Source organism: Lampetra fluviatilis, chromosome 62 (assembly GCF_964198595.1).
Source record: "Lampetra fluviatilis chromosome 62, kcLamFluv1.1, whole genome shotgun sequence".
Taxonomy (NCBI): Eukaryota; Metazoa; Chordata; class Hyperoartia; order Petromyzontiformes; family Petromyzontidae; genus Lampetra; species Lampetra fluviatilis.
Window position 1 is genome coordinate 4,642,433 of NC_136336.1, and position 72,089 is coordinate 4,714,521.

The following is a 72,089-nucleotide window of genomic DNA, read 5'->3' on the forward strand; positions in this document are numbered from 1 at the left end:
TATGTTTTATTTTATTATTTTATTATTTCCATTCTACGTGACTTTACTGAAAGAACCAAGAAGACGAATGTTCATTCTTAAATGTGGAGCAGAGGTCGCAAACGGGTTTTGATTCTTTACCCGTACCCGGCCGCACCAGGGTCGCAAACAGGTACCCGTACCCTACCCGATACCCGGCTACCCGTACCCGGCCGGGTATTGGGTAGGGTACGGGTACCCGATTGCGACCTCTGGGATGAAGCCATGTTGCAGGCGCGGGTGGGTTGATTCTAGGAACTTGAATTGTGAGAAGAGACAAGACGTTGGGAAATGAGTGACAAACGGTGACTCACCAGTGACTCACGGTCTACCCGTACCCGGCCACACCAGGGTCGCAAACGGGTACCCGTACCCGGCCGGGTAGCCGGGTATCGGGTAGGGTACGGGTATCGGGTACCCGGTTGCGACCTCTGATGTGGAGGGGAAGGGCCCGGAGGAGCCCCCAGAGGAAAATCCACGCGACCACGGGGCGAGAGGCAGAGACGCAAACTCCAAACACGCCGGCAGGGGGCAGTCACACAGCGCGCCTTTATTTAGTATTTTTAACAGCCGCTGGAATGTACTTCCAAACACTCCCAACAAGTTAACAACAAGCAAAAGAAAAACACGACAGGGTGGTGGTGGTCGGGGAAGGTTGCCTCCACTCCCACCCCGTTTGCCTGACAGAATACAGAACGGGGAGTGGGGTGGGTGGGGTGGAGTGTGGCTTGTGACATTAAACGAGAGCTGGCGCGTGAACAGAAGTCAAACAAACTCCCGAACAACAAACCTAGGCAAAAAATAAAATTAACCCGTAAAAACAAAGTTTTTCACTATAAATCCTTTATATGCGTGGCGGCTAGAGTTCTCTCGTCCTCTGGCTTGAGATGGCTGCCACCTATGGGTCAGATGATTGTCTGCCAGCATTAAGCAATTGGTAATTAAATATTTAAAACATTTTCCCTAAACAGTGTAAAATTTTGGAATTTTTTTTTTCACGAAAATTAATTGTCACGCACAACGAGTCTGTGTGCAAAATGTCAGCTCGATTGGATCACGGGAAGTGGGTTAAAAAACGACGGAAAGATTTGCACGGTCCTAAGCAAGCAAGCGAACTTAATATAAAGGATTTAAAAACCACACGCGAGTGAATTCCCTATAAAGAAGCAATACTTAAATTGGCCGTGCGATGTTAAAATTAAACCCTTATCCCGCCCCGGTCACGAAACGCCACCAGTGCCGGTACAAGATTAACAGGACCCTGCGGGGTGGGCTGGTAGGAATAATACTAATACCGGTACAGGGATATCGACCGGGTATAGAGGAGTTAAAAAGAAAATGATTTGTGCATGGGGGGTGAGCGATGACGTCCACACCCCCCTCCCCACTGACCCGCGCGCCCACAGAGCAAGGATTGCAACAGGCGATGTCATTGGCTGCGCCGGATGCGACGGCCATCTTGTTTAGTTCATTTAGTTCACGGAACGCAGGGGGAGCGGGCGGCCATCTTGTCGGACAGACGGACAGTCGGACGGACGGACGGACACATTAATCTATTGGTGGTCTGGTCCACTTCGTTCCTACCAGTATAATCGGAATCTTTGTTAATACTGGAGGCGATCCAGTACGAAGCAGACATCACAGCGATACACCTTCACTTGCTCCTGAAACCCGTTGTCTGGCTCTTGACAAACCTCAATGTGACATCGTAAGACGTCGCTCTGCGTCCACGTCAGCCGTGCGAGATAAGAAGAAGTAGTAGATCTCAACCAGTGGGACTTATCTTCTTGGTTCTTTCGGTAAAGTCACGTAGAATGGAAATAATAAAATAATAAAAATAAACATAACAAAGTTTTATTTTTATATAAAAAATACTATATTATGTTTTATTTTTATAAAATATAATGAAGTAATAAAAATAAAACATAATAAAGTTTTATTTTTATATAAAAATACTTTAGTATGTTTTATTTTTATAATTTTATTATTTCCATTCTAAGTGACTTTACCGAAAGAACCAAGAAGATGAATCCCTGCAGTCACGAAAGCTTTAAATCGAGACAGTTGGACTTATTTTAGGCACAACTTGGGCTAAGGGGTCATTTGCAGCACCCTGTATAACCCCCCCCACCCCCCAGTGTCATTATACTCATCAGTAGTAGAAGCCGCAGCAACAGAAGCATTACCATCCACCACCACCACCATCATCATCATCACACCCACCATCATTGCCACTTACATCATTACCACCACCACCATCATCATCATCACACCCACCATCATTGCCACTTACATCATTACCACCACCACCATCATCATCATCACACCCACCATCATTGCCACTTACATCATTACCACCACCACCATCATCATCATCACACCCACCATCATTGCCACTTACATCATTACCACCACCACCACCACGATCGTCAACACCACCATCAGCAGCAGCAACAGAGGCAACAACAGCCTCATCATCACCAGCGCCATCATTACTAGCACCACCAGGGTAACTGACACCACCACCACCAGCAGTCGCAGCAGCAACAATGACAGCAGTTGTCACCATCACCACCGCTAGCAGCAGCAATAGCAGCTGCGTTACCACCGCCATCGTCACCAGCCCGATCATTAAGACAACCATCACCACCACCACACAATATTGCCCGATCCATCATCGTCATCATCATCGCTGCATCGTCACGCGAATGTACAACTCCTGGCGAGACTGCTCCGCTGGACAGGAGATCATCATTTCGCACTTGTGCTGCTGCTGCTGCTGCTGTTGCTCTCCGGTGCGTTTTGGGGTTCGACGTTTCGCCCCACGTCACCGGCAGTTCTCCCCCCAGAAGCCCCTCTGAAGTGGACTCTCCTCCGGCACGTGCAGCGAAGTTGCCGCGACGTCGTGGGCACGCGGTGGGCACAACTCCCAAATGAGAGCACACACAGCTGACAGCGGACAGCAAGCGTCGTGTTTTTATTATTTATTTGGGAAGGACTGGTGCACCGTCTTGGCTAATGTGGAATTGAACGCCGCCGGTTCAGGGACCAATCGCGCCACCGCGACACGGGGGCATTTCTTCGACGGACAAGGTGACCCTCACCGCATTCACGATCAGGTGTGTGAACGCGATGTATTGATTTTGTTTGTATTCTTTGGTCCTTTCGGTAAAGTCTCGTAGATATAAAATAAGAATAAAAATTAAAAGAAATTTAAAATTAAATTAAAAATATTTTTAATTGTATCTATCGACTTGACTTTACCGAAAGAACCAAAGAATACAAAGAAAATCAATAAAATTTAAAATATTTTAAAATATTAAATTAAAAATATTTTTCAATATAAAATAAAAAATATTTTTCAATATTTTTTATTTTAATAAAAAAACATTTTTCAATATTTTATTTTCTGTCTACGTGACTTTACCGAAAGAACCAACGAATATAAAATTCCTACAGTCACGAAAGTTTTAAGTCAAAATATATTGATCATTACGTGCACGACCCAAAGCTCTAATTGTTATTTGCAACGAATTATCTCTTGAGGGAGGAGGAGTGGGAAGGGGGGGGGGCGATTGTGCCCCCCCACCCCACCTCCCACTCCACCGAACCGCCCCCCTAGAGAAGCAGCGGGTTCCGAGGGGCCGGTATCTCCGCTTGAATTCAATTTTCCGAGATGTTATGGAAAGGTCACGGGAACTCACAAAAGAGAAAATTCCACCGCCTCCCCCCGCCCCATCACCCCCCACCACCACCACCCACCTCACTGCCTCCGCCGTGAAAGCCACTTGGGAGTAATGAGGACATTTAAAAAAAAACCTCCGTTAACAATTAAAGAGTTCATCTTCTTGGTTCTTTCGGTAAAGTCACGTAGAAGGGAAATGATAAAAGAATAAAAATAAAACATAATAAAATAATAAAATAATATTATATAATAAAATAATTTTAAATCGAAAATTAAAGAGTTCATCTTCTTGGTTCTTTCGGTAAAGTCACGTAGAAGGGAAGTAATACAATAATAAAAATAAAACATTTTATTACGTTTTCTTTTTATTATAAATAAAACATTTTATTATGTTTTATTTTTATTATTTTATTACTTCCCTTCTACGTGACTTTACCGAAAGAACCAAGAAGAAGAATCCCTGCAGTCACGAAAGCTTTAAATCGAAATTTAATTAAAGAGTTGTTTTGAAAAGCGCTCTTAAAAGCGGCGGTTAGTTACGACGAATGGGCCGCAAACATCGAGGAAGGCAGAACGCGAAGGAGGTTTAATACGGCGCCAACGTTGGCTCAACGTTGGGTCAACGTTGGCTCAACGTTGGGTCAACGTTGGGCCATGTTTAGTGGGTAAGGCCTACGCCCTTGTCTGCTAGATCGTGCGTGTCCTCTCTTGACACGTGTGTGTCGCAGTCACGATGACAAGGGTGGGTTTATTTATATATTTTCTTTCACATTAACTTGCACAGTTTAATTTGTATGCTTCGGCCACCAAAGTGGCTGAATTTGCCAAACATTGTGGTCCAATTTAACTAAGTTAAGTAGATAGAAAAATAAAAAAAAGTGAAAATTTTTTTAAAACATTTTTATAATATAAAAATGTAATTTGTATTTTATTGTGTTATTTATTTTCTATTCACTTTATTTTTATTTTCTATCTACGTGACTTTACCGAAAGAACCAAGCATATGAATTCCTGCAGTCACGAAAGTTTAAAGTCAAAATTGCACTCTTTTATATTTGACCAGGTAAGGCTCACTAAATTTATCAGCACCCTTCCTGAATAACGACGATTCTTGAGACCCATGATTTCTTGGGTAAATAAAGAGCATTCTGGTGATGATCATTGTTGTTGTTACTACTCCTCTAGTTACCGTGACACGAGAGATGGTTTGTGAAAGCTACGGTGATGGTTACAATGATGGCGATGTTGGTGGTGAAGGTAGTGACGGTGGTGGTAGTGATTATTATGATGAGGATGATGATGGTTGTGCTGAAGGCAGTGATGGTGGTAATGGAAGAAGTGGTGGTGGTTAGTAGCAGACAGCCCTGGGTCTGCTTTGCGTTCCTTGTGTCACGTGGCTATGGCAACAGAGATTAAATATGCGGAGACATTCGGCGGGAGACTGTCGCTCTGTCGTGTCCGATTAGAATACAACGAGTCTCGCCCGAGCCCGAACGAGTCTACCCCGAACACTGCCCCAAAAGAGTCGACCCTTAATGAGACTACCCTCTAACCCTGCCCCGAACGAGTCTAGCCCTAGCCCTGCCCCTAAAGAGTCTACCCCTAACCCTGCCCCTAAAGAGTCTACCCCTAACCCTGCCCCTAACGAGTCTATCCCTAATGAGTCTACCCTCTAACCCTGCCCATAAAGAGTCTACCCCTAACCCTGCCCCTAACGAGTCTATCCCTAATGAGTCTACCCTCTAACCCTGCCCCTAACGAGTCTACCCCAAACCCTGCCCCTAAAGAGTCTATCCCTTAATGAGTCTACCCCTAACCCTGCCCCTAACGAGTCTACCCCTATACCTGCCCTTAACGAGTCTACCCCTAATCCTGCCCTTAACGAGTCTACCCCTAATGAGTATACCCCCTAAGCCTGCCCTTAACGAGTCTAGCCCTGCCCCGAACGAGTCTAACCTTAATGAGACTACCCCCTAGCCCTGCCCCTAACGAGATTACCCCAAACCCTGCCCTTAACGAGTCTACCCCTAACCCTGCCCCTAACGAGTCTACCCCAAACCCTGCCCCTAAGAGTCTACCCCTAACCCTGCCCCTAAGAGTCTACCCCTAACCCTGCCCCTAACGAGTCTACCCCTAACCCTGCCCCTAACGAGTCTACCCCTAACCCTGCCCCTAAGAGTCTACCCCTAACGCTGGCCCTAAGAGTCTACCCCTAACCCTGCCCCTAAGAGTCTACCCCTAACCCTGCCCCTAAGAGTCTACCCCTAACCCTGCCCCTAAGAGTCTACCCCTAACCCTGCCCCTAAGAGTCTACCCCTAACCCTGCCCCTAACGAGTCTACCCCTAACCCTGCCCTTAACGAGTCTACCCCTAACCCTGCCCCTAACGAGTCTACCCCTAACCCTGCCCCTAACGAGTCTACCCCTAACCCTGCCCCTAACGAGTCTACCCCTAACACTGCCCCTAGTGAGTCTACCCCTAACCCTGCCCCTAACGAGTCTAACCCTAACCCTGCCCCTAACGAGTCTACCCCTAACCCTGCCCCTAACGAGTCTACCCCTAACCCTGCCCCTAACGAGTCTACCCCTAACCCTGCCCCTAACGAGTCTAATCCTAACCCTGCCCCTAACGAGTCTACCCCTAACCCTGCCCCTAACGAGTCTACCCCTAACCCTGCCCCTAACGAGTCTACCCCTAACACTGCCCCTAACGAGTCTACCCCTAACCCTGCCCCTAGTGAGTCTACCCCTAACCCTGCCCCTTACGAGTCTACCCCTAACCCTGCCCTTAACAAGTCTACCCCTAACCCTGCCCTTAACGAGTCTACCCCTAACCCTGCCCCTAACGAGTCTACCGCTAACCCTGCCCCTAACAAGTCTACCCCAAACCCTGCCCCTAAGAGTCTACCCCTAACCCTGCCCTTAACGAGTCTACCCCTAACCCTGCCCTTAACGAGTCTACCCCTAACACTGCCCCTAACGAGTCTAACCCTAGCCCTGCCCCTAACTAGTCTACCCCTAGCCCTGCCCTTAACGAGTCTAACCCTAAACCCTGCCCCTAACGAGTCTAGCCCTAGCCCTGCCCCTAATGAGTCTAGCCCTAACCCTGCCCTTAACGAGTCTACCCCTAGCCCTGCCCTTAACGAGTCTAAACCTAACCCTGCCCCTAACGAGTCTACCCCTAACCCTGCCCTTAACGAGTCTACCCCTAACCCTGCCCTTAACGGGTCTACCCCAAACCCTGCCCCTAACGAGTCTACCCCTAACCCTGCCCCTAACGAGTCTAACCCTAACCCTGCCCCTAACGAGTCTACCCCTAACCCTGCCCTTAACGAGTCTACCCTTAGTCCTGCCCATAACGAGTCTAACCCTAACCCTGCCCCTAAGAGTCTACCCCTAACCCTGCCCTTAACGAGTCTAGCCCTAACCCTGCCCCTAACGAGTCTACCCTTAATGAGACTACTCTCTAACCCTGCCCCAAACGAGTCTACCCCTAACTCTGTCCCTAACGAGTCTACCCCTAACCCTGCCCCTAACGAGTCTAGCCCTAGCCCTGCCCCTAACGAGTCTATCCCTAACGAGTCTAACCCTGCCCTTAACGAGTCTACCCCTAACCCTGCCCTTAACGAGTCTACCCCTAACCCTGCCCCTAGTGAGTCTAACCTAACCCTGCCCCTATCCGCAGCGATCCGTCCTCGCGCTTCTTGCGTCCGATCCGACCGAAACCCAAACCCAACGTCGGGGTGATGGACGGGACCGCATTGCCCGGCGGTGCGCAAAGAAAGGGCGGGGGGGGGGGGGGGCGACGGGAGGGGGGGGGGGCGCGCAAATCACAAGCGTCTCCTGCGAAGCATAAAAACCATAAACTAAAAAATTTGTCGTTCGCGCTGTCTCCTTGTTCGGCCCAGAACGGACCCGACGTTCGCAGTTCGAATCCCGGCGGCCGCCCCGGTTAATTCCGTGGCGAGGCGTAGGGGTGGGTGTAATTGAGCGCGCAAACTCGCGCCTGTCTGCCTCGCGGGTCGTGAATGCCGAAAGAGCCGTCATGCCGATGTCAGCGCGCCACGGGAACCAGGGGTAGGCCATTGTGTGCCGGCGTCACGGCCTACAGCAAGAAAAAAAAATCGCCAAATGCGAGAACGCGTCGAGGGCAAATGGATCGGTGGGGTAAAAGCCGCTCAGCGACATCGCCCATTCTTACTGGGCAGACTAATACCAAACGTACCGGACCATGGTGATTATTAATTCTCTTTGTGTCATGGAGATCACGAGACACCTGCGGAAGCAAAGGGGCCGCTGAAATTACCACCGAATGCTTACAGAGGAGAGAGAGAGATGAAAATTTCAATAAAAACCAAGCCACGATTTCTTTTAAAATGGAGACATTTTCATCGCAAACGCGCGACGCTGGGAACGGGAAAACGGTGGGGGGGGGGAGGTCATGAGCGGGGAGCTAAAATGTTCCACCTCAAGCGGAATCGTTCCATCTCCCGCAACGCATCACGGGTACCTGTAACACCCTCCCCCCACGCCGCCGCCTCCTACCCCGTGGGGTCTTCACCCTCCCGTCACACCCAACAGAGGTCAAACTCATCCCCACGATCGAGAAATCGGATTCCCAAGACGACGGCAGCTAAACCATTGCCCCTCTGGCAGCACCACGGCGCTGTACCAGCTTAACAGATCCGTTTCACCCCAACCCAGAACCACCCCCCCCCCCGAGCATTCAGTTCACAGTCGGCCCAGTGCCAACCTCCGTGACCACGTGGGCATCTACGTGAGCGCCCGACTGTGCGCCCGGCTCAGTCGCCGACTCTGCGTCTGGCTTAGCGGCTGACCGGACATCGAATTGGATGCCTGCCTCGGCAGCCGACCCGACGTCCGGCTGCCGAGCCTCGAACCGGACGTGCGCCTTGACGCGCGGCTGGCCGTCGGGCCCGCCGGCTGACCGCTCGTCTGCATCGGTGCCCGCCAGCGCCCCGGTCTCTCCGTCTTGACCTGCGCCGGGCTCGGAGTCCGAGCGCGAGCAGCCCTCCACTGCCCGCTGAGCGTCGGCGTGGGTCACGTGGGTCACGTCGCTCTCGTGGGTCACGGGGGTCACTTCTTGCCGGAGACCCGGAGCGCCGCTCGGGGGGTTGGCTCCAGCGTCCGGCTCCGTCGTCGTCGCCGTCTCCGCCTCCGGCACGACGATCTTGTCGCCTACAGGAGCCAGCGGCAGACAGGGGAAACACAGGCACCCTAGGGCAGCTTGAGCACCTGCAAGGCTGCGGTTGTTTTTGTTGTTGTTGTTGTTGTTAAACATACAAAAATATGTTTTTTAATTTTACTCGCTCGTACAAATCGGTGATTGCTTCTATCGGCAAATTTTTGTGCGCGGCTTGGGGGGGTGGGGGGGGGGCTCTGGGCATGGAACTCGTACGCACGGTCTCATTCGCAAAAGAGTGACCCCGGGCTCGCCAAAATAACAAAAGGGAGAATGTAAACGAAACTAAAACAATGCCGCGAATAGAGATCAGAGAGAGAGAGAAAACAACCAAATATATGTAATGAGAGCCTATGTCCGGCTCACGTGGTGATCGGCTCTGCCGGTCCTGCTCTACAGCCAATGGGGGGAGAGCCTGGGAGCATGGCCCTGGCGTGATCGAGGGATGTCAGCTAGGGTGATTGGTTCTGCTGGTCTTGGCCTCAGCCAATGGGAAGACAAGTCAGGGGCGTGGTCCCGGGAGTTGATGGAGGAATCTGGAACATTCAGCGCAGGCTATTAAGGATTGGCTGGAGCGTACCACGTGACCCAGGCATTAAATAAGGGAAGAGCTGAGGGACACGTGGTCAGACGAGGAACGAAGAGAGAGAGGGGCCACGAGGGAGCGGGGCTCCGAGTGCGACGTGGCAGTGCGTCTCTTGCGATCTGTCTGCCCACTTCCCGTTGCCTGCCAGCAACGGGGAGTGATTGTGAACTAAAATAAGTAAATAAAAGGACCGATTCCACAAGCCGTCTCCAAGAGTATTATTACATATAGATGAGACGACCAAGTATGTAAGTGTGCATGTCGAACTTCTTTGGCACCGTACGTTCGCCAACCGTGCTAATCAGAGGTACGGGGAGAGGGTGGCAATGACATCAACACTCAACGCACAAAAAAGCGTGTGGGTGTGTGCGTGTGTGTGTGCGTGCGTGTGCGTGCGTGTGTGGGTGTGTGTGTGTGTGGGGGTGTGTGTGGGGGTGTGCGTGCGTGCGTGTGTGTGCGTGTGGGTGTGTGTGTGGGTGTGTGCGTGCGTGTGTGTGTGTGGGTGCGTGTGTGTGTGTGGGGGTGTGTGTGTGGGGGTGTATGGGTGTGTGTATGTGTGCGTGGGTGTGTGTGTGTGCGTGTGGGTGTGTGTGTGCGTGTGTGTGTAGGTGTGTGCGTGTGGGTGTGTGTGTGCATGTGTGCGTGTGTGTGTGGGTGTTTGCGTGTGTGAGTGTGTGCGTGTGTGTGGGTGTGTGCGTGTTAGCACAGAAGAGGGCACAGGTGGTGCATCGGCCAGTCATCTCAGTCAGTCGACCCATAGCACCTGGGTCTGCCCCGTGACCTCCTGCCAGCGGGCGTTCGACACTTCACGTGGCCTCAAGGTGCACATGGCCTGGCACAAGCGTCGTGTTGACGTCACCGCCACTCAGTGGCGAATGGCTGTTGTTGTTGTTGTGCGCGTCTATGGGGAGCGGTGGTGTAGCGGTTAGCGCGTTGCGCTACGAACCCGGCCACCCGAGTTCGATTCCCGCTGACGATAATCTAAACCGGTCCTGGGCCTCCCCTAGGTCAACTCAGCCTCAAGTGAGTACCTGGTGCAATGTCAAAAAACATTGCCACGAGCGAGACAAAGGCGGCCGGGCCGGCCTTCGTAGGTGCACACTCGCTAACGGCACTTGCCCCAACAGTCTGTTACAGGCTACAAGGGGGACCTTTGTCTTTGCGCGTGCGTTGTTGCGTTTGTTTATCGTGAAGCGCCAAGGTTATGGAAATACAGCGTCGCATTACTCGGGCAATGACGTCATTGACATGACTCCGCCCCCCCCCTCCCCTCCTCCCCCCAGCCCCACCCGCTCCCTCCTCTCGTTACCCAATCAGACAGCACGGGGGGAGGGGGGGGCCCGTTGTGACGATTATATAAATAAAAAACCCACAGCACGTGCCGGCCGTCGTCGTCCGGATGCCTACCTTGGGAGAAAAAAAATAGTTAACGGAGTTAAAAAGTATTTTTTTAGTTTTTGTAAACATACAGGGTGCTTGATTTTAAGCTTTCGTGACTGCAGGGATTCAGACTCTTTGGTTCTTTCGGTGAAGTCACGTGAGTTCACCGAAAGAACCAAGGAGTTTCCAGGGTGCTTACATTTTTTTTTTAAACACTCATATGGGACTGTCGTTGTTAATGGAAAAATAAACGGATGATTAATTACACTGGTCAACAAAAAAAAAATTTCTGGCCTGGACTTTTGCAGCTGTTTTAGATTAATTTCAGGGCGCTGATTCCAAATCTGGTCTCAGATTTGCTCTATCACATCTCATTTTTATGATATTGGCATACCCCATTTTCATTGATTTTACCCGAAATTAACTCTGTCACTTATGATTGCAAGTTGTTGCGAGTCAGTGACTGCTTTAGTGTTAAAATATTGTGCTGTATTTTTAGGATAGTGTGTTTATAATATCATTTGATGTAGGTATCCACATTTATTTAATATTTTTCTTCTGCAGTTTTTATTGAAAATGCAATATTTGATATCTCAAAAACCTGATGTGATAGACAAAACTGATGCCAGATTTGGAATCGGCACCCCAAAATTACCTTAGGGCCGTTGGAATACCTTATGCCAGAAAAAGTGTGTTGACCAGTGTTATAATATACTGTGACGTGATAACGAATGTAATCTTAATAGCTTCAAAAAGTCAAAGAGTCTCCCACTTGTTCGCCAGCGTTGTCAACGCGTGGCCTGGAATCTTCTCCAGGCAGTTTCCAAAGCCTGGAGGTGCATTTCTTGTGGCGTCGTTGCAAATTCTCAGAAGTGTTGACATTTTAGTTTGAAGCGCCCTGTATGTGTGTATGTATGTATGTAGTGCCATTCAGGCGAGGCCGTGCAGAGCTTTTACGACAGATTCCCAGTTTAAAGAAAGCAACAAAAACAACAACAAACCTCTTATTCTTAGGTTTTTTCGGTAAAGTCACGTAGGTAAAAAATGTTAATTAATAAAAGTAAAATAAAAATAAAAATCACGACGTTTCGGAGGCAACACAAGCTTCCGTTTTCAGGTGGAACCGTCACAGCACGACTGCTGTATCAAGTGAGAGAAATTCCAAGAAACAGTCCTCGTATATATACTGGTTGAGGGTGGGAGGAGCCAAGGTAGGCCCTGAATATTATTTTTGTGAGGTTCGGTGCGGCTGAAGCACGCTGTTAGCATTCAAACTAAAAGGCAAACGACCCTGACACGGACGGATACGCAAGAGAAGGTCAATGTGGTTTTCAGACGAGCGCGAGATATAAAAAAATCCTCGACTGACGGAGCGTGTCTCGCGGTCTGGGACAAGGCACCGCACCTCCGATTAGCGCGGTTGGCTACGTACGGCGCGAAAGAAGTTCGACACACGTGCATACATACAAGGCGTTCCACAACCTGGGGCGAGGTAGTTAACATCTCCTAGCCACCGTGATGATAATGATGAGAGAGAGACACGTAAACTCCAAATATATAGCAGCAGGCGTCGTCAGGGTCGGGATCGAACCCACGAACCTCCTGTAGACCAGGCGAGGTAGTTAACATCTCCTAGCCACAGTGACGATGATGAAGATGAGAGACACGCAAACTCCAAACATACAGCAGCAGGCGTCGTCAGGGTCGGGGTCGAACCCACGACCTCCTGTAGACCAGGCGAGGTAGTCAACATCTCCTAGCCACAGTGACGATGATGAAGATGAGAGACACGCAAACTCCAAACATACAGCAGCAGGCGTCGTCAGGGTCGGGGTCGAACCCACGACCTCCTGTAGACCAGGCGAGGTAGTCAACATCTCCTAGCCACCGTGATGATGATGAAGATGAGAGACACGCAAACTCCAAACATGCAGCAGCAGGCGTCAGGGTCGGGATCGAACCCACGACCTCCTGTTGACCAGGCGAGGTAGTCAACATCTCCTAGCCACCGTGATGATGATGAAGATGAGAGACACGCAAACTCCAAACATGCAGCAGCAGGCGTCGTCAGGGTCGGGATCGAACCCACGACCTCCTGTTGACCAGGCGAGGTAGTCAACATCTCCTAGCGCACTCCACCACGGTGTTAAACAGCGCAATCTCCAGCCCGTATCGTCCACTCTCTCTGCTGGCCTCTCTCCGTGCTGTGAATAAGGGTCATTGCCCTGAAACGTCGCCCATTACACACAGCATTTGACTAGCTCTACGCGTGTTTGGTTTGAGCGTATCCGCGCTGTGTACGTGGCCAGCGTATTTGCATCCGAAATTCGCTCCGCGATGCGGTTTGGATTCATTCTCCATGCGGCTATGCTGTCGAACGTGGGGCAACGTTGTGTGGACGTCGTGTGGACGTCGTGTTCTCTACGGGAGTCAGCTGTCTCACACACAGACACGCACACAGATACAGAGATACACACACATACATACAGTGATACATACAGATACATAGATACACACACAGATACATAGATACACACACATACATACAGAGATATACACACAGATACATACAGAGATACATACAGATACATACAGATACATACAGTGATACATACAGATAGATACAGATACATACAGATACATACAGTGATACATACAGATACATACAGATACATACAGAGATACATACAGATACATACAGTGATACATACAGATACATACAGAGATACATACAGATACATACAGAGATACATACAGATACATACAGAGATACATACAGATACATACAGAGATACATACAGATACATAGATACACACACATACATACAGAGATACATACAGATACATACAGATACATACAGAGATACATACAGATACATACAGAGATACATACAGATACATACAGAGATACATACAGATACATACAGAGATACATACAGATACATACAGAGATACATACAGATACATAGATACACACACATACATACAGAGATACATACAGATACATACAGTGATACATACAGATAGATACAGATACATACAGTGATACATACAGATACATACAGTGATACATACAGATACATAGATACACACACATACATACAGAGATACATACAGATACATAGATACACACATACATACAGAGATACATACAGATACATACAGAGATACATACAGATACATAGATACACACACATACATACAGAGATACATACAGATACATAGATACACACACATACATACATAGATACATACAGATACATACAGAGATACACACACAGATACATACAGAGATACACACACAGATACAGAGATACACACACATACAGAGATACATACAGAGATACATACAGATACATACAGAGATATACACACAGATACAGAGATACACACACACACACATACAGAGATACATACAGATACATACAGAGATATACACACAGATACAGAGATACACACACACATACAGAGATACATACAGAAACATACCGAGATATACACACAGATACAGAGATACATACAGATACATAGATACACACAGATACATAGAGAGATACACATACACATATACATAGAGAGAGATACACAGATACATAGATACACATACAGATACATAGAGAGATACACACACACATATACATAGAGAGAGATACACAGATACATAGATACACACAGATACATACAGAGATAGACACACAGATACATAGAGAGAGACACACACATACAGAGACACACACAGATACATAGATACACACACATACATACAGAGATATACACACAGATACATAGAGAGAGACACACACATACAGAGACACACACAGATACATAGATACACACAGATACATACAGAGATAGACACACAGATATACATAGAGAGAGACACACACATAGATACATACAGAGATACATACACAGAAATACACAGATATATATACACACACAGATACATAGATACACACAGATACATACAGAGATACACACACAGATACATACAGAGATAGACACGCACACAGATACATAGATACACATACATACAGAGACACACATAGATACATACAGATATATAGATACACACAGATACATAGATACACACACATAGAGAGACACAGATACATAAATAGACACACAGATACATACAGAGATACACACACAGATACATAGAGAGACACAGATACATAAATAGACACACAGATACATACAGAGAAACACGCACACAGCTACATACAGATACACACGCACATATGCATACAAAGACACAACATTGCGTGTGTACACGCTACTCGACAAGCAGCTGTCACACACACACACAGAGAGCTATGTTAATGCTTTAGCGCTTTGCATTGCCCTTGTGCTGCCTGCCTTTCGTCATTCTTAGCTCTCGAGCACCGGATGAGACAAAGCCACGCAAGAGGCTGTGACTGATGTAGCCCCAATCGGTTTCGAGGACAGCATCGAAGCACATTTGTCTGACACGCCTTACCACGAAGTACGGGCAGTTCACGTGTACCCGGTGCCTTCTAATCGGTGTCGATTTGGCCTTTGAACACCGTCACGCCTCCTGCGTTATTGCTAGAAAAGTTAAAGCCATTAATACCCCTCCCCCCTGCCCCCCTTCGCACGTGAAGGGCTCACAAGTGACGTCATCACACTGATCCCTCCACAAATCTGGTTGCCGTCCGCCTGAGGATGCCGGTTGTAATTGGTGGCGAAACGTTCGTACTCGGATTGTGAAATGTCGTGGCTTTGCTCTCCAACACACAACCCGGTGGTGCTGAACTAGTTTACTACACTACTATACACTATACTATACACTACACTATACACTAAACTATACAATACACTATACACTACTATACACTACACTATAAACTGCACTACTATACACTACACTATACACTACACTATACACTACACTATACATTACACTACTATACACTACACTATACACTACACTATACTACTATACACTACTATACACTACACTACTATACACTACACTAGACACTACTATACATTACTATACACTACACTATACACCACACTACTATACACTACACTATACACTACACTATACAATACACTATACACTACTATACACTACACTATACGCTACTATACACTACACTATACACTACTATACACTACACTATACACTACACTATACACTACACTCTATACTACACTATACACTACACTATACACTACTATACACTACACTCTACACTACACTATACACGACACTATACACTCCTATACACTACACTCTACACTACACTATACACTACACTATACACTACTATACACTACACTATACACTACTATACACTACACTACTATACACTACACTATACACTACACTACTATACACTACACTATACACTACACTATACACTACACTATACACTACTATACACTACACACTACACTACACACTAGTGATGAACTAGTAACGAATTGGCCACGTTCTGTTCACGTGACAACCCCTTACTAATTGGCTGTCTCGGGTGGTGGCCGGTTTAACGACACATTTACATTTACGTGATATAACCCAACAAAAAAACCCTCTTATGGATATTGGCTGTGAAAGCTTAATCCTACGTGTTAAACAGATTGTAAATGTTGTGGATTTGCTCTCCGACACACCGTTTAGTGCTGAACTAGTAACCAATTTCCAAGTTTTATTTACTGATCGGTGGCGGCTTTAACGACACATTTATATATTTACGCGGTCCATCGCCCCAGAAAAAAAAACTCTTTTATGGATAATATTGTTCGCGAAAGCTCGCTGCTACTATTACTACAACTATGCGTCAAACCGAAGGATAAAGGTCGGTCCTCTGCTCGTCAATGCGCTCGCGACCCCCCCCTGAACTCCACCCCCCCCCCCGGTCAAACTCCACGTGCACTCAGACAAAGATGCCCCGCATAGCCTGCAAGGGGCTGTTGGGGCAAGTGCTGTTAGCGAGCAGCGACCGTGCGTCACTGGTGTTACCCATCAGCCGGAATTGAACTCCCGCTCACGGCCACCAACACTTATCCGAACCGGCCACGGGCCACCCCTAGGTCGACTCGGCCTCAAATGAGTACATGGTACGGTGTAAACATCGCTGGTCACCCCCCCCCCTACCCACTGGCCTTGTGAGCCACAGTGCCAGTCGCCTTCACAAGCGCTCGCTGATGCATCATCCCTCCATCGGCCTCCCGGCAGAAGTCTCGCTCAAGGCTACACGTGGCGGCGATCTTTGTCTGCGCGTGGAAGTGTTGGCCCTGCGAGCAAGCGGCAGGGGCTGTGAAGGTCGCGGTTGTACGTGGGGGGTGGGGGGGGGTAGCATCAAACGACCGACCGGCCGACAGCGTGGCAGCAGTAGCAGAGATTGACAGACATATACATAGAGACAGACCCATGCAGAGATACACAGATACATACAGAGATACACACACACATGCAGAGACACACACAGATACATAGATACACACAGATACATGCAGAGATACACACACAGAGATGCATACAGAGATACATACACGCCGATACATAGATACACACAGATACATACAGAGATAGACACACAGATACATAGAGAGACACACACACACAGATACATACAGAAATACACACACACAGATAATACAGAGATACATACACACAGACACATACAGAGATACACACACAGATACATAGATACACACAGATACATACAGAGTAACACACGCACACAGATACATAGATACACACACATACATACAGAGACAGATACATAGAGAGAGACACACACACACAGATACATATATACACACAGATACATGCAGAGATACACACACACACATACAGAGACACAGATACACACGCACACAGATGCCTAGATACACACACATACATACACATACATACATACAGATATAGACACACAGATACATAGAGATAGACACACACACAGATACATACAGAGATAGACACACACACACATATATCCCCCCTCCCCCCTCGTGCTTCTCCGGTGTCCTCCCAGTGGCTGGGCGCACAACACGAGCCCACGTGGCAGATGTAACCCGGCGTCAGACGAAATGATCCCAAACATTGCGACCGACGCGGACAAAGATTCGTCCCACCGCTGTTAGCGAGCAGCGGCTTACCCACGAAAGGTGGCCAGCACCACGCCCGACCGCCTTTGTCTCCCCCCCCGCCCCCCAAAAAAAAAATTTGGCGATGTTTTACGCAGCCACGCTAACGCACTCGTTTGAGGCTGAGTCGACCTAGGGGACCGGCCCAGGAAAATCGTCCGTGAGCGAGAATCGGGAATCGAACTCGTAGACGCAGGGCGCTCACCACTACACTACAGCTCCCCCCCCACAATCCACATTGCAATGAACACCACCACCACCACCTAGATTTGAAGCTTTCGTGACTTCAAAGATTCATATTCTTGGGTTTTTTCGGTAAAGTCACGTAGGTAAAAAAAATAAATTAATAAAAGTAAAATAAAAGTGAAATAAAAATCACGACGTTTCGGAGGCAACACAAGCTTCCGTCTTCAGGTGGAACCGTCACAGCACGATAGCTGTATCAAGTGAGAGAAATTCCAAGAAAACAGTCCTTGTATATTCTTGGAATTTCTCTCACTTGATACAGCAGTCGTGCTGTGACGGTTCCACCTGAAGACGGAAGCTTGCGTTGCCTCCGAAACGTCGTGATTTTTATTTTACTTTTATAAATTTAATTTTTTTTACCTACGTGACTTTACCGAAAAAACCTAAGCATATAACCACCACCACCACCACCATCTCCTGAACCCGTATCGAACTCGCGTTTACTGGCGGTGAGAGATTAACTTCACTGATAATCTCGACTCCTCCTCACTCCCTTATCAACCACGCGCGCGTACACAAGGCAAAGATCCCCCGTGTAGCCTGTAACAGACTGTAGGGGCAAGTGCTTGTAAGGCCGGCACGGCACACGAGGGGGTGGGTGGTCAGAACCACGCCCGACCGCCTTTGTCTCCCCAGTGACGATGTTTACACACCGCACCAGGTGCTCACTTGAGGCTAAGTCGACCTAGGGGAGGCCCAGAACCGGATCGGATAATCTTCTTAGATGTTTGTGGCCGTGAGCGGGAATCGAACTCGGGTGGCTCTGGGTTCTTAGCGCAGCGCGCTACCTACTGCACTACCGCTCCCCACACTCTCACGTACAAAGACAAAGATCCCCCGTGTAGCCTGTAACAGACTGTTGGGGCAAGTGCCATTAGCGAGTGGCAGCACCAATGAAGGCCGGCACGGGTAACACGAGGTTGGGGTGGGTGCCCAGCACCACGCCCGGCCGCCTTTCTCTCCCCACCGCAGCAGCTATACTCATTTGAGGCCGAGTCGACCTAGGGGGAGGCCCAGTTGCGGATCAGATATAATCGTCTGCGGTGTCGGCGGCCGTGAGCGGGGTTCGTAGGCTCCACCCCTACCGCTAACAGCAGCAGCAGCGGCAGCCTGCGCCGGTTTAATCCGACGCAGTGACACTGGCGTGATTGAGTCTGGGCCGATGATGATGATGATGGTGGTGGTGTTGTTGTTGATGGTGTCGATGGTGAATGATGCAGACGGGTGTGGGTTGGTTGATGGTGGTGGTGGTGGTGGAGCTTTCCGCACTCCCTCCCTCTCCCGCCCGCACCACTCACACACTGCGCGATTCATCCGTTTTCCTGCAATATTCCGTTACACGCGACCCACGGCCAAATTAAAATCAATTAGCGACGGAGTGACCTCCTCCCTCCTCCCTCCCTCACCCACCCCGAGCATTCCCCTGAATTAACGAACACCCCCAGCACTGAGTGGGGGGCAGGGGGGGGGCAGGGAGGGAGGGACCGCAATGAATGGGTCGCTCTCACAAACCCCGAGTCGCTACCCCAGTCGGGATTGCAGCAGAACGAACACGTTGCACAAACCCTGACACTCGACACGGCTACGCGATTTTGATGTTGTTTGTTGTTGACGCCGCCGCTGCCGCTGCTGCTGCGTCTAGCTTTTTTTTTTAAAGCGAGCAAGTTACAGCCGCGCAAACGCGCCGACTATTTAAACTAAAAAAAGTAATATTCAAAATATTCTTAGGTTTTTTCGGTAAAGTCACGTAGATAAAACATTAAAATTAATAAAAGTTAAATAAAATAAAAATCACGACGTTTCGGAGGCAACACAAGCTTCCGTGTTGCCTCCGAAACGTCGTGATTTTTATTTTATTTTACTTTTATTAATTTTAATTTTTTACCTACGTGACTTTACCGAAAAAACCTAAGAATATGAATCCTTGCAGTCACGAAAGCTTCAAATCTAGAATTAATATTAAAAAATATTGTAAAAAAAAAACACGCTTTAATGAAATGTACCGTACGAGTAATGGCAGAACTCCACGACTCCAGGAAGTGGCCCCGAAGCTTGCCATAACGTAAGGGGGCCGTGGCCAATTACAGGCAACGTCAGTTGAGCGTGGACAATTACATAACATATAAAAAAGATTGTTTTAAAATAGATATATATATTTTTTATGATAGAATATAGTCTTGTCATCACTATGACACACGTATACCAAGTTTGCAGTCGATACCACATTGTGAAGTTGGTTAAAATTGAGTTACAAGATTTGAGGATACGACAACAGACGGAGTGAATTTATTAAAAGCGTGTAAAAGAATGTTTAAAAATGTTTATCAAACCCACGACCTCCTGTATACCAGGCGAGGTAGTTACCATCTCACCACTGAGAGACAGACACGCAAACTACAAACATACAGCAGGCATCAGGGTCGTTATCAAACCCACGACTTCCTGTATACCAGGCGAGGTAGTTCACATCTAGCCAGCGTGCACTTGTGTACCACTGCCTACGCAGAATCAGAATCTGTATTTGCCGTGGAGGAATCCGATGAGCTGTGAAGCTCTTTTTCACAGATGTCAAGTTGGGGACGGTCTCAGCAAGTGCCACCAACAAACAACGTCATCTCCATATATATAAAAGGCAAAGTTGTGATTATGTGTGTCTGTTCAAAATGTTTAGCGTACTTCCCGACATGCAACAAACTGGAAATTTGCCATGTGGGTACTTTCCAGACTGTACACCATGCAACAATTATAAAAAAACACTTTATTTTTTTTTGGGGTGGGGAGCTCAATAATGCATTTATTTTTTGCACGGCAAGTGAGCTGTGACGTCACATCTGTCACGTGACCCGCGCATGTGGAAGCGTAACGCGTTGTAGTGCAGCGGGTAGCGCGCCGCGCTATGAATCCGGCGACCCGAGTTCGATTCCCGCTCACGGCCACCACTGCAGATGATTATTTGAACCGGTCCTGGGCCTCCCCTAGGTCCGCTCAGCCTCAAACAATTAACTGGTGTGGTGTGTGAACATCGCCACTGGGGAGACAAAGGCGTGGTGAATTAAGTCCCGGGCAAAGCCGGGGTAGTAAAGCTAGTCTCTAATAAAGGTGTTTTAAAATCCTTTATATTAAGTTCGCTTGCTTGCTTAGGACCGTGCAAATCTTTCGGTCGTTTTTTAACCCACTTCCCGTGATCCAATCGAGCTGACATTTTGCACACAGACTCGTTGTGGGTGACAATGCATTTTCGTGAAAAAAAAATTCCAAAATTTTACACTGTTTAGGGAAAAAAAATAATTTAATTTCCAATTGTTTAATGCTGCCAGACAATCATCTGACCCATAGGTGGCAGCCATCTCAAGCCAGAGGACGAGAGGACTCTAGCCGCCACGCATATAAAGGATTTATAGTGAAAAACTTTGTTTTTACGGGTTAATTTTTTTAGGTTTGTTTTTGGGGTTCGGGGTGGTGGTGGGCGAATGACACGTTCATATTCACGCGATATAACCCAAAAAAAAAAACCCCTTTAATTTTGGATAATGTTGTTCGCGTAAGCCTCCTACGTGCTAAACCCAATGGTGTAATACGGCAAGGGGAAAATCAACAACAACAGTAGCAGTGCAAAATCGGTAAAAGGTAAAGCAAAGTCAGGAGAAAGAGAAAAGTGCATGAAGTACATGAGCACACGTGGAGTCCATCGCAGCAGCAGCAGCAACATCATCCATTGAGGAGGGGAGTTGATGTCACTATTGCTTGATGCAGCGAGCGCAGTGGTAATAAGTCAACCGTAGTGCTCGTGTTGTAGTAGTAGGAGGAGGTGGTGCTGGTGGTGGTGATGGTGGTGCTGATGGTGCTGATGGTGGTGGTGCTGGTGGTGGTGGTGATAGTGCGGGTGCTGGTGGTGCTGATGGTGGTGGTGGTGATGGTGGTGGTGGTGATAGTGGTGGTGATGGTGGTGGTGCTGGTGGTGGTGGTGATGGTGGTGGTGATGGTGCTGGTGGTGGTGGTGGTGATGCTGGTGGTGATAGTGGTGGTGGTGATAGTGCTGGTGGTGGTGCTGGTGGTGGTGATGGTGGCGGTGGTGCTGCTGGTGGTGGTGGTGATGGTGCTGGTGGTGGTGATGGTGGTGGTGATGGTGGTGCTGCTGGTGGTGGTGGTGATGGTGGTGGTGGTGATGGTGGTGGTGATGGTGGCGGTGGTGATGGTGGCGGTGGTGATGGTGCTGGTGGTGGTGATGGTGGTGGTGATGGTGATGGTGGCGGTGGTGATGGTGGCGGTGGTGATGGTGCTGGTGGTGGTGGTGGTGATGGTGATGGTGGTGGTGATGGTGGCGGTGGTGATGGTGGCGGTGGTGATGGTGCTGGTGGTGGTGATGGTGGTGGTGATGGTGGCGGTGGTGGTGGTGATGGTGGTGCTGGTGCTGGTGGTGGTGACGGTGGTGGTGCTGGTGGTGGTGCTGGTGGTGGTGCTGGTGGTGGTGGTGCTGGTGGTGGTGGTGGTGCTGGTGGTGGTGGTGGCGGTGGTGGTGCTGGTGGTGGTGATGGTGGTGGTGACGGTGGTGGTGCTGGTGGTGGTGGTGATGGTGGTGGTGGTGGTGCTGGTGGTGGTGATGGTGGTGGTGACGGTGGTGGTGCTGGTGGTGGTGGTGCTGGTGGTGGTGGTGGTGCTGGTGGTGGTGCTGGTGGTGGTGGTGGTGCTGGTGGTGGTGATGGTGGCGGTGGTGATGGTGGTGGTGCTGGTGGTGGTGCTGGTGGTGGTGCTGGTGGTGGTGGTGCTGGTGGTGGTGGTGCTGGTGGTGGTGGTGGTGCTGGTGGTGGTGATGGTGGCGGTGGTGATGGTGGTGGTGGTGGTGCTGGTGGTGGTGCTGGTGGTGGTGCTGGTGGTGGTGGTGCTGGTGGTGGTGGTGGTGCTGGTGGTGGTGATGGTGGCGGTGGTGATGGTGGCGGTGGTGGTGGTGATGGTGGTGGTGGTGCTGGTGGTGGTGATGGTGGCGGTGGTGGTGGTGATGGTGGTGGTGGTGCTGGTGGTGGTGCTGGTGGTGGTGCTGGTGGTGGTGATGGTGGCGGTGGTGGTGGTGATGGTGGTGGCGGTGGTGGTGGTGATGGTGGTGGTGATGGTGGTGGTGATGCTGGTGGTCATGTTACTGGTGGTGGTGGTGATGCTGGTGGTCATGTTACTGGTGGTGGTGGTGCTGGTGGTGGTGGTGATGGTGGTGGTGCTGGTGGTGGTAGTGGTGGTGCTGGTGGTGGTGCTGATGGTGGTGGTGATGGTGGTGCTGGTGGTGCTGGTGGTGCTGGTGGTGGTGGTGGTGCTGTTGGTGGTGGTGGTGCTGGTGGTGCTGGTGGTGCTGGTGCTGGTGGTGGTGCTGATGGTGGTGGTGATGGTGGTGCTGTTGGTGGTGGTGGTGCTGGTGGTGCTGGTGGTGCTGGTGCTGGTGGTGCTGGTGGTGGTGGTGATGATGATGGTGTTGATGGTGTTGATGGTGCTGGTGGTGGTGGTGCTGATGGTGGTGGTGGTGCTGGTGGTGGTGCTGGTAGTGGTGGTGGTGCTAGTGGTGCTGGTGGTGCTGGTGGTGGTGGTGCTGGTGGCCGTGCAGGTGTTTACCTGTGGGGATCGGGGGGGAGGCCAGGTGAGGGGGGCCCCCAGCGGCCTCGCCCGGCCCGTGGGCCCACGTGACCCTTCTCCTGGGTTCAAAGGTCACGTTCGCGACCTCCTCCGCATTCCCCGGCTCCTTCCCTTCCCCGTAGCCTCCCCCGCTGGCGGCTACGAAATCTTTACACGAGGGGGTGGGGAGGGCGGGGGGGGGGGTGGGGAGGGGGGCGGGGGGGAGGGGGGGCGGGGGGGGGCAGAGGAACAGATCGAATGAAATCAATGATATCGTAACGACACCTTAGTGATAATTGGTTTTTTACCCTTCTATCTGGCAACAAAACTGACACCTTTTTTTTACAAGGAGTCATGTTTGCATTGACCACAATACCTGCAGTCATAATGCAAACAAAAAACATAACCCTGATAATGTATGCACTGTCCTTGAAGTTGATTGGTCCACACCCGAGACAGCTTTCCTTAGAGCCTAGTCTCACATGGTGTTGGACCAGATGACGCCAAAAGGCGCACAACTCAAAGACAATGCACCATCAGAGTGTGAGAGCTTGGGGTTAAGCATTTACACCATTGGAACCTCCTTTGTCAGTTGCAAAATATGATAATTGGTTTTTTTACCCTTCTATCTGGCAACAAAACTGACACCTTTTTTACAAGGAGTAATGTTTGCATAGACCACAATACCTGCAGTCGGAATCCAAACAAAAACCACAACTCTGATAATGTATGCACTGTCCTTGATATTGATTGTGCACTTATCAGAGTTATGTTTTTTGTTTGCATTATGACTGCGGGTATTGTGGTCTATGCAAACATGACTCCTTGTAAAAAAAAAGGTGTCAGTTTTGTTGCCAGATAGAAGGGTAAAAAACCAATTATCATATTTTTACTGGCAAATGAGGTTCCAATGGTGACACCTTAGTGCTTGACGTTTCAAACAACTCGTGTAAGCGTCGACAGGTGTGGGGAGCACCCGTAAGGCGAAGCCCACCTTGTTTATTTTTAAATCCTTTATATTAAGTTCACTTGCTTGCTTGCTTGCGCGCTTACGACCGTGCAAATCTTTCGGTCGTTTTTTAACCCACTTCCCGTGATCCAATCGAGCTGACATTTTGCACACAGGCTCGTTGTGCGTGACAATTTATTTTGTGAAAATTTTTTTTCCAAAATGTTCCACTTTTTAGGAAAAAATGTTTTTCATATTTAATTTAAAATACCAATGTGATAAAAATGAAACTCTTACTCAAGAAAAACAGAAATGAATAATAAAATAAAACCGATGCCACGCATATAAAGGATATATAGTGAAAAACTTTGTTTTTACGGGTTAATTTTTAAATCCTTTATATTAAGTTCACTTGCTTGCTTGCTTGCGCGCTTACGACCGTGCAAATCTTTCGGTCGTTTTTTAACCCACTTCCCGTGATCCAATCGAGCTGACATTTTGCACACAGACTCGTTGTGCGTGACAATTTATTTTCGTGAAAATTTTTTTCCAAAATTTTCCACTTTTTAGGAAAAATTTTTTTTCATATTTAATTTAAAATACCAATGTGATCAAAATGAAACTCTTACTCAAGAAAAACAGAAATGAATAATAAAATAAAACCGATGCCACGCATATAAAGGATTTATAGTGAAAAACTTTGTTTTTACGGGTTAATCTTTTTCTACTTAGGCGGTTACCGTCCGCGACGGACAGACGGTGAAATAAAATGACGCGGAAAGAGTTGCAAATGTCGAAAACGTGGAGGAGCGCGATAAAAACTCGCGTCCGTTACCTCCCTGGGCCCCGCCGCTTGGGGGGCTCCCGGCCTCCGGCTCGGCTGTCGTCCCGGGCATGGGCTCCCCTGCGTCGCCGTGGAGTCCCCCCCGGGCACCCCCCTTTTCTCCGTGGGGGGCGACCGCACCTGGGGGCACGTGGAGAATGAGGCTGGCGTGATGGCCATCGCCGCCGCTGGCGCCGTTGTCGTCTTCGCCGCCGGCGCTCCGGTCGTCTTCGTCGTCATCGAGGTCCTCCTCGTCCTCCTCCTCCGTGGCGTGGAGGTGGAGCTCCACCAGGGTCTGCATCTCTGGGACGGGGAGAGAGGTGGGGGGACAATGTGAGACAGGAGATGAGATGGCGTGGATGGGATGAGATGGATGACATGAGATGAGATGCTGTGGATGGGATGAGATGAATGGGATGAGATGGATGGGTAGAGATGGATGAGATGAGATGAATGGGATGAGATGGATGGCAGGAGATGAGATGCTGTGGATGGGATGACATGGATGGGATGAGATGAGATGGATGGGATGAGATGGATGAGATGAGATGGATGGGATGAGATCGATGGCAGGAGATGAGATGCTGTCGATGGGATGAGATGAATGGCATGAGATGAGATGGATGGGATGAGATGGATGGGATGAGAAGGATGAGATGAGATGGATGGCAGGAGATGGATGAGATGAGATTGATGACATGAGATGAAATGCTGTCGATGGGATGAGATGAATGATTTGAGATGGTATGAGTAGGATGACATTGATGAGATGGTGTCCACGGGAAGGGATGACAGGAGATGAGATGGCGGGGATGGGTTTGAGATGGATGGGATAAGATGAGATGGATAGCAGGAGATGGATGGGATGAGATGGATGGCAGGAGATGAAATGCTGTCGATGGGATGAGATGAATGATATGAGATGGTATGAGTAGGATGACATTGATGAGATGGTGTCCACGGGAAGGGATGACAGGAGATGAGATGGCGTGGATTGGTTTGAGATGGATGGGATAAGATGATGTGGGAGGGATGGGATTGGATGAGAAATGATGGGATAGAGTGTTTGGTGGTCGTGGCAAGCGACTTGCGCTCCGAAACCAGTCACCCAAGTTGGATTCCCGCTCATGATCAACATCTGCGACGATTACCTGAGCTCGCCCGGGGCATTCCCAACATCGACTCCACTGGTGGCGGTGCTTAAACATCAGCATTGGGGAGACAAAGACTGCCGGGGCGGGGATTCGGCCACACCACCCGTTCGTGTGCTGAGCTGGCCTTAATAGGTGCTCGCAAGCAGCCCCTAACACATGGGGGGTCGTTGTTTTCGTGCGTGTGATTTGTGCGGAGCGGTGGGTGTAGCGGTTAGCGCTGCGCTGCGCTACGAACCCGGCGACCCGAGTTCAATTCCCGCTCACGGCACAACACCGGAGACGATTATCTGAACCGGGCCTGGGCATCCCCTAGGTCTACTCAGCCTCAAATGAGTACCCGGTGCGGTGTGTAAACATCGCCACTAGGGAGACAAAGGCGGCCGGGCGTTGTGTTGGCCACCCACCCCCTCTTGTGCCGTGCCGGCCTTCATGAACAGCACTTGCCTCCAACAGGCTATACGGGGGATCTTTGCCTTTGTTTCGTGATTGGACGGGGGGGGGGGGGGTCTCACGGCTCATGGTGGGGGGCGTGTAGGAGCTGTGGTGCCCCCCCTTTCGGGGGGAATGTCCAAGTCGGCCCTCGGCTCCCTGAAACATCAACAACGTTGAACACACGCTGGGTCAACAACAACAACAACAACCACGACAACAGCAAACAAAAACGTTGTGACTATCCAAACCCGACAACTACATTTTCCCGCACCTCCGATTTGCACGGCTGGCTAGGCACGGTGCAAAAAGAAGTTCAGCAGACATGTATACATAGCTCACACTCGTTTTCTTTTTTTCCACTGGCACATGCGAGCCGTGCCAGGTGTATGTGGGGGCCGTCCCGAACACACCTGGCACGGCTATTTTCCATTACGGGCCGAAACTAAACCGTGATACGCGTGGCTGACCCATGCCGTGCCGGCCTTCAAGGAGCAGTGGGCGATGGAGGAGGCCGTGTGCTCGGTGGCAGATGACGGGGAGCTCTGCGTGCTGATATGAGCTACCCGTCGGAGGCCGTTGGACTGCGAGAAGGGCGGCGTGCAGAACGAGAGAGAGTGAGCGAGAGAGTGACCGAGAGAGTGAGGGAGAGAGCGAGAGAGTGAGTGAGAGAGTGAGCGAGAGAGTGAGTGAGAGAGTGAGCGAGAGAGTGAGTGAGAGAGTGAGCGAGAGAGCGAGAGAGAGAGTGAGCGAGAGAGTGAGCGAGAGAGTGAGCGAGAGAGTGAGCGAGAGGTGGGGGTTTACATAAAGCAAAGTTTAAATTAAAAAAAACCGTGATACGCGGTCATTGCGCGAAACGTCGGAATCTGGTTCGGGGGGAGGGCCAAGCAGGGCCTAGGGGTGGGGCCAAATGACGCGGCCACGGCGTGTGACGTCGGTAGGCGATGTCGGTGGCACGGCACGGCACGGTTTTTCAGCACTGTGGAAAAGAAACGAACTGCAGCCGCGCCCGGCTGGCTCGGTTGTGCCAGCGGGAGAAAGAGGCGAGTGAGGCCTGGGTAGGGGGGGGGGTGTGGTTGGGGGGAGGAGGGGGGGGGTGGTTGGTGGGTGGGGGGGAGTGAGGGGTGGGTGTGGTGGTGAGTCGTGGTTGGTGGGTGGGTGGGGGTGGGGGTTGGTGGTGGTGGGTGGGTGGGTGTGGTGGTGGTGGTGGTTGGTGGGTGGGGGGGAGTGGGAGGTGGGTTGGGTGGTGAGTCGTGGTTGGTGGGTGGAGGTGGTTGGTGGTGGTTGGTGGGTGAGGGGGAGTGGTGGGGGGGAGTGGTGGGTGGGTGGGGTGGTGAGTCGTGGTTGGTGGGTGGGGGGGAGTGGTGGGTGGGGGGGAGTGGTGAGTCATGGTTGGTGGGTGGGTGGGGGGGGGTTGGTGGGTGGGTGGGGGGGAGTGAGGGGGTGGGTGTGGTGGTGAGTCGTGGTTGGTGGGTTGGTGGTGGTGGGTGGGTGGGTGTGGTGGTGGTTGGTGGGTGGGGGGGGTTGATGAGTCGTGATTAGTGGGTGGGGGTGGGGGTTGGTGGTGGTGGTGGTTGGTGGGTGGGGGGGAGTGGGGGGTGGGTGTGGTGGTGAGTCGTGGTTGGTGAGTGGGTGGGGGGTGGGGGCGGTGGTTGGTGGGTTGGTGGTGGTGGGTGGGGTGGTGAGTCGTGGTTGGTTAGTGGGGGTAGTGGGGGGTGGGTGGTGTGATGAGTCGTGGTTGGTGGGTTGGTGATGGTGGGGGGTGGGTGTGGTGGTGAGTCGTGGTTGGTGGGTGGGTGGGGGGTAGTGGAGGGGGGGGGGGTCTCACCTCTCCGTGCTCCCCATCTCTGTCATCATCTGTGGGGGAGAGTGGCACCAGGAGGACACCCGCTGTGAGTTTGACACGGAACCATTTCCCCCACCCCTCACCCCCCACCCCTCACCCCTCACCCCTCACCCCCCCACCCCTCACCCCCCACCCCTCACCCCCCCACCCCTCACCCCCCCACCCCTCACCCCCCCACCAATCCCCACAGGTAAACACCTGCACCTCCACGGCCACCAAAACAAAGACAAAGATCCCCCGGGTAGCCTCAACATGCCGTCGGGGCAAGTGCAGTTAGCGAGTAGCAGCACCTGTGAGGGTGCGGGTGGCCGGCACTACGCCCGACCGCCTTTGTCTCCCCAGTGGCGATGTTTACACACCGCATCAGGTACTCATTTGAGGCTGAGTCGACTTAGGGGAGGACCCAGGACCGGTTCGGTGTTGGTGGACGGGTGGGTTGACTCTCCAACACACCGGCTAGCGCTGTGCGAGTGACTATTTGGCGTGTCTTGTTGTTTACGCGACAAACCGTGACCAGTGCCGGATGAAGCGAAGTGCGTGGCCTGTATAGCAAATGATGTTATAAAGAGACCCTAATTATAAAAAAATACATAAATATTAAAACACTAATTTCTCTACTCGCACAGTAAAGTAATTGCATTTTTTCATTTGCTATACGGCCAGATAATAATGACAAATCGCTAACCTTAAACACCCGGTCGTCCATAAAAGTCGAAGGCGGTATAGTACTATAGTAGTAGAGCAAGTGCAGAATCACTGAACCGGAATTTTATAGCTTGAAAGCGTTTAGCGCGGGGCCCTTGAAAGTGCGGGGCCCGAAGCTACTACTACTACATATGTAGTAGCTACTACACGTGTAGTAGCTACTACACGTGTATGCTACAGGAGCTGTAGTAGCTACTACATATGATTTTGCTCCTACGATCATCCGGCACCGAAGCTTACTGAGATCGCATGGTTCCTGCGTTGGCTGTCAGGTTCAACGGCGCATTTATATTGACGCGATCGTACCCCACAACCCTCGCCCTCTATTATGGATAAGCTGGGTCGCGAAAGCCTCCACCACCACCACCACCTCCCACCACCACCACCACCTCCCACCACCACCACCACGACTAAGTGTTCAACCGAATTATCATAATTGCGCTCTTTTCGCCGCCTGCTTCACAGAGGACGTTTAAACATCGTCTGACGTCAATCGGCAAACAGTGGGGCCGTTGTGTGTGGCAGCAGCGTGCGTCGACAATTCCACATGTGCCAAACGCGTAAATTGCGGTCGCAAGTTTTACTCTAATGAGGGTGGTGGTGGTGGTGGTGGGGGTGGTGGTGGTGGTGGTGGTGGGGGTGGTGGTGGTGGTAGTGGTGGTGGTGGTGGTAGTGGTGGTGGTAGTGGTGGTAGTGGTGGGGGTGGTAGTGGTGGGGGTGGTGGTGGTGGTGGGGGTGGTGGTGGTGGTAGTGGTGGTGGTAGTGGTGGTGGTAGTGGTGGTAGTGGTGGGGGTGGTAGTGGTGGTGGTGGTGGTAGTGGTGGGGGTGTTGGGGGTGGTGGTGGTGGGGGTGGTGGTGGTGGTAGTGGTGGGGGTGTTGGGGGTGGTGGTGGTGGGGGTGGTGGGGGTGGTGGTGGTGGTAGTGGTGGTAGTGGTGGGGGTGGTGGTGGTGGTGGTAGTGGTGGGGGTGGTGGTGGTGCTAGTGGTGGGGGTGGTGGTGGTGGTAGTGGTGGTGGTGGGGGTGATGGTGGTGGGGGTGGTGGTGGTAGTGGTGGTGGTGGTTGTGGTTGAGCGATACAGACGAAGCAATCATCGTCTCCCACCGGCTGACGTGGCGGGGTGGAGGTCGTCGTTACAAAACGAGACCCCTCCTCGTCGCTTTTGAGTTCCCAATGCACCCTGGCTCGGGCTGAAATCGACGTGAAACTCGTCAGCCATACAGTGGTTTGTCTTAACCAGGGTGGCACGCACACCACATCCACCACCCCCCCCCCCCCTATTCTGCAGTGCCGGATTAGTGCGGGGCCTGTAGAATGTGATGTTATAAAGGGGCCCTAAATAAATAAAAAACGTGAATATTAAAAAAAACTTTTTTTTACTTGCATAGTAAAGTAATTGTATGTTTTCATTTGCTATACAGCCAGACGATACGGCAAATCGCTGACCGTAAACACCCAGTCGTTCATGAACGTCGAAGGCAGTATAGTACTATAGTAATAGAGCGAGTGCAGAATCACTGAACCGGAATTGATAGCTTGAAAGCGTTTAGCGCGGGGCCCTTGAGAGTGCGGGGCCCGTAATATATGTAGCTGCTTTTGCTACTAGGATAATCCGGCACTGGAAGGCGGTATAGTACTATAGTAATAGAGCAAGTGCAGAATCACTTAACCGAAATTGATAGCTTGAAAGCATTTAGCGCGGGGCCCTTGAAAGTGCAGGACCTATAAAATATGTAGCTGCTGTTGCTACTAGGATAATCCGGCACTGGAAGGCAGTATAGTACTATAGTAATAGAGCAAGTGCAGAATCACTGAACCGAAATTGATAGCTTGAAAGCATTTAGCGCGGGGCTCTTGAAAGTGCAGGACCTATAACATATGTAGCTGCTGTTGCTACTAGGATAATCCGGCACTGGAAGGCGGTATAGTACTATAGTAATAGAGCAAGTGCAGAATCACTTAACCGAAATTGATAGCTTGAAAGCATTTAGCGCGGGGCCCTTGAAAGTGCAGGACCTATAAAATATGTAGCTGCTGATGCTACTAGGATAATCCGGCACTGGAAGGCAGTATAGTACTATAGTAATAGAGCAAGTGCAGAATCACTGAACCGAAATTGATAGCTTGAAAGCATTTAGCGCGGGGCTCTTGAAAGTGCAGGACCTATAACATATGTAGCTGCTGTTGCTACTAAGATAATCCGGCACTGGAAGGCAGTATAGTACTATAGTAATAGAGCAAGTGCAGAATCACTGAACTGGAATTGATTGCTTGAAAGCGTTTAGCGCGGGGCCCTTGAAAGTGCGGGGCCAGTAGCATCTGTAGCTACTTGTGCTACTCGAATCATTATAATCCTGCACGACCCCTCTCTCTGTCTCTCTGGGGGTGCGAGATGCCGTTTCTGGGGTGTGTGAGACATGGGCAGAATTCATATTTTTTGGTAAAGTCACGCAGATAGAACATTAAAATAATTTCACTTTATTCTGATGATTTTATTATTTTATCTTCGTGACTTTACCGAAAGACCAAAGAATATGAATTCCTGCAGCCACGAAAGCTTTAAGTCGAGATTTATGGTCGGAACTTTATTTTTTTTTAGAAGGTAAATAATCGAAAACACAAATTAAACACGGGGCACCTTTGAGAGTACAACTTTGTTTCATCAAACCTTTTTGCTGTTGATGTTAACATGATAAAAAAACAAATATTTCGATTGAGACCCAGATGAGGGTGCAAGGCTGCTCTGAAGCTATCCCTCCGTGCCATCTTGTGAACAATAAACTTTCTAAAAATGTATTTTTTCAGATTTAGTGCGAGTTCTTCTCTCACATTCTTGGCCACCCTTTCATTTGGTGGTGGTGGTGGGTGGGTGGCTGGGTCGGTTGGGGGCGTGGGGGGGGTGTCTTTTATTTTCTTTACGGCGGTTTTATGACGGCAGCGTGGAAGAACGAGAGCCGGTCCAGTGCCCGTGCAGCTGCCAATGATTCATTTATACGGAGCGCGCCCCCCCCTCGCCCCCCCACCCCGCCACTCAGCTGTGACGCACATCGTCGTCAGCATTGTCGTCATCGTCAGCATCGTCATCGTCGTCATCATCGTCGTCGTCGTCATCATCGTCGTCATCGTCGTCGTCATCGTCGTCATCATGGTCGTCATCATCGTCGTCGTCATCGTCATCGTCATCATCATCGTCGTCATCATCGTCATCATCGTCGTCATCATCGTCGTCATTGTCGTCATCGTCGTCGTCATCGTCGTCATCATCGTCGTCGTCATCGTCGTCATCATCGTCGTCGTCGTCGTCATCGTCGTCATCGTCGTCATCATCGTCGTCATCGTCGTCGTCATCATCGTCGTCATCATCGTCGTCATCATCGTCGTCATTGTTGTTATCATCGTCGTCATCGTCGTTGTCATCGTCATTGTTTTCATCATCGTCGTCATCATCGTCATCATCGTCATCATCATCGTCATCATCATCCTCGTCATCGTCATCATCATCGTCGTCATCGTCGTCATCATCGTCGTCATCATCGTCGTCATCGTCATCATCATCGTCATCATTGTCATCATCGTCATCATCATCGTCGTCGTCATCGTCGTCATCGTCATCATCATCGTCGTCATCGTCGTCATCATCGTCGTCATCATCGTCGTCATCGTCATCATCATCGTCGTCATCGTTGTCATCATCGTCGTCATCATCGTCGTCATCATCGTCGTCATCGTCGTCATCATCATCGTCGTCATCATCGTCGTCATCATCATCGTCATCATCGTCGTCATCATCGTCGTCATCGTCGTCATCGTCGTCATCACACGACCATGGGTGGAGATAATAGAGTGTTTTCAGTTCGATCGCGTGAATATATAAATGTGTCGTTAAACCCACCACCACCTGACACAGCCAACTAGTAAGGTTTGTCACGTAGCCAGAACGTGGCCAATTCGTCACTAGTACAGCACTAGTGTATAGTGTAGTGTGTAGTGTAGTGTATAGTGTAGTGTATAGTGTAGTGTATAGTGTAGTGTATAGTAGTGTATAGTGTAGTGTGTAGTGTAGTGTATAGTAGTGTATAGTGTAGTGTATTGTGTAGTGTATAGTGTAGTGTATAGTGTAGTGTATTGTGTAGTGTATAGTGTAGTGTATAGGAGTGTAGTGTATAGTGTAGTGTATAGTAGTGTATAGTGTAGTGCATAGTGTAGTGTATAGTAGTGTATTGTGTAGTGTATAGTGTAGTGTATAGTGTAGTGTATAGTAGTGTATAGTGTAGTGTATAGTAGTGTATAGTGTAGTGTATAGTGTAGTGTATAGTAGTGTATAGTGTAGTGCATAGTGTAGTGTATAGTGTAGTGTATAGTAGTGTAGTGTATAGTAGTGTATAGTAGTGTAGTGTATAGTGTAGTGTATAGTGTAGTATACTAGTACAGCACCACCGGTTGTGTGTTGGAGAGCCAAGCCACAACATTTACAATCCGAGTACGACGTTTCGCCAGTAATCACAACCAGCTTCATCAGGCGACAGCCAGATTTGTGGAGAAGTCTACCTGCTCCGTTCCTTATATAGATAAATACAGTAGGCGTCAGGGTTTCTGATTCTGGCTGATCGGGTTGGAGAGCAGGCCAGCCATCAGCTAGCCAGGAAACTCGTGGCATGGATTATTGTAAAAGTTCTAGATTTGAAGCTTTCGTGACTGCAAGGATTCATATTCTTAGGTTTTTTTCGGTAAAGTCACGTAGGTAAAACATTAAAATTAATCAAAGTAAAATAAAAATAATATAAAAATCACGACGTTTCGGAGGCAACACAAGCTTCCGTCTTCAGGTGGAACCGTCACAGCACGATAGCTGTAAAAGTCCTGCATTACCCATGATAGCCTCACTCATTGTCATGCCAATCAATGTTTTATTGTACCAGGTCAGGCGCACGCTGAGCTGTTATGTAACTCTTTTTCAGAAGCCACCTGGCTCACGCAAATTATAGCTCGCAGAAGTGGCTTATCATTTGGACATTCATCGCAAGCCAAATACTCTAAATGCGCGCACGTTGATTCTAAACGTCGAGGGAAAAATCCACGCGACCACGGAGAGAGAGAGACAGAGAGACACATGCAAACTCCAAATATAAAGCCGTTGGGGTCCAACTCACGACCTCCTGTATACCAGGCGAGGGAGTTAACATCTCCTAGCCACCAATGATCCACACACACACACAGAGAGAGAGAGATCCATAGACTCGCATAGACTGAGTTGTGATTAAACCAGATTCCCCCTTGCACTGGGAGAGAGAGAGAAGCTTGTGTTGCCTCCGAATCGTCGTGATTTAATTGAGTTGTTTTTTCATTGATGTTTTATCTACGTGACTTTACCGAAAAAAAAAACAAAGAGTATGAATCCTTGCAGTCACGAAAACTTCAGATTTAGACCTATACATCACTTGAGAAGCATCCCAACTGGCTCCTGGAGTCGAGTCGAATCAGTCGACTCGAATCGACCTCTGGTGGGGAGTGAGGGTGGTGTGTGATGTGTGGGATCGATTCTCACCTGGAGATGTTTGGTCGTTGAGCAGGAAGAGGGTTGCTGGGGTTGGTCGACGCTTTCTCAACTGCAGCACGCAAACAAAAACAAAAACAACAACAACAACACGCTGTGTGTGAACACGTGGGCCCGTGCTCTGTCCACTGCTGGATGGAGGAGTCGTGGTGATTATGTGTTGTCTATCTGCTGCCGGATGAAGGCTCTGCCCATCATCATCATAAACTAACACACACATCACCCTACCATCCATCACTACCATCACCCTACCAACCATCACCACCATCACCCTACCATCCACCACTACCATTACCCTACCATACACCACTACCATCACCCTACCAACCATCACTACCATCACCCTACCATCCACCACTACCATCACCCTACCAACCATCACTACCATCACCCTACCATCCACCACTACCATCACCCTACCATCCATCACTACCATCACCCTACCATTCATCACCACCATCACCCTACCATCCATCACCTCCATCACCCTACCATCCATCACTACCATCACCCTACCATCCATCACCACCATCACCCTACCAACCATCACTACCATCACCCTACCATCCATCACCACCATCACCCTACCATCCATCACTACCATCACCCTACCATCCATCACTACCATCACCCTACCAACCATCACTACCATCACCCTATCATCCATCACCACCATCACCCTACCATCCATCACTACCATCACCCTACCAACCATCACCACCATCACCCTACCATCCATCACTACCATCACCCTACCATCCATCACTACCATCACTCTACCATCCATCACCACCATCACCCTACCAACCATCACTACCATCACCCTACCATCCATCACTACCATCACCCTACCATCCATCACTACCATCACTCTACCATCCATCACCACCATCACCCTACCAACCATCACCACCATCACCCTACCATCCATCACCACCATCACCCTACCATCCATCACCACCATCACCCTACCATCCACCACTACCATCACCCTACCATCCATCACCACCATCACCCTACCATCCATCACCACCATCACCCTACCATCCATCACCTCCATCACCCTACCATCCATCACTACCATCACCCTAAGATCCATCACTACCATCACCCTACCAACCATCACTACCATCACCCTACCATCCATCACCACCATCACCCTACCATCCATCACTACCATCAACCTACCAACCATCACCACCATCACCCTACCATCCATCACTACCATCACCCTACCATCCATCACTACCATCACTCTACCATCCATCACCACCATCACCCTACAAACCATCACTACCATCACCCTACCATCCATCACTACCATCACCCTACCATCCATCACTACCATCACCCTACCAACCATCACCACCATCACCCTACCATCCATCACTACCATCACCCTACCATCCATCACTACCATCACTCTACCATCCATCACCACCATCACCCTACCAACCATCACCACCATCACCCTACCATCCATCACCACCATCACCCTACCATCTATCACTACCATCACCCTACCATCCATCACCACCATCACCCTACCATCCACCACTACCATCACCCTACCATCCACCACCACCATCACCCTACCAACCATCACGACCATCACCCTACCATCCATCACCACCATCACCCTACCATCCATCACTACCATCACCCAACCAACCATCACCACCATCACCCTACCATCCATCACCACCATCACCCTACCATCCATCACCACCATCACCGTACCATCCACCACTACCATCACCCTACCATCCATCACTACCATCACCCTACCATCCATCACTACCATCACTCTACCATCCATCACCACCATCACCCTACCAACCATCACCACCATCACCCTACCATCCATCACCACCATCACCCTACCATCTATCACTACCATCACCCTACCATCCATCACCACCATCACCCTACCATCCACCACTACCATCACCCTACCATCCACCACCACCATCACCCTACCAACCATCACGACCATCACCCTACCATCCATCACCACCATCACCCTACCATCCATCACTACCATCACCCAACCAACCATCACCACCATCACCCTACCATCCATCACCACCATCACCCTACCATCCATCACCACCATCACCGTACCATCCACCACTACCATCACCCTACCATCCATCACTACCATCACCCTACCATCCATCACTACCATCACTCTACCATCCATCACCACCATCACCCTACCAACCATCACCACCATCACCCTACCATCCATCACCACCATCACCCTACCATCTATCACTACCATCACCCTACCATCCATCACCACCATCACCCTACCATCCACCACTACCATCACCCTACCATCCACCACCACCATCACCCTACCAACCATCACGACCATCACCCTACCATCCATCACCACCATCACCCTACCATCCATCACTACCATCACCCAACCAACCATCACCACCATCACCCTACCATCCATCACCACCATCACCCTACCATCCATCACTACCATCACCCAACCAACCATCACCACCATCACCCTACCATCCATCACCACCATCACCCTACCAACAACCAACACGTGACCACCCACCAACACGTGACACTGATAGGGATGAGACTTTTTTTCGGGGAACTTTTACAAATTCAGATATTGAAGGGGCATCCTGGGATGCCATCCGCTGCGACTACTTGCAAGTCGACGATGCATTCGCAGGGCAAGAAACGATCGCGATGACCGCAGCTTGGAGAGAGGAGAGATGGAGGGGGGCTGTGAGAGAGCAAGCAGAGAGAGAGAGATTGAGAGAGTGCAGAGGGTGAGAGAGAACGAGGGATGGCGAGTGAGATAGGAATGAGAGAGATAGAGAGAGAGGGTGTGGGGGGGCCTGGTTTTCAGAGAGTGACAGAGTTTATGGAGATAAAGAGAGATGACACGGGGTTTTAGAGAGAGATAGGGGGGGGTGGAGGGTTTATGAGTGAGAGGGGAGCGACAGGGTAGGGAGAGGGGGTTAATGGGGAGGGAGAGAGAATGTTTAGAAAAAAATCATAATATTACAAATATTACATAGAAAACATCGGGGGAATATAGACATGGAGTAGGGAGAGAGGGAGTAGAGAGATGGGGGGGGGGGTAGAGAGAGAGGGGGTAGAGAGAGGGGGTAGAGAGAGGGGGTAGAGAGTGAGGGGGAGGGGTAGAGAGAGGGGGTAGAGAGAGAGGGGGGGGTAGAGAGAGAGGGGGTAGAGAGAGAGGGGGGGGGGTAGAGAGAGGGGGTAGAGAGAGAGGGGGTAGAGAGAGGGGGGGTAGAGAAAGAGGGGGTAGAGAGCGAGGGGGTAGATAGAGAGGGGGTAGAGAGAGGGGGGTAGAGAGAGGGGGTAGAGAGAGAGGGGGGGGTAGAGAGAGGGGGTAGAGAGAGGGGGGGGGGTAGAGAGAGGGGGTAGAGAGAGGAGGGGGTAGAGAGAGGGGGTAGAGAGAGAGGGGGTAGAGAGAGAGAGAGGGGGGGGTAGAGAGAGGGGGTAGAGAGAGAGGGGGTAGAGAGAGAGAGAGGGGGGGGTAGAGAGAGGGGGTAGAGAGAGAGGGGGTAGAGAGAGAGAGGGGGTAGAGAGAGAGGGGGTAGAGAGAGAGAGAGGGGGGGTAGAGAGAGGGGGTAGAGAGAGAGGGGGTAGAGAGAGAGAGGGGGGGGGTAGAGAGAGGGGGTAGAGAGAGGGGGGAGAGAGAGGCAACGGGTAAGGAGAGCAGAGAATGAAATCTATTGTGAAATATTTCATTTAAAAAGGGGGGGGGGGGCGGGGGAGTTTACATAAAGCAAAGTATTAAAAAAAAACCGAAATGATGAACGAAGCAAAGTGCCGACTACACCGAGCATCTTCTTGTTTCCGCTGATCGTAAAAAAAAAGAAAAAAAAAGAGAGGTGTGGATAGAGGGTTTATGAGTGAGAAGAGAGCGACAGGGTAGGGAGAGGAGGGGTTGTGAGGGGGTGGTGGTGGTGGGGTGAGCGACCGAGGCAGTACAGAGATGAGATGGAGCGGGGATTCATCTTCTTGGTTCTTTCGGTAAAGTCCCGTAGAAGGGAAATAAAAAAACATAATAAAATAATTTTATTATTTTTAAAATAATTTTATTCATTTTATTATGTTTTATTTTTTTCCCTCCTACGTGACTTTACCGAAAGAACCAAGAAGATGAATCTCTGCAGTCACGAAAGCTTTAAATCTAAAAAAATGGTGTGGGGAGTTAGAAAGTTTACAGCACACGTGCATGGGGGAGGGGGGGGGGACGTTGCCTAACTGCGCGCCGAGCAGGAACTATCGACCCACCTGACTTGGGCGGCCAGACAAAGACAAAGATCCCCCGTGTAGCATCAACAGACTGTTGGGGCAAGTGCTGTTAGCGAGTCGCACCCTATGAAGACCGGCACGGCTCACTATAGGGGTTGGGCGGCTAGCACCACGCCCGGCCGCCTTTGTCTCCCCAGTGGCGATGTTTGCTACACACCGCACCAGGTACTCATTTGAGGCTGAGTCGACCTAGGGGTGGCCCAGGAACGGTTCGGACGATCGTCACTGGCGGTGGTGGTGGCCGTGAGCGGGAATCGAACTCGGGTGGCCGGGATTCGTCTGACACCCAAACAAACATTACCACACAGACAGCTCCTCAGCGTTCGCCAACAACAACAACAACATCAACAACATCAACATCAACAACAACAACATCAACAACAACATCAACAACAACAAGAAGATCATCAGACAAACACGAAAACTAACGTCCGTGTCGGCCCAGCAATATAAAATCGACCATTGGCACTGAAGGCACACGAGACTACCACGGCCGGCCCGCTAAAATTAGAAACGGGATTTTGTTTTACCGGATTTAAATCGTTTTTATTTAATTCCCCCCTACCCCGCCACCACCACACCTCCCCTCTAATACCCGATTAGCGCGGCCGTCGTGAAAGCGACAGTTCAGATGTCGCTTTCACGGTCGACGCTTCCGAAGGGAGTTTGGCCTCGTTTGGTCGCGGGGCGTGTCCAGAGAGGCCTCTGGGCCTCATCGAAAGAGGCCGCTGGGCCTCGTCGAGAAAGACTGAAGCAGAGGACGCAACCGGGTACCCGATACCCGTACCCTACCCGATACCCGGCTAGCCGTACCCGGCCGAGTACGGGTACCCGTTTGCGACCCTGGTGCGGCCGGGTACTGGTACGGGTAAGGAATCAAAACCCGTTTGCGACCTCTGGTTGGTGGGTGAGTGAGTGGGTGAGTGGGTGAGTGCGTGGGTGGGTGAGTGGGTGAGTGAGTGGGTGAGTGCGTGCGTGGGTGGGTGAGTGGGTGAGTGGGTGAGTGAGTGGGTGAGTGGGTGAGTGGGTGAGTGCGTGGGAGAGTTTGCGACCCTGGTGCGGCCGGGTACGGGTACGGGTAGGCCGTGAGTCACTGGTGAGTCACCGTTTGTCACTCATTTCCCAACGTCTTGTCTCTTCTCACAATTCAAGTTCCTAGAATCAACCCACCCGCGCCTGCAACGTGGCTTCATCGCAGAGGTCGCAATCGGGTACGGGTACGGCCGGGTACGGGTACCCGTTTGCGACCCTGGTGCGGCCGGGTACGGGTACTGGTAAGGAATCAAACCCCGTTTGCGACCTCTGGACTGAAGGCCGTATCGAGAAAGGCCGCGGGAAAAAAGTCGCGGGCTCTAGTTGGTCCGCGGGCTTCACGATAATGTTTATTTTCGGGATCGAACCCACGACCTCCTGTATACCAGGCGAGGAAGTTAACATCTCCTAGCCACCGTGATGATGATGATGATGAGAGAGACACGCAAACTCCACATATACAGCAGCAGGCGTCAGGGTCGGGATCGAACCCACGACCTCCTGTATACCAGGCGAGGCAGTTAACATCTCTCGTGACCCAGACATCGTTCCCTCCTTCTCCTCCTGACCTTTCTCGCTATCGCGAGCAAATTGTCCAGGATGCGCACTCGTCATAAAAAGCACAGAGGGGGAGACGAGACAAAGAGAGGGAGAGAGAGAAGAAAAACAATGAATCAATTGAGACTCGATAATGGAAATTCCTAAGAGATAATGATTTTCTTATTTGAGTTTGCCGTGTCGGCTGGCACCCGTGGCTCGCTAGGACGTAACGGAGGCCTACAGAGTAAAAATGTACGAATGTTAGTGCTGGATTATCGTAGTAGCTACTACTACATGTGTAGTAGCTACTACTACATGTGTAGTAGTAGCTAGTATATGTGTAATAGCTACTACACTACTACATGTGCAGTAGCTACTACATGTGTCGTATCTGGATCGAATCCATGACCCGTACATGTAGTAGCTAGTAGTAGCTACTACACGTGTAGTAGCTACTACACTACTACACGTGTAGTAGCTACTACACTACTACATGTGCAGTAGCTACTACATGTGTCGTATCTGGATCGAATCCATGACCCGTACACGTGTAGTAGCGAATAGTAGCTACTACACGTGTAGTAGCTACTACACTACTACACGTGTAGTAGCTACTACACTACTACACGTGTAGTAGCTACTACACGTGTAGTCGCTACGGGCCCCGCACTTTCAAGGGCCCCGCGATAAATGCTTTCAAGCTACCAATTCAGGTTCAGTGATTCTGCACTTGCTCTATCACTATAGTACTATACCGCTTTCAACTTGTATGAACGACTGGGTGTTTAAGGTGAGCGATTTGTCGTATTATCTGGCTGTATAGCAAATGAAAAAAAAAACAGTTACTTTACAATGCGAGTAAAAAAATAAATCTGTGTTTTAATATTTACGTGTTTTTTTTTAATGTAGTGCCCCTTGATTACATCATATGCTACAGGCCCCGCACTTCGCTTAATCCGGCACTGACGCATGTTGAATTTCTGTCGCAACCGTACGTTGCCAAACAGCGCTAATCGGTTGGCTAAAATGACAACAATAACAACAACAACAACGACGACGACGAGAAGACGCGACCGTGAAGAACGATGTGTTCTTTCCACACCGATCAAGTGCCAATGGGATAATTTTGTTGTCACGCGTTTGATAATTGTGTCGAGGATAAATGGACGCCTGCCCAAATCGTAAACAGCGTGTCCTTGCCGATACACACGCCAGCCAGGATTAGGTAAAGCGAGCCTGACTGTTGATGAGACACTGAATATCAAAACCAGTGCTGGCTGATAAACACGTGGGAGTTCGTCAGCATTGGCTTCAAGCGAGCCTCACTGCTGATGAGACACTGAATATCAAAACCAGTGCTGGCTGATAAACACGTGGGAGTTCGTCAGCATTGGCTTCAAGCGAGCCTCACTGCTGATGAGACACTGAATTTCAAAACCAGTGCTGACTGATAAACACGTGGTAGTTCCGATTTAAAGCTTTCGTGACTGCAGGGATTCATCTTCTTGGTTCTTTCGGTAAAGTCACGTAGAAGGAAAATAATAAAATTATAAGAATAATAAATAAATTAAATAACTTTTATATGCTTTTTATTTTATTATTTTCCTTCTACGTGACTTACATTTTTTTTTTAAATGTTTTATTTGTATTATTTTATTATTTTCCTTCTACGTGACTTTACCGAAAGAACCAAGAACACGTGGGAGTTCGTCAGCGTTGGCTTCAAGCGAGCCGCACTGCTGATGAGACACGTGATGTGGGATCTGGTCCAGAGTATTTTGCTTGCATTGATGTGTAACAAAGATACCCGTGCTTGAATATCTTACGTTAAGGGACGTGTGCGTATGAAGGAGGGATATGTAGTCTGTGGGGAGCGGTGGTGCAGCGGTTAGCGCCGCGCTGCGCTACGAACCCGGCGACCCGGGTTCGATTCCCGCTCACGGCCAACACCCAGTGACGCTCATCTGAACCGGACGTCTGGCCAGGCATGGAAGAGTAGGCCAAGTATGCGCCCTATCCAGAGGGCACCGTTGTAGGGATCCCCTCGAGAGGAGGACCCTTCCACCGGCAGTGGCACGAGCGAGCTGATTGCAGGGGCTGCGCCTTTAGCTTCACCTTCAAGCCCTCGACGGAGCACCGCGTGCAAGGCAGCAATGTTGACAAAACACGCGACTAAGCCGCAACGCTCACCACCGCCTTGTGCACTGACTCGGCCCTTATTCTAACGACGCTCACCGTCTCCGTGTCCCTTTGCAGTGAGACAGTGGGTGGGTGGGTGGGTGATCGATGCAGTAGGCCAGGCTGCGGCACAGTTACCGTGCAGGAAGAAAAACTAAAAGTTCAAGTCGAAAGTGCCGCGACAAAACACAGTAAAGTCACGTAGAATGGAAATAATAAAAGAATAAAAATAAAACATAATAAAATAATATAATATCATAAAATATTTATTTCCATTCTACGTGACTTTACCGAAAGAACCAAGAAGGTGAATCCCTGCAGTCACGAAAGCTTTACATCGAAATTTGAAACACAGTAAGACAAAGACAAAGATCCCCCGTATAGCCTTTGAAAGACTGTCGGGGCAAGTGCTGTTAGCGAGTAGCACGTATGAAGGCCGGTGGGGAACACGAGGCGGTGTTTACATATCGCACTAGGTGCTCATTTGAGGCTGAGTCGGCCTAGGGGAGGACCCGGGACCGGTTCAAATAATCGTCACCGGTTGTGGTGGTGGTCGTTAGCGGGAATAAAACCCGGGTCGCCGGGTTCGTAGCGCAGCGCGCTAACCACTGCACCACCGCTCCCCACAACAACAATATAATAAGACACACAGACAGCACAGTTAATACGAAGTCACATGCACACACACACAATGATCTCACCACACAGCGTTCGCACAGGGCGAACACTGTTTCTTAGCCAGTGCTGTGTACTTTCACACAGCACTCTGCCACCGCTCCCCACTAGATATAGATACAAAGATCCCCCGTGTAGCCTTAACATACTGTAGGGGCAAGTGCTGTTAGCGAGCAGCACCTATGAAGGCCGGAACGGCACACGAGGGGGTGGGTGGCCAGCACCACGCCCGGCCGCCTTTGTCTCCCTTAGTGGCGAAGTTTAAACACCGCACCGGGTACTCATTTGAGGCTGAGTCGACCTAGGGGAGGCCAAGGACCGGTTCTGATAATCGTCATCGGTGTTGGTGGCCGTGAGTGGGAATTGAACTCGGGTCGCCGGGTTCATAGCGCAGCGCGCTAACCGCTGCACAACCGCTCCCCACAGTACACACACGCATACAAAGACAAAGATACCCCGTCTAGCCTTAACAGACTGTTGGGGCAAGTGCTGTCAACGAGTGAATACCAGCACGGCACACGAGGGTGTGGTGTGGCCAATGCCATGCGCGGCCGGATCTGTGCACATACCGCAACCAGGTACTAATTTAAGGCTAGGTCGACCTAGGGGAGGTACCGGACCGACACGCGCGTAAACCACATACAAAGACAAAGGTCCCCCCGTGTAGCCTTCACAGGCTGTTGGGGCCAAGTGCTGTTAGCGAGCAGCATCTATGAAGACCGCCACTGATGTCAGCCGTGAGTTCGGGCACCACGTGGTGAGATGTTGACTACCTCGCGTGGTCTACAGGAGGTCGTGGGTTCAATCACGATCCTAACGCCTGCTGCTGTAAATGTGGACTTTGCGTTTCTCTCTTTCATCATCATCACGGTGGCTAGGAGATGTTAACTGCCTCGCCTGTTCTACAGGAGATCGTGGGTTCAATCACGACCCTGACGCCTGCTCTATATTTGGAGTTTGTGTGTCTCTCATCAGCATCACGGTGGCTAGGAGATGTTAACTACTTCGCCTGTTCTACAGGAGATCGTGGGTTCAATCACGATCCTTACGCCTGCTGCTGTATATTTGTAGTTTGCGTGGTCTCCCTCTCTCTCCCCGTGGTCGCGTGGATTTCCTCCGGGAATTCCCCCCCCCTCCCCACTCCACATTTAGAATCATCATCCACGCGTCGACACATTTCCACGCGATGATAAACTGCTTCGTCGAGTTATCGCTCGTCGCTTCTGATAAAAAAAAATTATAATATTTATCACGATTGTATAGTTGCACGAACTCTCTCTCTCAACTCACCTGTTCTGATGAGCGGGGATCCAAGTGACCGTGCAGCTGTTTGCTTGGCACCTCAAACTGAAGCTTCTTCTTGGGGCTCTTCCGCTGATCCATGGCGGGTATCCCACGCAAGCCCAGGTTCAGGGTCGAGGTCACACAAGGTCACGAGGCGTCAGCCGAGGTCGCGACAAGGGATGGGTCAGCCTCTCGGAGCGATTGGTCACGCGCTGAGCTGGGCTACTTGCACGTGCGTTTGACGTTCGTGTCTTTCTCTCGCTTTGACTCACTCGAACAAAAGTCTCTCTGACTCAACGTATCCCTCTCTCTCTCTCACTCAAACTTCGCTCGGCTCAGTCTCCCTGGCTCTCGCTCTCTCTCCTCTCTCTTTCTCTCTTCACCTTCGCGAGCCGAGAGCGCAACGAGTGACAAGGCGGGACGCTGAAAGTGAAATGCTCCACATTTCGCATCGGTGGGGGAGGGGGGGAGCGAGGCGTTAGGGGGCGGGGCGCTTCAGGATTCCATGGCCAATCTTCAAACGAGCCCAGCCGCTGCCAACTCTATAGCTAGCCAATCAGATGCTAGCCGTGAAGCTAGCTCTAACCTCTAAAGTCTAAACCCTAACCCTATCAATAGGCCATACAAACTAGCCAATGAGATCTAGCCGTTGAACCTAGCCCTAAACTCTAAACCCTAACCCTATTAATAGGCCATACAAATTAGCGCATCAGAAGCGAGCCCTAACCTCTAAACCCTAACCCTATCAATAGGCCATACAAACTAGCTAATCAGATGCTCGCCCTGACCTCTAAACCCTAACCCTATCAGTAGGTCATACAAACTAGCTAATCAGATGCTAGCCCTCACCTCTAAACCCTAACCCTATCAGCAGGCCATACAAACTAGCCAATGAGATGCTAGCCCTGAAGCTAGCCCTAACCTCTAAACCCTAACCCTATCAATAGGCCATACAAACTAGCTAATCAGATGCTAGCCCTAACCTCTAAACTCTAACCCTATCAATAGGCCATACAAACTAGCTAATCAGATGCTAGCCCTAACCTCTAAACCCTAACCCTATCAATAGGCCATACAAATTAGCCAATGAGATGCTAGCCCTGAAGCTAGCCCTAACCTCTAAACCCTAACCATATCAATAGACCATACAAACTAGCCAATTAGATACTAGCCCTGAAGCTAGCCATAACCTCTAAACCCTAACCCTATCAATAGGCCATACAAACTAGCCATATTCGATGCTAGCCCTAACCTCTAAACCATAACCCTATCAATAGGCCATACAAACTAGCCAATAAGATCTAGCCGTTGAAGCTAGCCCTAAACTCTAAGCCCTAACCCTATTAATAGGCCATACAAACTAGGCAATCAGATGCTAGCCGTGAAGCTAGCCATAACCTCTAAACCCTATCTGTAACACACACACAGAAAAACAAACTCAACATTTCAAGGGCCGCAATTGCCACGTGCTGAATAAAGGGCACAAAGGAGTTCATTAAAGAGCCTCCGGGTGCGTGCTTCTGAGCCCCAGGTTTTTCCGACCCCCAGAAGCTCCACCAAACCTCCCTCCTCTACAGCCTGAGCCCCAAATTAGGCACTCCACCCCGAGTAGTCTACCCACAGCCATCACCCCCCCCCCCATCACCATCATCACCACCAGATGCCCACCACCACCACCAAAGACCTCCTCCGTCCACCACCCCGAGCTCCCCACGCACACCTCTTTCTCTTTTTTTACGATCAGTGGAAACAAGAAGATGCTCGGTGTAGTCGGCACTTTGCTTCGTTCATCATTTCGAATTTTTTTTTAAACTTTGCTTTTTGTAAAACCCCCATCTCTCGCTCACTTTCTCGCTCACTCTCTCGCTCACTCTTTCGCTGTCTCCCCGACAGACCTGGTCTTCACCTGAGGACGGCTGCTTGCGTTGTGGCCGAAACGTCGTGAGAATTATTTTATTATGTTTTATTTTGTATTATTTTATTACTTCCCTTCTACGTGACTTTACCGAAAGAACCAAGAAGATGAAAAAGAGCTGTTTAGCTCGGTGGGACCTTACCTGGTAAAATATAAATAGTTTAATTTTCGATTTAAAGCTTTCGTGACTGCAGGGATTCATCTTCTTGGTTCTTTCGGTAAAGTCACGTAAAAGGGAAATAATAAAATTATACAAATAAAACATAATAAGAACCAAAAAGATAAACCCCCACCCCTCTCCTTCCCCCCATACCCCCCTCATCCCCCAGGCCCCCCACCCCGCCCCTCCCCCAGGCCCCCCCACCCCGCCCCTCCGTGAGCCCCCCATGAATAATGGAGGGGGGCCCCCCGGGCCGCGCTGGTAACGACACCCGAGGAGGAGGAGTGCCGAGCCGCGATGGGGTGGAGAGGCCCCTTCTCCTGCCCCGACTTCTCGGCGAAAAGGGCGTCCGTTTCAAGTCCCAAATGTCATCGTTAATTGAGCAATCATCGCCGCGGATTAAATGCTGAAGTGTCTGTGTGTGTGTGAGTGTGTGTGTAAGGGTGTGTGTGTGAGTGTGTGAGAGTGTGTGTGTGTGAGAGAGTGTGTGTGAGTGTGTGAGAATGTGTGTGTGTGAAAATGTGTGTGTGTGAATGTGTGTGAGAGTGTGTGTGTGAGAGTGTGTGTGAGGGTGTGTGTGAGGGTGTGTGTGTGTGTGAGAATGTGTGTGTGTGAGTGTGTGTGAGAGTGTGTGTGTGTGTGTGAGAGTGTGTGTGAGGATATGTGTGTGTGTGTGAGAGTGGGTGTGCGAGAGTGTGTGAGTGTGTGTGTGGGGAGCGGTGGTGTAGTAGCGGTGTGTAAACATCGACACGAGGAAGACAAAGACGGCCGGGCGTGGTGCCATCTACCCCTCCCTCCCTCGTGTGCAGTGCCGGCCTTCATAGGCGCTGCTCGCTAACAGCACTTGCCCCTACTGCCTGTTACAGGCTACACGGGGGACCTTTGTGTTTGCACTGTCGCTCCATACAGAGCTCTGGGTCTCGACGGTCCTCTCTCTCCGCTCCGCTAGCAACACGTGGACCCTCTCTTTGAAGCAACATCTGTTGCTGCTTACAGTCAACATTCAGGCTGGCCTGCCCACGATCCATCATTGGGCTCAACCAGGCAGAATTGTGCGAAGGTTCTCGCGAAGATCCACGCAATGGGAGATCTGGACACGGTCCCATCGGTGAGATCCATGTAGCCCCCCCCATCCCCGCATGCTCAGTCAACGCATGCTCCAAGCAGCTTCTGTTTATCATTAGACCTCCTTTGCCAGTACCGAAATATAGTAATAGGGGTTTTCCCCTTTTGTCTGGCAACAAAACTGAAACCTTTCGACGAGGAATCGTGTCTGCATTAACCACAATGCTTGTGGTCAAAATGCAAACAAAAAACACACTCCGATAATAATACATTGTCCCTGAAACTGATTGGCCCATACCAGAGACGGCTTTCTGGTGTGGAACAATCAGTTTCAGGGACAACGTGCACCTAGCCTGGCACGAGCGCCGTTGTGACGTCGGTGGCGAGTGGTAGGGGCAGTGGCGGTGAGCCAACCCGGCGCAAATCAGTGAAGATGATATGAACCGGTACAGGGCCTTAATTCTAGATTTGAAGCTTTCGTGACTGCAAGGATTCATATTCTTAGGTTTTCGGTAAAGTCACGTAGGTAAAAAATTAAAATTAATAAAAGTAAAATTTAAAAAATCACGACGTTTCGGAGGCAACACAAGCTTCCGTCTTCAGGTGGAACAGTCACAGCACGATAGCTGTATCAAGTAAAAAAAAAATGAAAAAAAGGAAAACCTAAGAATACGGTACAGGGCCTCTTCCCCAAGGTGTGTGTCGTATGTGCGCGTGTGTCGACTCAGCCTCAAATGAGTTGCTTGGTGCGGCGGTGTGTAATAAACATCGCCACTGGGGAGACAAAGGCGGCCGGGCGTGGTGCTGACCACCCACCCCCTCGTGCGCCATGCCGGCCTTCATAGGTGGTGCTGCCGGCTAGCAGCACTTGCCCCCACAAGCTGCTAAGACTACACGGGGGATCTTTGTCTTTGTATGTCGGCAAGCAACACGGGGTGACGATTATATACACTGGTCAACACACCTTTTCTGGCATAAGGTTTTAAGGTAATTTTGGGGTGCTGATTCCAAATCTGGCATCAGTTTTTGTCTATCGCATCAGGGTTTTGAGATATCAAATATTGCATTTTCAATAAAAACTGCAGAAGAAAAATATCAAATAAATGTGGATATCTACATAAAACGATATTATAAACACACTATCCTAAAAATACAGCACCATATTTTAACGCTAAAGCAGTCACTGACTCGCAACAACTTGCAATCATAAGTGACAGAGTTAATTTCGGGTAAAATCAATGAAAATGGGGTATGCCGATAGCATAAAAATGAGATGTGATAGAGCAAATCTGAGATCAGATTTGGAATCAGCACCCTGAAATTAGTCTATAACAGCTGCAAAGTCCAGGCCAGAAAAAAGTTTTTGTTGTTGTTGACCAGTGTTCTATCTGAACCGGTCCTGCGCCTCCCCTAAGTCGACTCAGCCTTAAGTGAGCAAACCCGGTACGGTGTGTCGTAAAACAAAAAAACATCGCCACTGGGGAGACAAAGGCGGCCGGGCGTGGTACTGGCCACCCGCCCCCCCCTCGTGTGTCATCCTCAATAGTCGCCACTGGCTGACAGCACGTATCCCAACAGCAGCCCGCGGCGGTTACACGATGGTGTGTGTGGGGGGGTGGGTGGAGGTTCTTTTGTATTTTGCATTTTGCGTGGCTGTCATCACTGATCACATCACGCTAATGGGGGTGTCCCTGACTCGCTGAAACGAACGATTGCGAGTCGGTGATTCATCTTCTTGGTTCTTTCGGTAAAGTCACGTAGAAGGGAAGTAATAAAATAATAAAAATAAAACATAATAAAATAATTCTCACGACGTTTCGGCCACAACGCAAGCAGCCGTCCTCAGGTGAAGACCAGACGCTGTCTCCCCGACAGACCTGGTCTTCACCTGAGGACGGCTGCTTGCGTTGTGGCCGAAACGTCGTGATAATTGTATTTTATTATGTTTTATTTTTATTATTTTATTATTTCCCTTCTACGTGACTTTACCGAAAGAACCAAGAAGATGAATCCCTGCAGTCACGAAAGCTTTAAATCGAAATTTAATTATATTTTATAATGTTTTGTTTTAATTATTTTATTATTTCCCTTCTACGTGACTTTACCGAAAGAACCAAGAAGATGAATCCCTGCCGTCACGAAAGCTTTAAATCGAAATTTGAGTTGGTGATTGTTCGCGTTCGAATGCGACGCTTGGAGGAGCGGTTCGCGTAATTTTCAGCGGACCTGAGTTTCGATTCCCGCTCGCGGCTTGCGAGACAAATCAGCGACGGTTCATCAGGAACCGGTGTTTGGGACTCGCCTAGGTCGACTCGGCCTCAAATGAGCACCTTGGAGCGGTGGGCGTAAATGTAGCCACTGGGAGAGACAAAGGCGGCTCGGCGTGGTGCTTGTCACGCCACCCTCTCGAGCACGGCACTTGCCCTAACAGCCGGCGGTAGCTACACGGGTAGGGGGGGGATCTTTATCTTTGTATCAAAATGTATTGATTTTGTATATCGACGAGTAGATGATGACCCGTCAATCTGCAACGGGAGATCAGAGGCGGCTGTTGATTCGGAGCACGCAATAGTAACCTGCTGTCTGCGTTGAAATAAAAGGGCCAAGATAATGGTCATTAAGAGTTTCTTTGTTGTTGTTTGTTGGTATTTACTACATTTATATATATATAAGTATGGTGCGTTCTCTGCTCTTTCAAGAATATTCTGGCGAAAGAATTTGCACTTTACAGGAGCTGAAGATAAAAAAAAAGTTAGAGCAGTTATTTATTTATTTATTAAAAACACATTTTTATAAATGTGTTTTTTAAAAAACACGTGGAGGGAGCTGGTAGGAACGTTGGGTTGCTCGGTCAATGGCCAGGGTCAACGGCGGCGTGGTGTATTCCGCAAATATGCCCGACTGTGAGGGCGGGCACAAGCCGGCGTGAATAGGTTAAACGTTGAGTTTTATAAGGGCACCACGGGGTGACCAGCCATTCAACGCAGGAGCCAAATATTCTAAACGCGCGATGTTAATTCGAAATGTGGAGGGGAAAACCGGAGGACCCGGAGAAAAAAATCCACGCGACCATGGAAGGAGAGAGAAAGAGAGAGACACGCAAACTCCAAATATCCAGCAGGCGTCAGAGTCGGGATCGAACCCACGATCTCCTGTATACCAGGCGAGGTAGTCAACATCTCCTAGCCACCGTGATGATGATGAGAGAGAGAGACACGCAAACTCCAAATATCCAGCAGGCGTCAGGGTCGGGATCGAACCCACGATCTCCTGTAGACCAGGCGAGGTAGTCAACATCTCCTAGCCACCGTGATGATGATGATGATGAGAGAGAGAGACACGCAAACTCCAAATATCCAGCAGCAGGCGTCAGGGTTTCTGATTCTGACTGATCGGGTTGGAGAGCAGGCCAGCAGCCATCAGCTAGCCAGGAAACTCGAGACATGGATTATTGGAAGTATTACCCAGGACGGCCTCACTCATTCCCATGGCAATCTTTTTTCAGGACATGGCCATTATGACCCCCCCCCCCCCCCCTCTGAGACACACGCACACACACACACCCAGACCCAGGGCTTGCACGCAGTGCTGGCTGCATGTCTCTGATGTGGCCATTATGAACCCCCGAGGGAAAGAGAGAGAGACACAGAGAGAGAGAGAGACACCCACATATCGGGCTTCTTGAACATCGCTCGGAGCCCCTGATGTGGACATTATGAATTCGCGTAGAGAGAGGGAGAGAGAGAGAGACTTTTGACTTTTGAACAACTTTTATTGCCGCCTGCAGCAAAAGCACCTGAGGCGATTTCGATATGAAATACACAAGGTCACCAGCAAACAAATTGAAATAAACGCTACAAATCCACGCGCTGTGGCGCTTAAAAGCACCGCGCACAACACTAACGGCTGCTCTGTGCTGCTTCCAGTGTTCAGAGGCCTGCTCAAGGCACGGCTCCGGCTGGAGCACGCCATGTATCACACACATGTCGGTGATGTGCAGCGCGTCTTCTTCGAACGCTGGGGAGCCGGAAAGGCCCTCTGTACCAGCGTGGACGGCACCCTCGTGGTGTTCACCTTCTGAAGCGCTCGCTCGTCACCGTGGCGTGCGCGATGACCACCACCACCACGAGAGAGGGAAACAACCAGCCATCTCTCTCATCACATTTTAAATAAAATATATTTTCATTACCAGATCACCGGATCCCAGGCAAAGTGCAATGAAAGGGTTGATGAGGGACAGCTTGTATTGGCGATGTCTCTGCCAGTCCTCTCCCTCTCACTCCTCACTCACTCGCTCACCGCTCCTCCGAGTCTGTGCGCCACGTGTTTTTGTTCGCACGATGTCCGACGTATCGCGTACCACGCCCCTGCATATGGGGTAGGGGGGGGGCTAATTCTCTGGAATAATAAAATTGATGAGCGCATTCCCAGCCAGCACGTGAAACGACGTCCGTGAACGAGACATGCAGTGCAATCTAAACACGCGCCCGTCGGAACAGCGGTAACCCTACACTCTTAGTTCTTTCGGTAAAGTCACGTAGGTAAAAAAATTAAATTAAAATTAATAAAAAAAATAGAAAAAATTAACCCGTAAAAACAAAGGTTTTCACTCTAAATCCTTTATATGCGTGGCGGCTAGAGTCCTCTCGTCCTCTGGCTTGAGATGGCTGCCACCTATGGGTCAGATGATTGTCTGCCACCATTAAGCAATTGGTAATTAAATATTTAACATTTTTTCCCTAAACAGTGTAAAATTTTGGAAAAAAATTTTCACGAAAATTAATTGTCACGCACAACGAGTCTGTGTGGAAAATGTCAGCTCGATTAGATCACGGGAAGTGTGTTAAAAAACGACCGAAAGATTTGCACGGTCCTAAGCAAGCAAGAAAGTACGCAAGCAAGCAAGCACGCGAACTTAATATAAAGGATTTAAAAATCACGACGTTTCAGAGGCAACACAAGTCTCCGTCATCGGGTGGGACCGTCACAGCTAAATTTGCTGCATCAAGTGATACAGCCGGGTAGTTGAGCGGGAAAGTGAGCGGGCTCTGAGTCGGAAGGTCGTGAGTTCAATTCCTGGTTAGCTTAGGGGGGGGGGGGGGTGGTTGACTGCAGCTAGCAGTGTATCACCTTGTGATACAAGCCATGCGCCCTCATTTAGCCCAAGAGAGACCCCCCTTTGTCAACATCTCGGCGTGGAACTCCCTCGTGAAGTTTACTTCTCAGGAGCTGGAATGATGCCAAATGAATGTCAATGAATCTTTGGTTCTTTCGGTAAAGTCACGTACTGTAGGTATAAGATAAAATAAAGCACGACGTTTCGGGCGCAACGCAAGCGTCCGTCATGAGGTGGGAAATCATGCCCACCAACGTCGTGATTTATTTGATTTTTCTACCCCACGTGACTTTACCGAAAGATCTCAAAGAGTGTGGGATTCCTGCAGTGACGAAAGTTTCGAATCAAGATTGAATCTTCTTGGTTCTTTCGGTAAAGTCACGTAGAAGGGAAATAATAAAATAATATAAATACAACATAATAAAATAATATATTATAATAAAATAATATATTATATATTATTTTATTATGTAAAGTCATGTAGAAGGGAAATAATAAAATAATATAAATAAAACATATTAAAATAATATATTATAATAAAATAATATATTATATACTAGCAGAAGTACCCGGCGTTGCCCGGGTGAAAAATATATTTCTTAATAACCTTACATATATACACAGATGGGCTGCTACCCCTGCCCACCCCCCCCCCCCCCCCAGCCACGATCTCCTCGGCCGCTGTGCAGTAATATGTACGGCCTATAGTGTGGTGGGGTGTCGAGGCCTAGTACCGTGCAGAGCCTCCGGCCTCGCCTAGATTGCCCACTCGGCTGAGGCTGGGTACTGGGGCCGTTACCCCCCCCCCCCCCCCCGCGCTACAATAATACAGTCTAATCGCTATAATTTTATTATCTACCGACCCTATAATAGTAATTGCACACATTGGGGTAGGGGGGGGTGAAGAGGACGTGAAACTTTGCTGAATTTACCTCAGAGTCGCGTGTTAATGCGTGCGCATATTTTTAACGGGAATTAAAAATGGCGTCCACCCCGCAGCGAATGCGTCGCTACCCGTTGCCAGGGGCAACCGCCGTGGAAAACCAAACGGACCAATCGTGTCTCGCAAATCCCTCACATTTCGTCCAATGAAACTGCGTATGGTCCGGCGACACACAGACAGACAGACACACACACAGACAGACAGATTTGCGATTTTAAATATATAGACTAGCAGAAGTACCCGGCGTTGCCCGGGTGAAAAATATATTTCTTAATAACCTTACATATATACACAGATGGCCTGCTACCCCTGCCCCTCCCCCCCAGCCACGATCTCCTCGGCCGCTGTGCAGTAATATGTACGGCCTATAGTGTGGTGGGGTGTCGAGGCCTAGTACCGTGCAGAGCCTCCGGCCTCGCCTAGATTGCCCACCCGGCTGAGGCTGGGTACTGGGGCCGTTACCCCCCCCTCCCCGCGCTACAATAATACAGTCTAATCGCTATTATTTTATTATTTACCGACCCTATAATAGTAATTGCACACATTGGGGTGGGGGGGGGGGGAGTGAAGAGGACGTGAAACTTTGATGAATTTACCTCAGAGTCGCGTGTTAATGCGTGCGCATATTTTTAACGGGAATTAAAAATGGCGTCCACCCCGCAGCGAATGCGTCGCTACCCGTTGCCAGGGGCAACCGCCGTGGTCCGCGCCGGTCGTCCAATGAAAGTGCGTATGGTCCGGCGACACACAGACACACACACAGACAGACAGACAGATTTGCGATTTTATATATATAGATTATTTTATTATGTAAAGTCATTTAGAAGGGAAATAATAAAATAATATAAATAAAACATAATAAAATAATATATTATAATAAAATAATATATTATATATTATTTTATTATGTAAAGTCATGTAGAAGGGAAATAATAAAATAATTTAAATAAAACATAATAAAATAATATATTATAATAAAATAATATATTATTTTATTATGTTTTTTTATTTTATTTTACCGAAAGAACCAAGAAGATGAATCCCTGCAGTCACGAAAGCTTCGAAACAAGATTGAATGTCAACGAGTACTTTCTGGCTCCCGTGGCGGCGTGCAGGGTGCCACGAAGGGCACCCCTCTTCATGGATCCTCGGCTGCACGGAACATTTCCATCGCCAGTCTCGGCCAACAGGACTGGCCGATCCGGCCCGGTGGTTCGCAGAGATGTGGGGGGCGAGGAGGAGGTTGTGAGTTCAATTCCTGGCTGTGGTGGTGGTCGTGGGGGTGGTGGTGAGGGTGGTGGTGAGGATGGTGGTGGTGGGGGTGGGGGTGGTGGTGGGGGTGGTGGTGGGAGTGGTGGGGGTGGTGGTGGTCGTGGGGGTGGTGGGGGTGGTGGTGGGGGTGGTGAGTGGTGGTGGTGGTGGGGGGTGGTGGTGATGATGGGGGTGGTGGTGGTGGTGGGGGTGGTGGTGGGGGTGGTCGTGGTGGTGGTGGTCGTGGTGGTGATGAGGGTGGTGGTGGTGGTGGTGGGGGTGGTGGGGGTGGTCGTGGTGGTGGTGGTGAGGGTGGTGGTGGGGGTGGTGGTGGTGAGGGTGGTGATTGGGAGTTTGTGGGGGAGGTTGACTCAGCCCACTGACCCATCGGTGGTCGGCATTAGAAACGCCGCCCTTGTCATGGCAACGTGGAATTTCCACCAACTCACTCGGGGCTGTAAACATGTGGAACACTGCTCATGTGAGCAGGACATCAGTAGTAGCTGTTGTTGTTGTTGTTGTTTAATACATCACAAAGGTTGTCGCGAAGGGCGCGTGCTTTGTAAACTAACACGGAACATTTTCAGGACTGGCCGATCACGCTCGGTGGCTCGCAGCGGTGAGGGTGCGAGTTCGATTCCTGGCCACAAATAATATCTCAACGAAGTGGCTTATCACGTGGAAATGTATAGCAGTCAAATTCTCTAAACGCGCGATGTTGATTCTAAATGTGTGGGGGAGGAGGGGGGGAACTGGAGGACCCGGAGAAAAATCCACGCGACCACGGGGAGAGAGAGACACGCAAACTCCACATATACAGCAGCAGGCGTCAGGGTCGGGATCGAACCCACGACCTCCTGTGTACCAGGCGAGGTAGTTAACATCTCCTAGCCACCGTGATGATGATGAGAGAGAGAGAGACACGCAAACTCCAAATATACAGCAGGCGTCAGGGTCGGGATCGAACCCACGACTTCCTGTAGACCAGGCGAGGTCGTTAACATCTCCTAGCCACCGTGATGATGATGATGAAAGAGAAAGAGAGAGCGAGACACGCCATCTCCAAATATACAGCAGCAGGCGTCAGAGTCGGGATCGAACCCACGACTTCCTGTAGACCAGGCGAGGTCGTTAACATCTCCTAGCCACCGTGGCGCCCAATAAATAATTCACTCTCGGGAGGGGGCGGGGTTGCCCCCCCTGCCCGCCCCCCGTTCCCCCCCCCCTGCCCCCCCCTCCCTCGCCCCCTAGCCGAGAGGGGCTAGAGTCGGTCTCTCGCTCCCAGTCACGAAACTTTCGAGGTCAAATTCCAGGCCGGGTCAGCCCCCGAGAAGGTGCCTCTCTCGATGTGCGTGTCACGTGGTGCAGTAGAGGAGTAGGTGGGGGCGGGGGGGTAGGGGGGGGGGTCCTATTAAATTTACATATTGGGGGGGGGGGCACGCGGGGGGGGGGCATGCTCGACTGGAGTGGAAATGTACCGGGAGTCGTGTGGGAGGACGGCGGAGGCAGCCACGCGGAGCCCGGCACGTGCGGTGACGTCATAAACGGAGGAGGGATGGGGGGGGTATTGTGGGGGGGGGGGAGGAGCTGGTTTAAAATTAAAGGCGCAGCACTGCAAGTGCCTTGGTCACGCCCGCTATGGAGAGGGATAGCATTGGGCCGACTCGTCGAGATTGAGAATAATGTGGTTTTACTGGAGGAATCCGATGAGCTGTGAAGCTTTTTTCGTTTTATTTTAAGAGATGTTCTACGCCTGACCACACGGATTGGAAGGGAAAGAGAGAGGAGAGAGAGGGGGGGTGGGGACTATTTTTTTTTTACCCGTAGCGTTTTTGTTTTGTTTGATTGTTTGTTTAAAGTCACTGCTCGTTTAACTCTATAGCAGCAGTAGTGGCATTCACATTCTTGGTTCTTTCGGTAAGGTCACGTAGATAGAAATAAAATAATAAAGTAAAAATAATACAATAAAAAAATTAGACATAATGAAATAAAATAAAAAATATAATGCAAAACGTAAAAATAAAAAAATAAATTGAAAAATCGTAGAAAAAGCGCCACGTTATGGCGAACACCGCGTTAAGCGAGGAATTGGATGAGTTGCTGAGTCTCAGCCCTGCAAGTCACTAACGCGGCGGGACCAAGAACTGAGACGAGGGGTCACGTCGACCGCGTTACCGTGTCACTCCGCGTTATGTGTCACTCCGCGTCACGTGTCGCTCCGCTAGGCCGCGTGGCTCAAGAAAGTAGCTCAAAACCGCGTTATAACGGATGCGCGTCAAACCGAGATTCACTCAGAGACTCAAACAGAGACACACACAGAGACTCAAACAGAGACACACACAGAGACTCAAATAGAGACTCACAGAGACACACAGAGACTCAAATAGAGACTCATAGAGACTCACAGAGACTCACACAGAGACTCACACAGAGACTAACTCAAAGACTCACACAGAGACTCACTCAGAGACTCACACAGAGACATACACAGAGACTCACTCACAGACTCACAGAGACTCACACAGAGACTCACACAGAGACACACAGAGACACACACAGAGACTCACACAGAGACTCACACAGAAACTCACACAGAGACACTCACAGAGACTCACACAGAGACACACACAGAGACTCACTCAGAGACTCACACAGAGACTCGCACAGAGACTCAAACAGAGACTCACAGAGACACACACAGAGACTCACTCAGAGACTCACACAGAGACACACTCAGAGACTCACTCACTCAGACTCACTCAGAGACACACACAGAGACTCAATCACAGACTCACAGAGACTTACACAGAGACACACACAGACACTCACAGAGACTCACACAGAGACACACACACAGAGCCTCACACAGAGACTCACAGAGACACACAGAGACTCACACAGAGACTCGCACAGAGACTCATAGAGAGCAGCATCGGCAGAAATAGTCAATCCACTGCTGGATTTACCATGGCTGGTAGATTAGCAATCGTGGAATAGAGTTAAGCAGTGCAGTGTGATTTTACTTCTTTCTTGGGCCATAGCGCCCCCTTGTGTGAGTGGGGGGTAGTGGAAAATAATCTCGGATTTAAGCTTTGGTGACTGCAGAAATTATACTCATTGGTTTATTCGTTAAAGTCACGTGGTGTAGAAATGAAATAAAATTGAAATAAATAAAAGAAATTAAATTCAAATGATATCACGACGTTTCGAACGCAACACAAGCGCTCATCGTCAGGGCATTCATCCAGGTGTCTTTCTGCGTGTGCGTCTGCATGTGTGTGTACGTCTCTTGGTGTGGTGATGCTATGGTTGTCCCTCTGGGCTGCTCAAAATCATCTTGCCCTGTGCGTGTCTTATCTGTGTATGTACCTCGTGTTTGTCCACGAGTCCGTGTCCTCTGTGTTAACGTTGGCATCTTCAGCCCAGATGATGAACACGAGAAATTTAGCGGTCGTTTGAAATACGTGGTCAACCAGGTTAGAGTCTAACTGTGTTGTCGGCCGACTGGTTTGCATCGCGTTGTGTTTCTAAGGTCGCATACTAGTTTTTTCGGTAAAGTCACGTGGGTAAAAAATGAAATTTAAAATTAATAAAAATAAAATAATAATAATAAAAAATCACGACGTTTCGGAGGCAACACAAGTCTCCGTCATCAGGTGGGACCGTCACAGCCAGATTTGCTGATGCATATTTTAATTTTCTTTTATTTACTTAAATTTTATTTTATTTCTACACACGTGACTTTACCGAAAAAAACAATGAGTTATAGGTAAAATAATAAAAATAAAACATAATAAAATAATTCTCACGACGTTTCGGCCACAACGTCATCAGGTGGGACCGTCACAGCCAGATTTGCTGATACAGCAAATCTAGCTGTGACGGTCACACCTGATGACGGAGACTTGTGTTGTCTCCGAAACGTCGTGATTTTATTATTATTTTATTTTTTATTAATTTAAATTTCATTTTTTAACCTACGTGACTTTACGGAAAAAACTAGGAGTGTGAATCCTTGCAGTCACGAAAGCTTCAAATCTAGAATTTCTAAGGTCTGTTGAGTTTCTCGTCTCCCATCTTCTTGTTGCATTTGCTAACGTGCAGTATTTGTGTATTTGCCTCCGTGTAATTGGCCGTTCTCTATGCGCTAAGCACGTGGTGTCCCTCTGTGTGTGCGCTTGCTATGTGTTTCACCCCATTCACACCTAATGATGAACGCTTGTGTTGCGTTCGAATCGTCGTGATTTATTTTAATTTAATTTACTTAAATTTTATTTTATTTCTACACACGTGACTTTACCGAAAAAAACCAATGAGTTATGGGTAAAATAATAAAAATAAAACATAATAAAATAATTCTCACGACGTTTCGGCCACAACGCGAGCAGCCGTCTTCAGGTGGAGAACAGGTCTGTCGAGAAGGCAGACCTGTTCTCCACCTGAAGACGGCTGCTTGCGTTGTGGCCGAAACGTCGTGAGAATTGTATTTAATAATATTTTATTTATTATTATTTTAATATTTTCCTTCTACGTGACTTTACCGAAAGAACCAAGAAGATGAATCCCTGCAGTCACGAAAGCTTTAAATCGAGAGTTATAGGTAGTGGGGAAGACGGTGGCGCTGATTCTGAACCCAGCCACGAGGTGGCGCTAGAGGATGGCTGCTCGCAACGTGATCTAAGCGTTCAATCGCGCTCAGTGTGAGTCTGTGGGTCTCTGTGTGAGTCTGTGGGTCTGTGTGAGTCTGTCGGTCTCTGTGTGTTAGACTATGGCTCTCTGTGTGAGTCTGTGGGTCTCTGTGTGAGTCGATGGGTCTCTGTGTGAGTCTGGGGGTCTCTCTGTGTTAGACTATGGCTCTCTGTGTGAGTCTGTGGGTCTCTGTGTGAGTCTGTGGGTCTCTGTGTGAGTCTGTCGGTCTCTGTGTGTTAGACTATGGATCTCTGTGTGAGTCTGTGGGTCTCTGTGTGAGTCTGTGGGTCTCTGTGTGAGTCTGTGGGTCTTTGCGAGTCTAAGAGTCTCTGTAAGTCTGTGGGTGAGTCTGTGGGTCTCTGTGTGAGTCTGTGGGTCTTTGTGTGAGTCTGTGGCTCTCTGCGAGTCTAAGGGTCTCTGTAAGTCTGTGGGTGAGTCTGTGGGGCTCTGTGTGAGTCGATGTGAGTCTGTGGGTCTCTGTGTGAGTTTAAGGGTCTCCGTCTGTGCCTTTGGGTCTTTCTGTGTATCTATGGGTCCCTGTGAGTATATGCGAGTCTATGGGTCTCTGTGAATCGATGGGTCTCTGTGTGAGCCTATGAGACTCTGTGTGAGTCTATGGGTCTCTATGAGTCAAGGGCCTCTGTGTGCGTCTGTGAGACGTTGTGTGATTCTATGGGTTTCTGTATGAGTTCCTGATCTCTGTGACTCTATGGGTCTCTTTGTGAGTCTAGGATTCTCTGTGAGTCTACAATCTTCAGTGTGAGTCTATGGGTTTCTGAGTCTACAGGCTTTTACGTGAGTCCTTGAGTCTCTGTGAGTCTCAGGGTCTCTGTGTGAGTCTATGGGTCTCTGTGTGAGTCTATGGGTCTCTGTGTGAGTCTATGGGTCTCTGTGTGAGTCTATGGGTCTCTGTGTGAGTTTGCGGGTCTCTGTGTGAGTCTATGGGTCTCTGTGTGAGTCTATGGGTCTCTATGTGAGTCCTTGGGTCTCTGTGCGAGTCTATGGATCTCTGTGTGAGTCTATGGGTGTCTTTGTGAGTCTATGGGTCTCTATACGACTCTATGGGTCTCTGTGTGAGTCTATGGGTGTCTTTGTGAGTCTATGGGTCTCTGTGTGAGTCTGCGAGTCTCTGTGAGTCTATGGGTCTCTGTGTGAGTTTACGGGTCTCTGTGTGAGTCTATGGGTCTCTGTGTGAGTCTATGGGTCTCTATGTGAGTCTATGGGTCTCTGTGTGAGTCTACGAGTGTCTATGATTCTATGGGTCTCTGCGTGAGTCTATGGATCTCTGTGTGAGTCTATGGGTTCCTTTGTGAGTCTATGGGTCTTTATGTGACTCTATGGGTCTCTGTGTGAGTCTATGAGCCTCTGTGATTCTATGGGTCTCTGTGATTCTATGGGTCTCGATGCGGTGGGGTTAAGGATAGGTAACGCCCACCTCTTCTTCCAAGACTTTTGATTGGCGTGGAAGAGTAGGCCAAATGCCCTCTAGACCTCCCTCTAGTGGAGTCCCTTCTGCCAGCGGTGTCGCGAGAGGGCAATTGCAGGGCTGCGCATTTATCGCAAACCCATCGGCGGCCTGGCACCGGCCAACACCGGCGAAGATGATCTGAACCCGTCTCTGGGCCTCCCCTAGGTCGACTCAGCCTCGAATGAGAACCTGGTTCGGTGTGTGAAAAATCATAGCCACTGGGGAGACAAAGGCGGTCGTGCGTGGTGCTGGCCACCCACCCCCTCGTGTGCCGTGCCAGGCCCTTCATAGGTGCTGCTACTCGCTAACAGCACTTGCCCCTACAGTCTCTTACAGGCTACACGGGGGATCTTTGTCACTAGCCCACCCGCATACCCCCCCCCCCCCGGCCGCATTTGTCTTCTAACCCACGACGCCAACCAGACCGCCGCCACCACCGGGCGTCTGCTAATTTTACGTCGAAGCCGACCTAGTGGGTGGCCGGGGCCAAGTTCATCAGCGGTTGGGACAATGGGACAGCTGATGCATCAGCTGTTGGGGGGGGGGGGGGCAAGGGTTGTTAGCAAGTGCCTATTAAACCCCTCTACTGGGGGGGGAGGGTTGGGGGGGGGTCTTCTGGGGGTCATAGCCGGCACCCCACCACCATCCCCCCACCATCAACAACCCAAACAGGCGGCAGATGGAAACGTCAACAGCGATGGGAAGAGGCGAGGGGGGGCGGGGTGTGGTGGGGGGGGACGGGGGGAGGGGCTGTGATGGGAGTGGGGGGGCAGTGAATGTTGATTGGGGCTGGTGTGTGATGGTGGGTGTGTGGTGGGTGATGGGACGGGGTGTGATGGGGTGAGTGGTGGGTGGTGGAGGTGATGGTGGGTGATGGGACGAGGTGTGATGATGGGTGTGCGGTGGGAGATGGAGGTGATGGGGGGAGGGGTTTGTGGGTGATGTGACAGTGTGTGATGGGCGATGTTGGAGGTTGGTGATGGAGGTGATGGGGTAGGGGTGCGTGATTATGGTGGGTGGGTGATGATCGTGGGTGTCTGGGTGTGTGTGATGGGTGTGTATATGTGTGGGTATGTGTGGTTGTGTGTGTGGATGTGTGTGGGTGTGTGTGTGTGGATGTGTGTGGGTGTGTGTGTGGGTGTGTGGGTGTGAGTGTGTCGTTGTGTGTGTGGGTGTGTGTGTGTGGGCGTGTGGGGGGGGGGTCGGGGGGCCTCCCCTAGGTCGATTGGCGGTTGTTGTTGTGGGCGTGTGTGTGTGTGGGTGTGTGTGGGTGTGTGTGTGTGTAGTTGTGTGTGTGTGGGTGTGTGTGTGTGGGTGTGTGTGTGGGTGTGTGTGGGGGTGTGTGGGTGTGTGTGTGTGTAGTTGTGTGTGTGTGGGTCTGTGTGTAGTTGTGGGTGTGTGTGTGTAGTTGTGTGTGTGTGGGTGTGTGTGTAGTTGTGTGTGTGGGTATGTGTGTAGTTGTGTGTGGGTGTGTGTGTAGTTGTGTGTGTGTGTGGGTGTGTGTGGGTGTGTAGTTGTGTGTGTAGTTGTGTGTGTGGGTGTGTGAGTGTATGGGTGTGTGTGGGTGTGTGTGTAGTTGTGTGTGTGTGTGGGTGTGTGTGTAGTTGTGTGTGTGTGGGTGTGTGTGTGTGGGTCTGTGTGTGGTTGTGTGTGTGTGGGTCTGTGTGTAGTTGTGTGTGTGTGGGAGTGTGTGTGGGTGTGTGTGGGTGTGTGTGTGGGTGTGTGTGTGTGTAGTTGTGTGTGTGTGGGTGTGTGTGTGGGTGTGTGTGTGTGGGTGTATGTGTGTGTGGGTGTGTGTGTGTGTAGTTGTGTGTGTGTGGGTGTAGTTGTGTGTGTGTGTAGTTGTGTGTATAGTTGTATAGTTGTGTGTGTGTGTAGTTGTGTGTGTGTGTAGTTGTGTGTGTGTGTAGTTGTATAGTTGTGTGTGTGTGTGGGCGGGGTACCGGTTATCCACGGCTGTGACGTCTCTCCGTCCACATGATGTCTCACGCTGCCTGGACTCTAACAAAACTCCCAGACTCAGCGGCTGGAGAGTCAGAGAGAGAGAAAGACGGGACGAGAGAGTCGGAGACACAGAGAGACGAGAGAGACGGGAGAGTGAGAGACACACACAGAGAGAGAGAGAAGAAACGACGGCGTTCCACGGAGAGAGATTCAGCAACTCTTCATCCGCACGAGGTAAATTCTAAATTCGCATTCTGTCGCGAGTTCGTACGTTAAGTTTGTGTGTTGACGTAAGGGGGGGGGGGGGAGCGGTGGCGCAGTGGTTAGCGCATGACGCTGCGAACTCCGGCAACACAAGTTCGATTCCCGCTCACGACCAATAACGGTGACAGCGAATATTTGAACCGCTCCCGGGACCTCCCGCTCGGTCGACTCAGCCTCAAACGAGTACGCGGTGCGATGTGTAAACATCAACACTCGGTCTTCATATGTGGTCACTGACAGCACTTGCCCCGAACAGTCTGTTCAAGGCTACACGGGGGATCTTTGTCTTTGCGTCTGTTAAAGGTGGCACAATGGCGAGCACAGGTGATGCACAGCAGTCAACCCGTAGCACCAGCATGGGTCTGTCCCGTGACCTCCTCCTGCACCTAGCCTGGCACAGCAGTCAACTCGTAGCACCAGCATGGGTCTGTCCCGTGACCTCCTCCTGCACCTAGCCTGGCACAGCAGTCAACTCGTAGCACCAGCATGGGTCTGATGGGTCTGTCCCGTGACATCCTCCTGCACCTAGCCTGGCACAACATTCAAACACTGAGAGCCAACCTCACTGGTGGCCTCAAAGTGCACCTAGCCTGGCGCAAGAGCCGCGGTTGAGGTCACCGCTACTTAAGTGGTCAATTGTAATGATTGTTGTTGTTGTTGTTAGTTCAGGGGGCTGTTTGCGACCATACTTCACCGCGCTGGTCAGTGCGGTCGGTGTAGAGGACAGCACTCGTTCCAATATCACTCGCCACGGACGTTAGCCGTGACCGCGATTCGAACTTAGGTATCGCAGTTTTACGTGCAGTGTAGACGTGTGTGTGCCTGTGTGTGTGTGCCTGTGTGTGTGTGTGCCTGTGTGTGTGTGTCTGTGTGTCTGTGTGTGTGTGTGTGTGTCTCTGTGTGTGTGCCTGTGTGATGGGGAGCGGTAGTGTAGCGGTTAGCGCGCTGCGCTACGAACCTGGCAAGCTGAGTTCGATTCCCGCTCACGGCCAACACCATCAGTGACGATTATCTGAACCGGTTCTGGACCTCCCCTAGGTTGACTCAGCCTCAGCCTCAAATTAGTACCTGGTGCTGTGTGTGAACATCGCCACTGGAGAGACAAAGGCGGCCGGGCGTGGTGCTGGCCACCCACCCCCTCGTGTGCCGTGCCGGCCTTCATAGGTGCTCGCTTAACAGCACTTGCCCCAACAGTCTGTTAAGGCTATACGGGGGATCTTTGCCTTCAGTATTATCAGATTCTGAATATTTATTTATACTGGAGGAATCCGATGCGCTATAAAGCTCTTTCTTTGTGTCGCAGATGTCCGTTGAAGGGCCACTTGGTCAGAATGTTCCAACAACAGACACAATACAAAACGTACAGGAAAGGTTGTCAAATCACTCAAAAACATGGACATACAATTACAACTGAAGCGTGTACGTCTTACCAGCTAAAGCTTTTGTATTGCGCGCACGCGCGATTCAACGTGGATGTTTCGTCTCCGGGTCCTCCGACCCCCAGGAACGGGTTCGCAGATTTGCTGAGCATTTCTGTGAGGTCCTGGGGGAGGGAAAATCCCTCAGCCTGGAAAACAACGTGGGACAAAGTGACGATGACCCTGCTGAGGCTGCGGTGCCTCAAATATTGGAAGAAGTCACCCCCTGTGAGTGGCTGGCTGAGGTGCCATCTGTTGAGGAAGTACTGAAGGCGATCCGGAGTCTGAGACCAGGAAACGCACCGGGCAGAGATGAACTCAGACTGCCCTACATGACATCATAACAACAGTTTGGACCACTGGACGGGTTCCGCAGGATTGGAAGGATGCCCTGGTGGTCCCCCTATTTAAGAAGGGGGACCGCACAGATTGTAACAACTACAGGGGCATCTCACTCCTCAATGTGCCGGAAAAGGTCCTGGAAAGGATTATTCAACATCGCCTTGCTCGGCACGCTGAGGAGAGGCTTGCAGAGCCCCAATGCGGTTTCAGGAAAGGGCGGTCCTGCACAGATGCCATATTTTCTGTCCCGTCTGCTACAGCAGAGGTGTAGGGAATTCCAACAAGACCTACATCTCTGCTTTATTGACCTGGTCAAGGCCTATGATACCATCAGTAGGCCTGGGCTCTGGGTTGTTCTTCGTGCTTTCGGTCCCTGACCCGCTGCTCACGATCATTAAGGACCTTCATGATGGTGAGCGGGCCCGGGTAAAACTACGTGGCCGGGAGTCGGAGCTATTCCCTGTTCACCTTGGGGTGCGACAGGGATGTCCTCAGGCTCCCACATTATTTAAAATATTTTTCGACCACGTAGTTCGTGAAGCCTTCAATAGCTGTACCGGAGGAATTTCCATCTGGTACAGATACAATGGGAGGCTGATCGATGCCCGGGTGCGGTCAATGGTATGCTCCCTATTGCTGAACCATGTTATGTATGCCGATGATCTGGTAATTGTTGCTCACTCAAAGGAGGAGTTGGAGGCGCTGATGCTGACCCTGGAGCTTGCCACTAAGAGGTGGGGCCTTACCATCAGCCCCACAAAAACTAAGCACCTGCCTAGGTATTTTGTACCATCGGACACTCCACCCCCACAACTCCCAATTGGTGATAGGGCAGTTGTGTAGAGATTGGAGAGTTTCCCATACATGGGCAGTGTGCTCATGACCCGCTCTGATTTAACAGCAGAGGTCTCACTCCGAATCATCGGTTTGTTTAACGCTGTGTGGAAGCTACCGGGTCTGTCGCTCCGCACGAAGCTGCAGGTCTTCTCAGCCACGGTCATTCCCTCCCTTCTCTACGCTTGCGAAACGTGGACCCCCCTAATGGAACATCTTCGCCGGTTAAAAACATTTAGGCTGGCCTGCCTACGATCCATCCTGGGTTTGACCAGACTGGATTGTGTGAGGAGCTCACAAATCCTTCAAAGATCTGGACAAAGTCCCATCGTTGAGATCCTCCGGCAGGAAAGGCTGCGTTGGCTGGGTCATGTAGCCCGCATGCCCAGCCACCGCATGCCTAAACAGCTTTTGTTCGGCCGGATCGAGGAGGCTAAACGGGCGCGGCACGGGCTAGAGAAGAGATGGAGTAATGTGGTACAGGAGGATGTGGAGCTGAGTGGACTTGCCAATGACTGGTACCAGCGGTGTCAAGATGGGCCTCTGTGGAGGAGGCTCGTGAAGGACGCTACTGGGCAGTTGGAGGCAGTCTCCCTCCAACAGCAACGGAGGGCGGAGGAGCGACGCTCACAACAACGAGCGCAACGCCGGGTAGCTAAAGCACAGCAAGTTGGTACAGTAGGGGGCTCAGGTGGTGCATCAGCCAGTCGTCTCAGTCAGTCGACCTGTGGCACCTGGGTCTGCCCTGTGACCTCCTGCCAGCGGGCGTTCGACACTTCACGTGGCCTCAAGGTGCACATGGCCTGGCACAAGCCTCGTGGTGACGTCACCGCCACTTAGTGGCGAATTTTGGTTGTTGTTGCGTGTGTGTGTGTGTGCGTATGTGTGCGCGCGTGTGTGTGTAGATGTTGAACTTCCTTCGCACCGTACGTAGCCAACCGTTCTCATCGGAGGTGGGGTTTACAGCGTGAAAGCCTTCAAGCGGAATCCGAATCTTAACGCATAACTGCAGTGGGAGAGTCCCATGAGCCATAAAACTCTATTTTTCACAGATGTCCAGCAAAGGGGCGCGAGTTGAGTGATTGACATCAACAAACAATCGACAATCAAGGTTACAATAGTAACATAGGGAATGGTTAAGCGAGTCAAAAATGCTTGTTTTACGTGTATAGAGCATGGCGGTAAAAATTGCACTCGTTTATGGAGCAAATTTTCACAAGCGACTCTGGCAATCACAAATGACAGCTCAATGAAGTGGATCATCATCATCATCACGTGGAAATTCATAGCAGCCAAATTGCTCTCAACGCGTAAATGTCGATTCGAATTGTGGGGGGGGGGCAGGGTGGGTGGGGGGGCAGGGTGGGTGGGGGGGCAGGGTGGGTGGGTGGGGGGTGGGGCGCTGGAGGACCCCGGATAAAACATTTCGCGACCACGGAGACTGAGACAGAGAGAGAGAGAGCACTTGTGGTCGTAAATGAAGAAACAAATAACACAATTTTCATACGAAACAGGGGGAACATAGACATGGAGTAGGGAGAGAGGGGGTAGAGAGAGGGAGGGGGGGGTAGAGAGAGGGGGTAGAGAGGGATGGGGGTAGAGAGAGGGGGTAGAGAGAGGGGGTAGAGAGGGAGAGGGGGATAGAGAGAGGGGGTAGAGAGGGAGGGGGGGTAGAGAGAGGGGGTAGAGAGGGAGGGGGGGGGTAGAGAGAGGGGGTAGAGATGGATGGGGGTAGAGAGAGGGGGTAGAGAGAGGGGGTAGAGAGGGAGAGGGGGGTAGAGAGAGGGGGTAGAGAGGGAGGGGGGGTGGAGAGGGAGGGGGGTAGAGAGAGGGGGTAGAGAGAGAGGGGGGGTAGGGAGAGGGGGTAGAGAGAGAGGGGGGGGTAGAGGGGGTAGAGAGAGGGGGGGTAGAGGGGGTAGAAAGGGGGGGGGGGTAGAGAGAGGGGGTAGAGAGAGGGGGTAGAGAGGGAGGGAAGGGGTAATAAGGAGGAGAGCGTGAAATATTTCGTGAAATATTTCGTGAAATATTTCATTTAAACAGGGGGGCACATAAATCAAAGCATTGAAAAAAACCCCCAAAAAACACCTAAATGATGAACGAAGCAAAGTGCCGACTACACCGAGCATCTTCTTGTTTCCTCTGATCGTTAAACTAAAAAGAGAGAGAGAGACACGCAAACTCCGAATGTAACACGCAAAGCTCACAATGCTGGCAAACATCGCCCCGATGATGCAGGATGTTAATTGCCGGCGAAACGTTGCTGTGCTCGCATTGTCAATCATCTTCTTGGTTCTTTCGGTAAAGTCACGTAGAAGAGAAGTAATAAAATAATAAAAATAAAACCTAATAAAATAATTCTCACGACGTTTCGGCCACAACGCAAGCAGCCGTCCTCAGGTGAAGACCAGGTCTGTCGGGGAGACAGCATTCAGCATTCAGACGCTGTCTCCCCGACAGACCTGTTCTTCACCTGAGGACGGCTGCTTGCGTTGTGGCCGAAACGTCGTGAGAATTATTTTATTATGTTTTATTTTTATTACTTTATTATTTCCCTTCTACGTGACTTTACCGAAAGAACCAACAAGATGAATCCCTGCAGTCACGAAAGCTTTAAATCGCATTGTAAATGTTGTGGATGTACTCTCCAACACACCGCTGTGCTCAAGTGGTAACTAATTGGTGACAACCCCTTACCAATTGGCTGTGTCGGGTGGTGGAGGATTCACGACAGTTATAGATTCGAAGCTTTCGTGACTGCAGGAATTACTCGTTGGTTATTTCGGTAAAGTCACGTAGAAAATGAGAGAAAAATAATAATAGAAAACGACATTTCGATTGCAACACAAGCAACCATCATCAGGTAAGAATCAATGGGTGAGCCGTTTTTTTACTTTACCGAAAGAACCAAAGAGTGACGCATTCATACTTAAGCGATCTAACCCAAACAAACCCCCTTTATTATGTAACCAAATATACAGCAGCAGGCGTCAGGGTCGGGATCGAACCCACGATCTCCTGTAGACCAGGCGAGGTAGTTAACATCTCCTAGCCACCGTGATGATGATGATGATGAGAGAGACACGCAAACTCCAAAACTACAGCAGGCGTCAGGGTTGGGATCGAACCCACGACCTCCTGTAGACCAGGCGAGGTAGTTGACATCTCCTAGCCACCGTGATGACGATGATGAGAGAGAGAGAGACACCGCAAACTCCAAAACTACAGCAGATGTCAGAGTCGGGATGAAACCCACGACCTCCTGTACCCCGTGTGGTATTTCGGTCCCTTGTTTTGAAATTTCCGGATCCTATTAGCCGAGTCCATCGGCTCCGTCTCCTTTCGTAATCGCCTCCCCCCCCTCCCCACCACTGAAATATTAATTCCCGTGCAAAGCGCATTCATTATTCAAGCTCACACCTGGGGTGTGGTACGCGTGGGGGAGTGGAGGAGCGTTGGGTGGTGAGGAGATGGGGGGGGGCACTGGTGAGGAGGTGTACTATTCTAGATTTGAAGCTTTCGTGACTGCAAGGATTCATATTCTTAGGTTTTTTCGGTAAAGTCACGTAGGTAAAAAATTAAAATAAAAATTAATAAAAGTAAACTGAAATAAAAATAAAAATCACGACGTTTCGATCGCAACACAAGCAATCGTCATCAGGTATAAATGAAATAGCAACAAAACATTCCAACCAGAAAAACCATAGACAGACATATAAGCAGACAGATATCACCAAGATACATAGAGAGAGAGAGAGTAACACAGGTACAGAGAGGGAGATCGTTTCTGTTGAGTGGCCTTAAATAGGCAGAGGGGGCGGGGGCAGAGAGATGGAGGGGGTTAGATACAAAATTCACGCGTCAATGAGTGCGGAAAACGCGTAGTAAAATAAGCAAGTTTGAACATTAGGAGAGAGGGAGAAAGAACACACTAAATTAAATAACCTAGCAAAATATCGAAATGTTATGTAATACAACACAGAGAGTCGGTCAACACACAATTAACGCATAGCCTGGTCGATTACGTATTTCAAAGATTGCTAAGTTAGAATTTAAGTGTACTATGTAACACACAGGTACGGTGTTGAAACACCCTCACTGGGGAGACAAAGGCGGCCGGGCGTGGTGCCAGCCACCCACCCCGCGCGTGTGTGCAGTTCCAGGCCTTCATAGCTGCTACTCGCAATCACAGCACTTGCCCCAACAGGCTGGTGAAGGCTACACGGGGGACCTTTGCCTTTGGACGCACGAAGGAGCCGGCCGTTTAATGCCACGTGCTGAATTATTAACGCGGCCATGATCACGGCTCGGTTCGTAAAGAAGAAAAACAACAACGGGTGAGATAAATTAGCATAAACACAAAATAGTACATCGCACACAGCAAAGACAAAGGTTTACCCACGCATAGCCTGCACGCACTGTCGGGGCAAGTGCTGTGCGTGAGCAATTCTATTTTAAAAACCGGCACGGCACACGAGAGAGAAGGGGGGTGGGGCAGAGCCGGCCCAGCCACTAAGCGACCCTTGCAATTGCAAAGGGCCCCGTGGCCAGCAGAGGGCCCCCTAGAGTCACTGCTAGCTCGTGGGTGAAAAAAATCATACATCAAAGGGGCCTCCAACCAAATTTTGCTTAGGGCCCCCAAAGGTCTAGGGCCGGTTCTGGGGGGACGGGGGGGGGGGGACGTGGGGGTGGTGGGGCCAGTACCAGGCCCGACCGCCTTTGTATTCCCTCCTGCCCCCCTCCCGCGTGCTGATTGCACACTGGTTTACACTCGCGCCGTATCACATTTGTTCATCTCTCTTTGCAGGTGCAGGGGGGGGGGAAGAAAAGAAAGAGGATTAGGAAGGACGAGTAGGAAGGAGGAAGCGGTCGAGGAGGAAGAGGGAGCCCAGAAGTGCTGCCCGTTCCTCGTGGGGTCTCGAGGGGGTCCCCGTGGTGGTGGTGGTGGCGGTGGTGGTGTTGGTGGTGTTGGTGGTGGTGGTGTTGGAGTTGGTGGTGTTGTTGGTGGTGGTGGTGTTGGTGGTGGTGGTGTTGGTGGTGGTGTTGGTGGTGTTGTTGGTGGTGTTGGTGTTGGTGGCTGTGGTGTTGGTGGTGGTGTTGGTGTTGGTGGTGTTGGTGGTGGTGTTGGTGTTGGTGGTGTTGGTGGTGTTGGTGGTGGTGTTGGTGGCGAGGAAGTGGGGAGCCATGCCCGAGGCGTCCCCTGCCGTCGGGGTCCCGCGGGACTGGGAGTCGGCGTGCCGCGCGAGCCCGGGACACCGCGAGGTGGTGGCGCGCGACCCCGATGATGATGACGACGACGACGACGATGACGATGAAGATGAAGAGGAGGAGGAATACGAGGATGATGATGAAGACGGTC

General features: G+C 50.1%; 2 protein-coding genes across 3 annotated transcripts; both read right to left on the reverse strand.

Annotated features, from left to right (window-relative positions):
- Positions 1 to 543: 543 nt before the first annotated feature.
- LOC144951369 (uncharacterized) lies at positions 544 to 7,520 on the reverse strand (the record flags this gene model as incomplete). The annotated part of the gene is made up of 1 exon (XM_078881598.1): positions 544 to 7,520. A coding segment is annotated over one exon (1,056 nt), but the record flags the coding sequence as incomplete, so codon positions are not given.
- LOC144951367 (uncharacterized) lies at positions 7,500 to 45,739 on the reverse strand. 2 transcript variants are annotated; one of them, XM_078881596.1, is made up of 7 exons: positions 45,331 to 45,739; positions 35,284 to 35,344; positions 29,018 to 29,046; positions 27,273 to 27,348; positions 25,619 to 25,909; positions 23,835 to 24,002; positions 7,500 to 8,901 (listed from the first exon to the last, which is right to left on the reverse strand). In XM_078881596.1, the coding sequence occupies exons 1-7, from the start codon at positions 45,421 to 45,423 to the stop codon at positions 8,429 to 8,431; spliced, it is 1,191 nt and encodes a 396-aa protein (XP_078737722.1). In that variant the 5' UTR covers positions 45,424 to 45,739; the 3' UTR covers positions 7,500 to 8,428. The 2 variants fall into 2 exon arrangements, with proteins under 2 accessions (XP_078737722.1, XP_078737721.1); XM_078881595.1 differs by having other exon boundaries at positions 7,501 to 8,940.
- Positions 45,740 to 72,089: the final 26,350 nt, after the last annotated feature.

What these genes read in the sequence shown, in the direction of transcription:
- LOC144951367 (XM_078881595.1), bottom strand. Translation starts at nt 45,423, where the DNA reads ATGGATCAGCGGAAGAGCCCCAAGAAGAAGCTTCAGTTTGAGGTGCCA. An exon ending in CAACGACCAAACATCTCCAG is followed by an intron (nt 29,047 to 35,283) that starts GTGAGAATCGAT and finishes TCTCCCCCACAG; the next exon opens with ATGATGACAGAGATGGGGAG. An exon ending in AAGCGGCGGGGCCCAGGGAG is followed by an intron (nt 24,003 to 25,618) that starts GTAACGGACGCG and finishes CCTCGTGTAAAG; the next exon opens with ATTTCGTAGCCGCCAGCGGG.